The 72,089-nt window shown below is 42.4% G+C and overlaps 1 long non-coding RNA gene across 1 annotated transcript; it reads left to right on the plus strand.

Moving 5' to 3' along the window:
- Positions 1 to 31,696: 31,696 nt before the first annotated feature.
- Positions 31,697 to 56,242, plus strand: LOC147451407 (uncharacterized). The gene is made up of 4 exons (XR_015189222.1): positions 31,697 to 32,253; positions 55,525 to 55,599; positions 55,668 to 55,740; positions 55,925 to 56,242. It is a non-coding gene; the product is annotated as an uncharacterized LOC147451407 (long non-coding RNA).
- Positions 56,243 to 72,089: the final 15,847 nt, after the last annotated feature.

Consider the following 72,089-nt stretch of genomic DNA (forward strand, 5'->3'; position numbering starts at 1 on the left):
TCTTCTATGCAGCATGTCCGCAATGTTGTTTTATGGAGTACATTCAGCACATGATATGTTAACAAGGTCAAAGTGAGTGAGAGAGAGAGAGAGAGAGAGAGAGAGAGAGAGAGAGAGAGAGAGAGAGAGAGAGAGAGAGAGAGAGAGAGAGAGAGCTTATGGCTACAACGGAATAGGAGCCCTTGCTTTTCCATTTGTAACGATATCTCTGTGCAATTTTCAACTTCGCCATCTCTTAGCCTTCTCTAAGCACCAATGTTGGATGTGTAGTTATCGGTGTTGCGTGACTCATCCTTCTCACCCTCTCCACCCCCATATAATTTGCAGTTACCCCCTAACCCTCTCTCTATCACCTCCTTCTCATCTGCATTGCTTTAGCTTCAGCTAGAGACTAATCTATACTAATAGATAATGGGGGAGGGGATTCCGGCTTCCCCCCCCCTCTCGGACACGTGTCCAAAGCTCCTCATTCCGGCGCCTTCGGGCAGTGTACTCTGAGCGAAACAGTGAGTGAGACTCTGAGTGTGTGAGAGAGAGAGAGACTACCTGGTCGCAAAATTGCCTGGACTTCCTCGCGGAGAGAGAATGAGAGAGAGAGAGAGAGAGAGAGAGAGGCGAACTGGCGCAAGCCTTGAGGCAGCTCAAAGTCCGCAGCCGGAGCCTCGGAATCGAACTATCGCAGCCTGCCCAACTTGGACTTGCGCTCTGAGGACTTGCACGCACGTTGATTAACAACTTCGACTTCCTCGCAGAGCGAGAGAGAGAGAGAGAGAGAGAGAGAGAGAGAGAGAGAGAGAGAGAGAGAGAGAGAGAGAGAGAGAGAGAGAGAGAGAGAGAGAGAGAGAGAGAGAGAGAAAGAGAGAGAGAGAAACGAACTGGCGCAAGCAGTGTTTGGGAAAAATCAATTTTCCAACCATACAAAATTCCTTGCTTTGAATTTGCCAAGAGGAATTTTAGAAAATTAGGTTATTTTTTCAGTTTTTTACACTATTTTTCTCTCTTGTAGGACGGAATATCTCCTTTTCCCTTCACCCTCAACCGGCATTTTTGAAATTGAAAAAGGCACGATATTAAGTTGAGACACATTTTTCCCGAACAGTGGGCGCAAGCCTCAAAGAAGTGGTCAACACTGGTGACTGACACGCACGCACACACACACACACACACACACACACACACACAGAAAAGAAGAAGAGAGTTTTAACTTCCTAGGAAACTATCCCAAGATATACCTTAAAGATGTTTAATGTAGCCGATGAGCAGAGTTGAACTCAAGACCTATTAGCAATGTTCGGGAAAAATCATTTCTCCAAATATACAAAATTCCCTTTCTTGAATTTTTCAATAGGAAATCTTAGACTCATTTTTTCTATTTTGGGGCGAAATTTCTCCTTTCCCCTTGCCTTCAACCGGCAATTTTGAAATTGAAAACGGCACGATATTAAGCTGAGACACATTTTTTCCTAACACTGCCTATTAGTCAAGAAGAAAAGAGAGAGAGAGATTCCGGAGAAAAAGAGAGACACACACATTTGGGGAGTGCAGAGAGAAAGCTAGACATATATTTGAAAAAAGAAGGTTTATTTTTCGAGTTTTAACACTATTTTTTTCTATTGTGGGGCGGACTTTCACCTTTTCCCCTTGCCCTCAACCACCATTTTTGGAATTGAAAACGGCACGATATTAAGCTAAGACACATTTTTTCCGAACTCTGTATGAACGTCTTCATGCTTTAGGGTAGGTCGACTTGCACTCCGCAGCCTCAAAGTTTTGGACTTGCACGCACGATGATTAACACTGGTGACTGAGAGAGAAAGAGAGAGAGAGAGAGAGAGAGAGAGAGAGAGAGAGAGAGAGAGAGAGAGAGAGAGAGAGAGAGAGAGAGAAGAAGAAGAAGAAGAAGAAAAAGAGAGACACACACATTGGTGGGGGAGAGAGAGAGTTGCAGAGAGAAAGCGAGACAAAGATTTTAAAAAATAAGGTTTATTTTTTGGGTTTTTACACTATTTTTCTCTATTTTGGGGCAGAATTTCTCCTTTTCCCCTTGCCCTCAACCGGCATAAGGCGCTTGAGAGAGAGAGAGAGAGAGAGAGAGAGAGAGAGAGAGAGAGTCCTCTATGATCTAGCCATGATAGAGGACACTGACGCTTGAGAGAGAGAGAGAGAGAGAGAGAGAGAGAGAGAGAGAGAGAGAGAGGGATTTGTGATGAAAGATAGGAATTCATATTGAATCCATACTTGTGTGATTGTGTGTGTAGTTAACTAGTGTGTGTGTGTGTAGTGCACATCCTTACAAGAAAGGGGAAGGTGATGAAGTGCAGCCATGGAAGCTTGGGAGGGCTGATTAGGAATGAAGAGTGAAGGTAGTTTTGGTGCAAAACTAAGTGTGTGAGAGCAAGAACATGAATAGGGCAAGATAAGTGAAGACTAGGTGATAGGAAAAAAGGCCCAAAATAGGTGTTTTTCCACCAAAATGGCTCCAATATGGGTCCTAAAGGGTTCCATCCAAATGTTGGAGGGTAGATGGCAAGGGGAGGGCATGGAGGGGGTCCTAGGGGGGTCTACTTATGATATGGGATCCATACTTTTAGAAAACTATTGGAAAAAATGATTTAAAAAAAGGTTGTTTTTCTTCTTTTCCTTATGAGCCAAAGGGGAAGGTGGCCACATCACATGCACCTTGCTTTGGAGTCTTCCATTATGCACCACATGAGTTTGACACCTCAGGATATCTCAAGGGCCCATGATGTCACCAAGCATCTTATCTGTACACATGGAAATTTTTAAATAGAAAATCCTAGAATGGTGGATCCTGCCACTTAACCTTCCAAACTTCACTCTTTTCCTAAGTAAAATTAACTCCCATCCCCTTTACCATGGAGTTCACCAATGTATGGAACTCATTCCCATGTGAAGCTCATGCATGCAAAAAAAAACCAAGTCATGATTAGGTAGCACCCCCCAAGCGTATCCTCTCAACTAGCTCTAATTTTCTGTCCGCACTAGCATAAGGCATGGAGTTGGAAACCTTCAAAATGCAAGATGAATTTTTTTATTTTTGGTTTTTTTCTCTTGGCTATATACAAGTGACGACTTCGGGGGGGGGGGGGGGGGGGGGGGTCGTGAAAAGCATGCATCATATAGCCCTCCCCTGATGGCTGGAGACATTCATGTCTCTAGCCTGTGTCCCAAACTAAAAAGTTATCAGCAATGCATAGAAAAGTGTCAGCACACTCCTCAACCAATCTGCAATTGTAGGGTTTAAGCCGCCATCCATTTACTGGGGTATGATGCAACTTTCCATCCAGATCTCCTAGCCTATAACTTCCATTTAGGAACTTTTGCATTACCACAAAAGGCCCCTGCCATTTCAACAAAAACTTACCATCCTTCCTATGGTCGAATTGGTTGTCATACCGCAGCACAAGAGATCCCTCTTTATACCTTTCTTTATCAACTGGCTATTGAAATTTTCTCGTCGCTTGCTTGTGTAGCATAATTTTGAATTGCTGGTTCTCTATCTAGTTTTAGCCGCTCCAAGTCGATCATTCTCATGGTAGGCTTTTAAAACTCGTAGACTTGCCAACTCTACCTCTATGGGTAGAAGAGCCTCTTGCCCATACACTAGGTGAAAAGGGGTTTAGCCCAAAGAGGTCTTGAAAGATGTCCTGTAAGCCCAGAGTGCTGCATCTAAGTGTTTGTTCCATGCCTTTGGGTGCATATGCACTTGCTTAGGGATAGTTTTGCAAATAAGGACATTCGCCTTCTCAACCAGCCCATTACATCGAGGATAATAAGGAGTAGAGTGCCTACACTTTATCTTCAATTTTTCCATTAATTCCCCTGCTAGATCTGCTCGAAACCCAGGTCCTCTATCAAATAGGATCTTCAAAGGCGTACCAAACCTGCAACAAATGCACTCAAAGATGAAGTCACCCACATATTTGGCAGTGATCCTCCTAGTAGAGTGTGCTTTTGCCCATCTAGTCATGAGGTCTACCCCCATGAGGACATAATCCTTTCCGAAATGCGTGCATGGTAATGGTCTGATTGCATCAATACCCCATTTTTCAAATGGGCCATAAGTTGAGATAGGACTCTGCTTCTCATAGGCTAACCTCCTAGGACCAGTCTTTTGATAGACCTCACAAGTGCGGCACCAGTGTTGCACATCTCAGTGTAAACTTGGTCAAACAAAACCAGCTTGGAGAATCTTCCTACTAGTGATTTCTTGAGCAAAATGCCCACCACACACTCCCTCATGACAACTACTTCGAATCCCCTTGATCTCTTTGGTAGAAGGCACTTTTCTAAACAATGCATACTTTCCTTTGCAGTACAAATCTTCATTCACTATGCAGTACCTGGTAGCCTTCCTAGATAGCCATCTCCGTTCATTGCGACTCATGTTCTTAGGAGCCTTGCAGTTCTCCAAGAAATAGAGAATGTCCTCTAGTTCTTCTTTGCCTTGAAATAGTGGGACCTTTAGAGTGATGAAAGCCCCCAACATGACATTTTGCAACTCTTCTGTAGCCAACGCATTTGCTTCTTTGTTCTTCTCTCTTGGCACAAAGTGTGTTCGTGCACTCTCGAACTTCCTCATTAGAGATTTGGCCTCCCTCATTTTGGTAGCTAGGTTGTCACTCTTACAAGCCCACACCCCTATCATTTGTTTCACTATCAACATGGAATCACCAAAAACATTTAACCTAGTTATGCCATTGGAGAGACACCATTGTAACCCCAAGATGAGAGCCTGATACTTTGCCTCATTATTAGAGTGAGCCTCTTCGAGCTGAAACCCTTTTCAAAACAACTTTTCTCCCAAAGGATTTAACACAACAATTCCTGCGGACGCTCTGTCTTTTACCCGTTTGTAGGCACCATCAAAGTATAAATTGTGAGCCTCCAAAAGAAGCTCAGGCTCAGATAAGGGGGAAGTCTTGCTAGGCTGCACTTTCTTTGGTCTTTCATAGCATCATTGTGTTAGCACATCTGCTAGGCATGCCCTAGTAGTTCTCTCCACTTGTAGTGTGTAATCAAACTCCTGTAGCTACACCACCCATTTTGCTATCCTTGGGGATAGTTCCATGTGTTGCAAAGCATACAAGAAACCATCCTCAGTGGTAAGCACAAAACCTTTTTGGTAACAAGTAAGCCCTAAACTTTTCCATCGCAAATTTAAATCCTAAGACCAACTGTTTTGTAGAGGTGAAGCCCTTCTCCGCTACAGTCATAACTCTACTTACAAACTAGATAGCTCTCATCAAGAGTGTCTTTGGGTCCTTTTGCATCAAAACTGCCCCCAATGCCTCGCAGCCAAGGCTAGGGTTGACATAGATGGTCTCCTCCCAGAAAGGTTGCAAGACTGTAGGTAAAAATCCCAAAATTTTCTTAACCTCCTCAAAACACCTTTCACTATTCCCATCCCATGCCAAGGTAGCTTGCCTTGTGAGTTGCTACAGTGGACAGATTGCCTGTGAAAGGAGATGAATGAAGCGACTCAAATAGCATACCTTTTGCAAAAATGATACCAATTGTTTCATGTTTGAAGGTGAAGGTAGAGCAAGGAGTGACTTCACTTTCTCGGGATCAGTTTCTATCCCTTTCTCAGACACAACATAACCCAAAAGAGTTACCTTGGATTCCCCAACGTGGCACTTATCCTTGTTGAGTTGCCCTCCCATTTGAGCTAGTCGTGTAAACCCTTCATCTATCTTTCTCAAGTGTAATGCTCTAGAGCTATAGATGCAAAAGTCATCAATGAAGATCTCTGATAGATTTACCAAAATAGGGCTGAAAAACCAAATTCATGAACCACTGGAAGGTAGCTGGGGCATTAGTCAGGCCAAATGGCAAGAACCCTATATACAAAACATCCCCATGGTGTAATAAAAGTTGTCAACCATTGATCTTCATCTGCAATCCTTATCTGAAAATACCCTGAATACCCATCACACACAGTATACCTCTCATGACCTGCCACTTCATTCAAGATCTCATCTTGAAAAGGGAGAGGAAAATGGTCCCTTTTTGTAGCAGCATTTAGTGGCTTGTAATCTACACACACTCTCCACTTACCATTTTTCTTCGGAGTTACCACCACTGGGGATACCCATTTTGAATCCTCTATGGGATAAATGAACCCTGCTTTAAGCAGCCTCTTTACCTCCTTTAGCAGTGCGTCTTTCTGGACCAATCCAAGCCTCCTTAGCTTCTTCACGACCGTTCTACTACCTTCCTTAATCTGAATGTGATGTTGTGTCAATGTGACCCCTTTGATGTGCTCATAATCTGTGATGAAAAGGCCAACATGTTTCTTTAAGACCTATATGTAATACTCCCTTTCCTCTTGATGCAAGTCCTTGGCTAGCATGGTCTCTAGTCCTTTTTCATCTATTTCACCTTGGATGTCTTGGCTCTTCTCCTCCTCTGGATCTCGCAGCAGTAGGGCCCATCACCTCTAGAGAGCTTGCCTCATCCTCGGACTTCTTCTCATCAGATGAGGATTAATCACTCGTACTCCACTCATTTGCAGAAGACTCTAGCTCTAGATTCTGTTGCCTACCTAACTTCATGTCATAAACAATCTTTTGCTGCTTCCCACCAGACTTGCTTTTTAGCCGCAACTCCAATGCTCCCGTTTCCTAGTCTTGCCTAGCTTTCATTGCCATGAGCCAAGGCCTCCCAAGGATTAATGGGTAGCCCTCCCCCTTGGTAGAGATCACATATGCATCTATTGACACCCTCGCCCCAAAAACCGACACCGTTACTCCATTTACCTTGCCTACACATGCAACACAAACATTGTTTGCCATCTTTGCTTGCAAGGAAGTGTGCTCATTCACTTCTAACCCAAGTTTGTGCATAAGCTTTTCTGTCATTACACAAATTTCTGCTCCTCCATCCACATAAGCATTAGAGATCCGTTGGTCCTTTATCTCAACCTCTACTATTGGTACATTATCTTTGATTCCTCGGGCACTGATGGCCCCAACAGACTTACCTTTAGCTCTCCTAGTGATCACCATCTTGGACCAAGCCCTCCTCATCTTAGGTGAGAGATGAAGGAGTTGTTGTCAAGTGATCTTTGGACCTTGCTTACTAACATCTGCCACAAGGTCATATGGTAAAGATCCCACTCCAAATAGAAAATCCTCCAAGCCAATGTGTCTCCTAGACCTATTTTTCCTTTTCATTGCATCCTTGGGAGCTTGTGATGATCCTTCTTAAGGAACCTCTTCCCGCTCTGAGGCATCCATCTCATCGGATTTGTGTCTCCTTACCTTTTTGATTGGCATTGCATCAACTTCACTCACCTTTGCCTTCCCCTTATCTTTGCCATGATCTAGGCTAATGATTGATACTACCCGCTCTTCACTCTCAGGAGGGAGTGGGGGAATTTCCACTGGTGCGAGTGGTGGTGGTGTTGGGGGACTTAATATATGTATTGGTGGTGCCATGGGTGCGACAGAACTTGATTTTGGCCTATCATGTGGAGGAGTTACTTGCTATCGGGGTAGGCATCGTGGAATACCATTCCCTTGGCAAGGAAAGGGGCAATAATACATACCATGATCTACCTGCCCACAATTGTAGCATACATATTCCCTAGCTAGCCATTGACCACCTTCACGATTAGCTCCATTGGCTTGTGGTGGGGGTCTCACACCTTGAACCAAGTTTAAGGAGAGGCTTTTCAACTGATTGGTAATCTGTTGCAATAGCTCTTGCTGTGCAATTTTGGGGTTCGCTAGGGCCACCCCTCCCACTCACTCTGGCTTTAGTGCCATTGGTGGAGGCTCGATTCCTCCTCGCAGTTGAGCTTGGAACTTCAACCTATGATCCTTCTCTCTATTTAATGAGGCGTGCAAAAAAAAACTTGGTGGCCTCTACACCAAGACGATGCAGTTGGACCTCATCAAGGGAGGGAAAAAAAACTTTGGGGCACCACCTAGTTAAAAGTGCAGCTAGGACGCAAAGTGAGAATCAGTACATAGTACACATGCACAAAGGCATTGGGATACGCACTCATGTTGCAGCCTCATCAGGTTAACTTCTAACACCCAAGTGAGAACGCGCACACAAAAGAAATCCAAATGTAAGATTGATGGTATGAGGAAACCACTCTTGTGTTGTGGGAGGCTTGAAGGGGTGCCTATTCAAGACCTCTCTTGACCAACTCTGTCAAGTGGCTGCAATGGCAAGGGCAATTGTGTGCGTATGTGATTGAGGAAGAGAGAGAGAGAGAGAGAGAGAGAGAGAGAGAGAGAGAGAGAGAGAGGAATAAGAAGAGAAGGTAATGGAAATGTGTTGGAGAGTGGAGAGAATGAAGGGAATAAGGATCAATGCAATGCAATGATTCACTATAGTCTCAAGCCTCCACAATCTGCGACATACTCACTCATACTCTACACACATACTCGCAAGCAAAGAGACTAAACATTATGAAAACTTCAATGTGGAGTGGAATAACGGTAAGCATCACAAATCCATCAAAGGGAAGGTTTCAAGTAGCAAAGCTCACACACAAATATAACTTGCTAATGACAAGATATACATAAAACTCCACCTCCCAATACACTAGTGGTGTCCTAGTGTTGCACTCAAGTACTTAGTGAAGGAAATATACAATGTGGAGAGCCCCCTTTGGCTGAGGATTGGGTTTCTTTATATAGATTTTCTTGCATGATTATACTTAGGGATAATTACAATTTAAAAGGCTAAACCGGGGGTGCAAACTGAGACGCCTCGGGAGCCACCACCTTGTCCTTGTAGATGCTTCTCCTAGAAGCTTCTCCTTGCCACTTGTAATGGTGCTTCTTCATCACCCACTTGCAAAAATTTTATTTAGCGTTGAGCCTTTGAATATGTTGAGTTCTCATCTCACCATTGTTGGTAGAAGGAAGTGATCAATGAGGCATAGTAAAGAGGTAGATGTATATATATGAGAATGAGTGAGAGTGGGAGGTGAAGAGATGTATTTTTCTTATGGTTGATTCGAGTGGGGTGAAGTGGGATTTGTAATGAAAGATAGGAATTCATATTGAATCCATACTTATGTGATTGTGTGTGTAGTTAACTAGTGTGTGTGTGTGTGTGTGTGTGTGTGTAGTTAATTAGTGCACATCCTTACAAGAAAGGGGAAGGTGATGAAGTGTAGCCATGGAAGCTTGGGAGGGCTGATTAGGAATGAAGAGTGAAGGTAGTTTTGGTGCAAAACTAAATGTGTGTGAGTAAGAACATGAATAGGGCAAGATAAGTGAAGACTAGGTGATAAGAAGAAAGGCCCAAAATAGGTGTTTTTCCACCAAAATGACTCCAATATGGGTCCCAAAGGGTTCCATCCAAATGTTGAGGAAAGGTGTCAAGGGGAGGGCATGGAGGGGGTGCTAGGGGGGCCCACTTATGATATGGGATCCAAACTATTGGAAAAATGATAAAAAAAGTCTTGTTTTTTTTGTTTTCCTTATGAGCCAAAGGGGAACGTGGCCCACATCACATGCACCTTGCTTTGGAGTCTTCCATTATGCATCACATGAGATTGACACCTCAGCATACCTCAAGGGCCCATGATGTCACCAAACATCTTATCTATACACATGGAAATTTTTAAATAGAAAATCCTGGAATGGTGGATCCTGCCACTTGACCTTCCAAACTTCACTCTTCCCGAAGTAAAATTAACTCCCATTCCCTTTACCATGGAGTTCACCAATGTATGGAACTCATTCCCATGTGAAGCTCATGCATGCGAAAAAAACCGAGTCATAATAAGGCAGCATCCCCCATGCATATTCTCTCAACTAGCTATAATTTTTTGTCCGCACTAGCATCACGCATGGAGCTGGAAGCCTTCAAAATGCAAGATGAATTTTTCTAATTTTTTCTTTTTAAATTTTTTTTGGTTTTTTTCTCTTGGCTATGTACAAGTGACGACTTCTGGGGGGGTCGTGAAAAGCATGCATCATGTATATGTGAAAAAATTATTTTTTCTAAACACAGGGAGCAAGTGCGTCAACGTCCTCTCTCTCTCTCTCTCTCTCTCTCTCTCTCTGTGTGTGTGTGTGTGTAAGTGTTCGTAAAAAGTGAGTCACCTAAGCCTTGAGCAGTTGAATTCAACAATAAAAACAATCGGTTGAAGGGAGTGGGAGAAGAGAAAGTCCGCTTGGAAAATTCAAGAAAATGGAGTTAAATTGTTAAAAATTCGTCTATTTTGGAAAAAATCCTCTTTGAAACTACCCCAAAGCGGACGTCTAATTGAGTTTTTTCAAGACATTTGCCAAAATATCCCTCTAATTCGTGGAAATTTCTAGAATACCCCCGAATTTCAAAAATTACAAAAATACCCTTGTATTTATTTTCTTAATCCTTATTCCTTTTCAATTTTCAATTAAGATCCGGTTTTAAGTACTTAGCATGTAATTAGTCATAAATTAGCTCGCAAAAAAGGGTAAGTATCTATGTCTAAAAATTATGAAGCAATTCATCTCAAGAGCCTACTTACACTGAACTTCAATTGTGTAACTCTCCAACTGCTTTACCTCAGTCGCATTGCCCCTCTTGTTGGGGATGCCAAAAAAGGCAAGCGTTGATAGCCAACAACAAGAAAGTGGCACCCATGTGAGCTTTGAGAAGGGGGTGCGAAGGAGCTAGTTGTGTGTGTGTGTGTATGTATGTATGTGTTTTTTTTTTGATTGAGAGAGAGAGAGAGAGAGAGAGAGAGAGAGAGAGAGATCTTAGATGCTTCACTACAAGAGGTTTTGTGCACTTGTGACGTTTTTAGTGGCGGAAATACATCGGGTTTTTATACTCTCCAACGTTGCTAAGATCGTCACTATAATAGCAACGTTCTTAGCAACGTTGCTAAGATCGTCACGCAGGTAGCAACGTTGCAGAGCCTTATATAACGACGCCTATAGCGACGTCCGAGAGTAAAATTTTTTGGGTGAATGCCATGCCACCCATCAACCATATTGAATGTTTCGATAATAGAGTAAACCTAAATAAATTCAAGATAAGTCCAGAGTCACCTTTGAAAGAAAGTGCAAGGTATAGATCCAAAGTAGTCACCCACAAGACAATATAACCATTAACTCCATCATCCATAACATTGTTTGCAGAATACAGATACAAAACTAACAAAAGTAAATTGACGAAAGTAAATCAATGACAACTTTACACATCATAGGAAAAATCACTTGATTGTTAAGCTTTGCAAATGTAATAGTTACAACACTATTGTCATTATTGAGAAAATACATGGTTTTCCAATAGTTACAAAAAGACGTATACACGTCATCTCATTATACATGCTATGAAAAAAGTAAACTAATGCTATCTAACTACGACTAGACTGACGTCATCTAATCAGACGTCTCATCGCATCCAAGCGACGTATCTGTCGAATTTTGTAGAAAAAAACAAAGAGACTTTCTGTAAGTATAAACATATAATTTACAAAACAATCTATTTTCTTAGCTTATCATTAAAATACAACAAATGTAAAAGAGTAAAATGAAATACTAAGCATGTCACCGCAAGATCTCTATCAGGGCGTTTAAGCCCTTTTGCTTGCGTACTCGCACTCGTATGGTGTGGGGTCACGTCCTGTCTCATCGACACTGTTGAAAACATATAAAGAATCCATTATGTTAGAATTTAAAAGTACAAATAGACGTAACTACCAAACCTAAAGAGCAATGCAAAACACTTACAAAATCGGCCTCAAATGATGCCCACCCGCCGCTCCTCAAGTGGTGCGAGGTCCCTGCCTCTACTCGCGCTTTGGCTGTCTCCTTTTGTTGCTTCCACTCGTAATGATTCTCGCGCGCTGCTCGCTTCGCATTCTTCCTATCTTCTTTGGCCAGCCAATCTGGTTTGTTTTACCCATGCTTTATTGCTTTTTGTACTTCAGAACGCTTATGCTTGCAGAATTCGCACATTCAAACCTTCATCAGGTCTTCATTGAAGCGCTCATCCCGACTTGACATGGAAAACTCATCATGCAGCATGCTGATGACTCTGTCTTTTAATTCACTTAGCACTTCACTCCAGGTGTTTAGTATGTAGTGTCTAAACACCTGAGAGCAAAGACCGCATATGCGTGAGATCACCTTCTTGCCTTCGTCATCCAAGATGACGCTGTCGCTGATGTTGATCGAGTACGGAAAGCCCTCTTGCTTGTGACGCGTGAACCTGGGTGTCTCGACAGGGGTCTCTAGAGGTGTCTCGATGGGCGTACGGACGTAAGGTGCCTCCACTGGAGTCTGGGCCCCAAATCGAGGAGTGTAGAGTGGGGTGACTCCAGGAGGAGTAGCCAGTGGTGTCTAGCCAGGATAGGCTGATAGCTGTGTAAAACCTGGCATAGATGGCGATGACATGGCTGGTGTGGGGGCTGGAAAAGAGGAGGAAGGTAAGGAGCCTCGTCGAATACGAGGCGGTGTCGAGGCATCAGCGGCGGCATCCCCACAACAACCGTCATCGCCACCACTAGAGCGCCGATGACTAGACGAGTGTGAAGATCATTTTGTCGACACCGAAGCTTGAGAGCGCGGTGAATGCTTCTAAACAGAGGGAGACGCTGAAGGAGTAGAATGACGTGATTGTGCTCTAGAACGATGACACTCCTCGTACCACCTCTACTGCTGGGGTGAAAGAAAGAAAGGCATCATCATCCATACCTGCATTAAACACACGAACATTTAATCTTAATATTGAATGGAGAAGACAACATGGTCGAGTAGAGAAACCCCGTATGTTGTATGTGAGATTTTTTGAGGTAGTTTTTGTATTCTTTGGGTTGTAGACATTGTCTTAAAATCCCATCCTTACCATGCTTATACAATTGTCCTGCTAAAAGTTGGAGATTTCTTGTTCAAGTGATTACTGATGGTTGTCTTTCCACCTGTAATGATCCGATTGTGAGTAGAGGGATGACCTCTTCACTCCACATTGGAACCATTTCGATGTTAAACAGGTACGGATCTCGAAGATCATCATCAATACCTTGAGGTGCTTCCCCATGAAACAGTCTTAAAGGATGATCATCTCGCGTGTGTGTAGTTCCTCCTTTTACGACTACTCTGAAATCAAACTCAAGCAATAGTATAAACTAACGAAAAATCCTTCCAGTGTTGCAAGGTTTTTTGACCAGATACAATAGTGCTTGGTGATCTATGAAGAAAACGAATTTGTTTGCAAGAAAGTAGTGTCTAATTTTCAACATCATATATCATTCCTAGACCTTAGCTTTCAGTAGTGGTGTAATTTTTCTCCACGTTGTTCAACTGCCGACTGGAGTAGCAAATGGAAAAATCCATTTTATTCTCTCCTGGTGGCTGGGCTAATATACACCCTATTGCATAGTCTAATGACTCAACATGAACGTGAAAGATCTTGCTCCAGTTAGGGGCTTGCAAAATTGGAGCAGAATTTAATTGTTGGTGGGTGGGCTAATATACACCCTATTGCATAGTCTAATGAGTCAACATGAACGTGAAAGATCTTGCTCCAGTTAGGGGCTTGCAAAATTGGAGCAGAATTTAATTGTTGCTTCAATTTGTGAAAAGCATGCTCGCATCCTTCTATCCATTCAAACTTAGCAATGAGGGCATACAACGTCTTAGCTATTACAACATACATGTATATAGTTAAGCAAGAAGCATGCAAAATCAGTTGATTTTAGCCTCTAGATCTTCAGTCATCTTCTTCTCAACACCGAGATTGCACATGACAATCCCAGATATGCGCTCATCATCTATGGTTTGCCATAGCATGTCCCGGGCTTTATCATATCCGTCTAGCCACTCTCCAATGTAAACTAGGGACTCTGATACCAACTAGCCTTCTGCCATGCTACCCTCCGGACATTTCTTTTGATCCACATATCCCTTTAGCGTTTTCATGAAACATTCTAAAAAGAACATCCATCTATAATGTACTATGCTAGCTATTTTCACCTCATCAACTATGTGAACAAGAAGATGGACCTGAATGGTTAGCATGGTAGTAGGGAAGTGTTTCTCAAACATGCACACAATTTCCGCAACATTTAGTTTGATGAATGGTATGGAGTCTACATTGATATCCTTTTGTGCGATCCATTGCACCAACTTCGCAAGTATGTGGATTGTGTTACGGATCGACGTCAGGAGACAAACATCCCTCAATGACCACCGGTAAAATAAACTGCAAAACACATCTAGCAATGATATTAAAGTCCACACACAAATTTACTACACAATTCCCACTATGATATATTCCACTTCAAACATGCCTGACACATTTTATGGCAATCGTGTGACTTCAAACCGGTAAGCTTTCCTTCTTTAATGAAACACATTCGGAGCAAGTGCATTATGCCACTGGGGTCCGCACATATTAAATGGTCTCTTTTACTTTGCGTTCTTGGGCTCCTGTAAAAATCCATGGCGCTTTAGGGAGTTTTATCGATCCATCGGATGCTGTCTGCGGCCAATATTGCTCCATACAATCCACATTTCTAAGGTCAGTCGTGGCTCCCAAAGTATCTTTCTTTCCAGCCAGATGGTCCCACAACAAATTACCAACATTCTTGAATATGTGCATTGAATCGAGCAAGTGATTGATCATGAGTTTGGGCCAATATGGTAACTCGTACCATAGAGAGATTCTCTTCATCCCTGGGGAAAAACCGTCATCACACATCTCCTTCTGCTCTAACCGTGATTGTGGCAGACATCCTCGTTGGCTCTCTTTCCACAAAGCCGTCGCGTAACACATGATTCTCTGGAAGATACACTTGATGACCTTTGTAGATTTTCTTCTTCAATGAGGGTGCCCAACGTGCATTAAGTTTAGGTCCACATGTGACACATGCTCTCTATCTGCTTGTTTGAAGCCCTGCATCTATACACATGACAATAGATAATCTTGAGAAAAACCAAGATTTACAGTGTTTGAGTTTGAGTGTAAATCACCTAAGCATTATGTTAGTCCGGGATAGTCATGCATGGTCCACATTAGAATTCATCTTATCAAAGCATTTCGTCGGCCTCTGTGTCGGCTCATATCCACCACTTCTATGCCAATTCACAATTTTTGTAGCTCTTCCAATAGTGGATAAAGATCACATCCATATTCTTCACTTTATACCACCCCGGGACAATCAAGCTTAGCCATAGGTTCCCCTTCTTGGTAGTCAACCACCGGGGAATGTTGTAGTTGACGATAAAAATGGCCATACACTATAAGATGTTGATCTCTAACCAAATGGATTTATGCCATCCATGTTCAAACTTATAAGCAAATTCAAGCTTCCCTGGCAAAAACCGGCCATGTATCGTCTATAGGTTTCTAGGCTGCGCAATCTGTAGGAATCCATAGCAAACCATCCAAAGATCTATTGTCCTTGTACCATGATGCTAGGGCGGCCATGGACTTACGCTCAAAGAAATTCTTGATACGAGGAAGCAGAGGAAAAGATCGCAAAACCTTTTGTGGAATTTTTGTTCCATGGAGATCTACTCAATATATCTCGGAATCACATTTCGACACTTATCCATGTCTATGTATTCCCCTCTGAAAAGAATGCAATTGTTAGGACAAGCGTGAATCGAATTGTAATCCATCTCCAAGTTTTGCAAGATCTTTCTTGCTTCCTTTGAAATCTGGCATCAGATTATCAGTTGGCAATACGTGCTCTTTGAGCAATCTACATAGTGAAAAAAATGTGGTACACTTGTGTAAGTAATCTATCAAATCATTTCACATCTAGAGTTTTTTATTGAAGTAATTACATTGTAATAGATCACTCAAAAAACGTTGTGATGCTAGTGTTACTCCATCTAGACTTTGCCTGCATGTTGAGAAGAACCAGGAGTGCCTTCAATCTAGACATACGTGCTCCATCATACAATGGCGTATCTGCTTCACTTTTCACATCATCATAGATAAGCCTTTTTGAATCCATGATCGTCTCGATCATTTCATTGATCTCGTGCTCAAACATTGCCTAGTTGGGAATGTGGTCTGCATGATCATCCTCTGAGCCATTAGAGGCTACATATTGTGGCCTCATGTATGCTTCTTGACCAAAGCGCCTACGAACACGTCTATTGGGTTGCAAGATTGCTGTCTCTTGACCAACGTCAGTCCGAAGAGTTAAAATTGGCAACAACTCGATCTATAATAGATGGATTAAACTTGACAAATTCGCAAACGTGCTACAATGAAATGCGTCTTGTCCGTCGCACTGCATACTTGCATTGATTACAAGGACATAAGAATATCCTTGTTGAGAGATAGGTGTTTCGGTTGGATGGTCCCATATCCTTGTTACTACTCATAATGAATGTAAAAACCTTACAACTTGGACATAAATTTAATCTTCTATTGGCATGCTCCATCTTATCTCTCTCTCTCTCTCTCTCTCTCTCTCTCTCTCTCTCTCTCTCTCTCTCTCTCTTTGTTCATATTATAAACAACCTCACATTCTCTAATCATGTCCGATCCCCGCACACCTCAGTCTAGAGGTGCACGGAGATCAGAACCACCGTGTTATAATCTCGTCTTATAGGTCAATGCCTATACTTATGGGCACGAGGAATCTACACACCCACGTCTACATGATAGTGGTAGTGGACAAAACCCCTTTGCCTCTTCTCTAGCTGTAGCAATTCACAGTGTGAGCGGGATGAAAACACACACAGCACCTCTATAACGACCCGACACACACTCTTGGGAAGATACACACACACACTAGGGGGCACCACTCGGCTTACACAACACACCTAGCCGAGACAGGAAACACACCTATGGAGTGAGAGGAGAGAAATTATCCACTTGCCCACTCCACACAGAGACACACACACACACACCCACCCACCCAAAAAAACTCAGCTCAAAAGAGAAGAATTTCTGATGTTTAGATACAATTGAGCTTGGGCCAACACCAATGGGGCAAATAGCTCACACAATATAGGTAAAATAAGCCAGAGACAATCACAAACTAGAGCAGAAACTTCGCTCATAGGAGAAACTTACACAGAAAAACAGCAGGAAAAGAGTGAGGAATTTGGCAAAATGGACAGCGCCATCGCGTCCGTAACGGCCCAAAACTCCAGTTTACAATGTCATAGTGCTCAAATCCGACCTCGGATGCGCAGTTTACGGCCAAAACAGGCTCCAAAATGAGCAAAAACACACCTACGGCTGTTTCTCCTCTCTTCCACGTTTTTTCTGGTCTTCTCTCAGTTTTTTCAGTTCCCACACTTAGCTTTATTAGTTGGGCACCCTTGGCCTTTTAGATGACCTCAAACGGACCCCGAACAGGCCAAAAACTGACCTCGCAGTGCATAGTTGTCACCTTTTTGCATCATCCGCACACCTGGCACTCAGCTTTTTTCCAATAATGCATCTCGCCACCACGTGAAGTGGCCCCAAAAAGTGGTCCTAATGATGACCTTTCTGCATAAATCTCACAAGAAAACACCCACGTTGTGTCCGTCCTCATCCGCGTGCAAATATTGACCTCGTTCGCCCTCCTGACGCCACTAGATGCCATCTAACGCACCTGCTGACCTCACGTCGTCGGCCCGCGGATAGCTTCCTCGAGAAGTTTTACACGCTATAAACTCCTCATTATTGTAGAAAAAACATACTGGTACTGGTGATAGTGAAAATCGATGCACTATGTACATGCTGTCCTACCTGTACACATGTGGGCCCCACGTAACCACCTGGCTCTGCAAAATGGGCAATTCCTTATTTGATGCACCATGCATGTGTATGTACATATGCACAATCCCTTGCTCCAAAAAACTCCTGACATAATTTGCCCACCCCCTAGCCTGCTAGAGCATTCATGCTCAGCAGCAACAACACTAGTAGATGCTCATTCCACCTGGATCCCACACAAAAACACTTTGCATTCCTTGCATCAAAAACTTAATCAAGCTTCCACCTAGTTCCCAAGGAAAACATGTAGAGATTCTATATAACAACCTTGCATCAAGAAAACCATCAATTACTTTGGCATCAACCTGCATGTGCAAATTTATCTCCTTCTCCATAGCTGAGAGGTCTCCACTGATCATTTGTGTCATCAATTCCTGCTTCTTTGACAACTCAACCTTGGTTTGCATCAGCCCTTCAATCACTTCATAAGGCCCTTCGCTTTCATCCGCAACTTCATTCACAAATGCGACTAAACCACACTCCTGGATTTCTTTATCCATCAAAAGAAATGCAACATCAGCATCCTCATCACTGCTGGTAGTGCTATCACTATCCTCATCTGTCACCGTGGAAGAGTCTTCATCACTAGACTCATCCTCATCTTCATAAATCTCCTCTGATCGTTTCCTTGTGTCCATATTATAAAGCTTCTTGGTACCTGTCTTTCCATAGAGGCTAATCGTACCATGTCGCCAATCTTGAACAGCTCCCACTGCACGTAACCATGGTCTGCCCAGTATAATAGGATATGCTCCCAACCCTGCTGGCATCACATGAAAATCAACCACTGCCTTTGCATCATATGCCTCCACTTCTAAGCTCTTTACAACACCCAAGCATTTTACTTTTTGATGGTTTGCCAATCTGATCTGAAACCCTGACACCCCAGCCACTGTGAGACCCATCTTCTCAACGCATGAGTGTGTTATGACGCATATTTGGGCTCCGCCATCCACATAACCTTGTCCCAAATTTTTCCTTTTATGCCACACATCTACTATTGGACAAATGTCTGGTAGCTCATCCATTGCCAACACCTTTACTGAACCTCTCTTTGGCTCTTTCTCCATTGGGTTAACCATCCTCTTCCACTGTCGCTTTAGTTTAGGAACCATTTCTATGAGTTACCCAAAAGTAACATCTGCCTTCCTGCTCGTCAGATCCTCCTTCAAGTCATAGCTTAATTTCCCATCCCCTAGTGGAAAATCTGAAACATGAAACTTTTGATGAGCTCTCCTTTTCCTCTTGGCCTTGACATCCTCGCCTTCATGGCTCTTTCCTTTCTTCTTACTAGGACCTGGGGCACTTCTTCCTTCCTTTTCCTCTGTGGTCCTCTTCCCAATAGGCATCACTAATGTATCCTCTAGCTTTGATGCCTTCTCCAAGGTGACTACACTTAGCACTTTTGTCTTTCCCTTTTCCTCCTGGGTCAGTCCACTGGTTCCTTCGTCGCCTTTAATTTTGATGCCATAATCATTTGACCTAGTTAGCACCTGTCTTGGCAATGGATACATGTCTCCCCCCATCCTTGGTGGCTTATCACATTGCGGACTGATGTGACCCAACTCTCCACAATTATAACATTTGGGCGTTTGCCTCCAAAACCTACCATTGCTTTGTCCAACACCATTCCTAGGCCTTTCTTCACCTCCTTGCTGATTTGCAAACCTCCCTCGACCTCGATTATTTCCAACTTGACCTAGCATGTTTAGGCTGAGATTCTTCATCAAATCTACCATTTGCCTCATGTCTTGCCTTAGCCCATCATCTTGCACTGCTGTAGTGACCACTGATGGCATAACCTGAGTAGTAACAGGAACTACTGGTTCATGATGAACCCCTGACATGCGCCCTTGTAAAGACTCTATAGGCTGAAATTGAGACCTCATGGGCAAAGACTCCACCCCTAACTGGCTCATTTTCCTCAGCTTCCACTCTTTGTTCCTTGCTACCTCTAGTGCATCTTCATATGTCCTAGGCTTCTTTAGCTCCACTCTCCAACGTATATTCTCCCAAAGACCAGCTAAGAACCTGTCCTTCTTCATCATGTCAGGCGGGGGTACCTGTGGTGCTAAAGCCTTGCACATTCGCTCCCATGCCAATGAAAACTTACGTATGTACGCATCTACTGGCTCACCTTCCTTTTGCACCAAAGCCTGTACTTCTTGCCACACTTTGTCAGGATCTTCTATCTTCACAAACTCCACTTCCAACCCATGTCGTAGATTGTCCCAACTCAATCTTATAGGTGGATCAACCACACGCAACTCCTCTTCAAATGCTTTAGACCAAACTTGTGCATCACTCTTCAAACAAAGTTGGAGAAGGCATAACATCTGCGCAGGGTCATGAATCTGGTTGCTAATGCAGGCAACCTCCATCTTTTCCAGAAATTCTTCCACATCTTCATCACTTCTTCCATGAAACTTGGGATAAGAGAAAGCCATGGCTACCCAAATTATGATGCTTTGAGAACCCCTTCGAACACACGTGCAAGAACCCAAAACTTTTGACTACCCAATCCCCAAAACTTCAATGGAGCTCAACTTTAGATAAGGACAAACACATGCACATCAAATGAGTTTTCATAGTTGATCATCGGAATGACAATAGGCAAAGGAAATTCCAGGATCTCTCTCAATCTTCTTGGTCCAAACATAAAGACTATGCACTGCTGGAAAAAGATCTTCCTGGACACATGAACATTAATCTAAATTCTTTGAGTTAAATAAAAAGGAGTGAACTGAGGGCCATTTTGATCATCCATTAAAGCCAACCATGAAGCTCCCAAGAAGGCACACCTGACTCAACCTCTGATTTTGCCAAAATTTCAGCAGCATAACAGCATAAATGGCTCAAAATACCAAAAAACTAGCCATCATAACTTGGGAAAATTTCGACAGAGTTTCCCCAGAAGTAGAACAGTAGGAACCCAAAATATAGACTGTCTATGTATGCATAAACTGTCAACAATAGAACCCGAGCATCAAGTACGACTCACTAGTACATAGCCTATGGCGAGGTCACAAAAAGGGTGCTCCAACTACCTGTATCACCGAAAGGATCTCCACATTTGAGAATCCCCCAGCTCAATAAAAACCTCACGCTATTGACCCTCACACGAAGGCTAATGCAAATCGCGTATAGTCAAGTCTCAGAAATGACTATCTTCCAGACCAAGTCTCAGAAATGGCTGGGACTACCAAATACAACCAAGTATGGCTCCACAAATGCGTACAATGGCAGTTTCCACAAGTAACGTACAATCCAGCAGACAATGCACTCAAACAGGCACCAAGTGATGCATACCCACGGCAACTGCAACTGACTCCCACTGTCAGTGTAACACTGAACTCCAGCTACCTGTACCTATGTGAATCACCTATACATGTACCTGTCCCTGTAACCTGTAACCTGTAATCTGTAACCTGCAACCTGCAACCTGTAATCCCGAAGCTCGAAGCTTGAAGCTCGAAGCAGAAGGTACTCAAAGAAGATCCTCAGTGGGGGCACCAAAAGAATGTGAGCGGGATGAAAACACACACAGCGCCTCTATAACGACCCGACACACACTCTTGGGAAGATACACACACACACTAGGGGGCACCACTCGGCTTACACAACACACCTGGCCGAGACAGGAAACACACCTATGGAGTGAGAGGAGAGAGATTATCCACTTGCCCACTCCACACAGAGACACACACACACACACACACACACACACCCAAAAAAACTCAGCTCAAAAGAGGAGAATTTCTGATGTTTAGATACAATTGAGCTTGGGCCAACACCAATGGGGCAAATAGCTCACACAATATAGGTAAAATAAGCCAGAGACAATCACAAACTAGAGCAGAAACTTCGCTCATAGGAGAAACTTACACAGAAAAACAGCAGGAAAAGAGTGAGGAATTTGGCAAAATGGACAGCGCCATCGCATCCGTAACGGCCCAAAACCCTAGTCTACAATGTCAAAGTGCTCAAATCCGACCTCGGATGAGCAGTTTACGGCCAAAACAGGCTCCAAAATGAGCAAAAACACACCTGCGGCTGTTCCTCCTCTCTTCTCCACGTTTTTTCTGGTCTTCTCTCAGTTTTTTCAGTTCCCACACTTAGTTTTATTAGTTGGGCACCCTTGGCCTTTTAGATGACCTCAAACGGACCCCGAACAGGCCAAAAACTGACCTCGCAGTGCATAGTTGTCACCTTTTTGCATCATCCCACACCTGGCACTCAGCTTTTTTCCAATAATGCATCTCGCCACCACGTGAAGTGGCCCCAAAAAGTGGTCCTAATGATGACCTTTCTGCATAACTCTCACAAGAAAACACCCACGTTGTGTCCGTCCTCATCCGCGTGCAAATATTGACCTCGTTCGCCCTCCTGACGCCAGTAGATGCCATCTGACGCACCTGCTGACCTCACGTCGTCGGCCCGCGGATAGCTTCCTAGAGAAGTTTTACACGCTATAAAATCCTCATTATTGTAGAAAAAACATACTGGTACTGGTGATAGTGAAAATCGATGCACTATGTACATGCTGTCCTACCTGTACACATGTGGGCCCCACGTAACCACCTGGCTCTGCAAAATGGGCAATTCCTTATTTGATGCACCATGCATGTGTATGTACATATGCACAATCCCTTGCTCCAAAAAACTCCTGACAACAGCATCTTAACATCTCTTCACAACAGATCTTTATTCGAGGGATTACTTAGCACATTACATGTTGGCCTCCAATTTGAGTATCATGCCGTTGAAAGCTTTCCAACTTAAGGTCGCATCCATCGAGAGGAAGAGAGGGATCATCATTCGCCTAACTCTATCTTTTTTCCGTAATCCCGAAGGTAGACTTTAATATAAAAACTAAATCCAAAATCTTATCCTAAATCTAACCTAATTAAACATATGGTGATTCTGAGCTAATTGAACATAGTTACTGGGTGAGTTAATAGATGTTAGATTCTAATGGGAATATGCATATTGTTGTGTAACTAGTGTTTGTTGTTTGGGCAAAGCCTTCATTGACATGCTCTAATTTCTAACCTAAATCTAATTTATTTTAAATCAAACATAAATCTAGATCTAATCTAATCTTAAACTCAACATAAACCTAAATCTAATCCAATCTTAAATCCTAAATCTAAATGTAATCTAACTTAAATCTAACTTAGCTAATCTTAAATCTAGCCCTAATTTTAAATCTAACCTAATCTTAAGCTCAACATAAATATAAATTTAAATGTAATCTAAATCTTAACCTAATCTTAAGTCTAACCTAATTTTAAATTAAGCATAAATTTTAAATATAATCTAACGTAATCTTAGATCTTAATCTAACCTAATCTTAATTAAATGTAATTTTAAATCTAACCTAGCACTAAATCTTAATTTAACATTTCATTTCATATTTTTCTACTTTTTATCTCTCTCTCTCTCTCTCTCTCTCTCTCTCTCTCTCGCCCTCTTTCTCTTTCTCTTTGTTTTCTCCTCTCTCTCTCTCTCTCTCTCTCTCTCTCTCTTTCTTTTCCTCTCTCAATGTGTGTGTATGCATTCTTTGTTTATGCATGTGTATATGTGTATGTGTTTTTTGTTTATGCATGTGTGTACTCTCTCTCTCTCTCTTAATGTGTGTGTGTGTGTGCATTCTTTGTTTATGCATGTGTCTGTGTGTATGCAGTTTTTGTTTATGCATGTGTGACTCTCTCTCTCTCTCTCTCTCTCTCTCTCTCTCTCTCTCTCTCTCTCTCTTTCAAAGACACAATGTGTGTGTGTGTGTGAGAGAGAGAGAGAGAGGGGGGGGGGGGGAGAGAGAGAGAGAGAGAGAGAAAGAGGGGAAGGGAACATGAGAGAGAGGAGAGGGAAGGAGCATACCTGGCTCTCCTTCCTCTCCTCGTGTGTATCTGTGTGTGTGTGTGTGTGTGTGTGGAAGAAAGAGAGAGAGAGAGGGAGAGCGCGGGTTTACCTCTTTCGCTTGAGCTCCGAAACTCAGATATGAGATATGAGTTTTTGGAGCTCTCGGTTTATTTTTTACACGTGTCGGCGTCTCTATGCAACAAAGAAAATAGTGACACTGATAGCGACGCCGTGGATTTTCACTTTTGAGCATCGCACTGCGAACGTCGCTAATGTGAGGTACCTCTTGTAGTGCTTTTCATGTGCAAAGCAGTCGGTGGCTCTCAATATGCACTGGAGTTGCCTGTGAGCTTCAGTAGAGTGAACAACTTTCCAAAATTATTTCCATATAGACTTGCATCACCTCGGAATGACAGCAATGTCGCATAGTCTGCGTGAAGGTTGTCTCAAACCCTAGCCCTTTGATGCAACTAAAATGGAATCCGAATTCCATGTATGGTGACTTTGTACTGCGTGCCCTCAACATCAATAACATTGGCTGCCTCTCTACCTCCATCAAAGAGGACGATATCTGCAACGTGTTGGCCTTCTAAGGTAGTCCACCTGCGAGCAAGCAAGGGAAGGAGCTCAGTAGCAAGAAGGGGGTGTGGAATGGGGGAGAGAGAGAGAGAGAAAGCAGCCCTTCTGGATTCTGGACTGTGCTTTTGCCTGTCGAGGATATGCGGGCGTATCAGAGGTGGAAGTTGGAAGTTGGAACTCATCTCTCTCTCTTTCTCCCACTCGCACTCTCTCTCTCTCTCTCTCGCTCGTATCACGTGAGTCGTGACTGCTCTTCAGTGTCACCTGTACATTGTGTCGCATCGTGCACATTGGCCTGAGACTCGCCTGATCGACCTTGTGTTGACATGTGTCCGGGGGAGGGGACCGGAATCCCTTCCCCCATTATAATATTATAGGTATTGTAAATTAACTTTACAATAGCAGAATGGTGTGAACATCTTTAGAATTGGTAACTACTTCATATTGATGCTGATGTAAATTAACTTAAGTGAAAAGGTGTGAGCATCTTCGGAAGTGGATTGTTCTTGTAAAGAATAATGTAATATCGGTCATTTTCATGTGGCCAATCAGTAGGTTTACTTGCCATGAGGTGGGATGGATGGATCCAGGATCCTCATAAACGGGGGGAGCATCGCGTGACCATGGCCGTCGTCTTATAAAAACTATCTCGAGATGTCGTGTTGGGAGGGAAAAAAATAATCTTGGGAGATGCACCCCTTTATGGTCTGGATTTTAACCCTCGCAGGTGGTGTGGGAGACAGATGCCTAACTAGTAGACAAATGTGTGTTTCTTGTAATGAATGCAAGGCCATGAGGTTATAGTCAAAAGGCACAAATTTTGCGACTCAAACTTATCTCGAGATCTTGAAATTAGTTTTCAAAGATCGATGCACAAGATTAAACAATGGTGATTCCTTTATGTGCATATAAACTTGAGGGTTCCGAATTTAGTAAAATCGGCTCTAAGCTTCCCATCAACAATTATAGAATGTAAATCGCTGAACAATAGCACATCGTTTTCACTTGCCATGAGGCGACTAATGTTGTAATCATGCTAGTAGGCGTTGTAGACATGTAGTAGTGTTAGTGTGTATACGCGCTTCACCAGGGGCACTTTTCTCCCACTGGGTTTTTCCCCCTGGACATCCGGTGTGAAAGGACACCTTATCTCTTAGGGTTTCATATAAGCTTTGTAGCTTTGAGTTTGTATACTCTATTATTATTCCAATACAGAGAGAGAGACTACAGAGATCTTGTACACAAGCTCTGTGTCTTCTCCTTCTCCATCTTCTTCCTACTCTGAGTTGCGTCTTCCTTCTATTTCCTGTTTCATCATCTTCAACAATTGGTATCAGAGCGAGGTGATTTCCAGAGCCTCTACTTGCGTTTTCGCGTCCGCGCGCGCAATCGCAGTTTTCAGGCAGTTTTCGGAAAATTTGCTCGTGGGAGCATCCTCCACGTTCCGGGAGCATTCTGAATAGGAGACCTGGGGTTTTACCCCCCTTTCGAAGCCGTTCGAGCCCTCAGAATTTTGTTCTGAGCAGCGTAGCAGAAGTTACTTTTCGGAGGCATTTAGATCAAGAGGGTGTGCTTTTTGACAGATTTTCTTCAGGTAAACAGTTCTTTTGGGAAGCAGCTTGTCTTAGCTTTGTGCTGAGATTTTGTGTAGAGTTTTTCTTGGATTGGAGAGGAGATTTGTGAGTCTCTTGGAGGTTCTTTTGCTCTCTTGTGTACATCTACAGTATGGCTCAATCTACGGAGAAAGAGATTTTTGGTGCGTTTACATCCGAAGACAAATTGGATGGTACCAACTATTCTCTTTGGTCTTTTATGACCAAAAATGTTTTGGTTGGTAAAGGATTGTGGGATTATGTATCTGGAGATGAAGTTCGTCCAGTTAGCATTGCACCTGCCACGCCTGGTCGTGGTGCAGCTGTTGGTGCAGGACCCTCACAAGTCACTCCAGAGCAAAAGAGATGGGATACTAAAGATGCACAGGCTATGGCTGTGATTGCCTTAACCATAAAGAGGAGAATCACACCACATATCAGATCTTGCAAAACTTCTGAGGATGCTTGGAACACTCTGCAAGCTATGTTTGGAGGAAGAAACGCTGCCAGAATAGAGTTTTTGAAGAAACAACTTGACAAAATACAGATGGACGAAGGTGATGATATTGTTGAGCATCTTACAAAAATCAGGGATCTTAAAGAGCAATTGCTTAGCATTGATGAAGTGATTCGAGAGAAGGACTTGGTTTCCAAAACACTCAATTCACTACCACCATCTTATTTGACTTTTCAGACTTCTTTGACTCTGTCTTTGCGAGCTAATCCTGACCCTCTTCATTTTGAAGAGTTAGTGGCTTTGCTATTGCAGGAGGATCAATCACGTAAGAACAAGTCTTTACAGGTGGATGGTATGGATCATGCTCTTGTTGTACAGAACAAAAACAACGGTAAAGAGAGTGCTCATCACTCCATGTCTGGTGCCGGACAGTCTTCAGAGAAGTCTAAAGGTGATTCCGACAAGTCCAAGAAGAAAAGTAAATGTCACTACTGCAAGAAACCTGGTCACTACATTAGTGAGTGTAAAAAGCGAATTGCTAAAGAAAAGAAGAAAGAGTCAAGTTTGGTTGTTTCAGCTTCTGGTGATTCTTCTACAGCTAAAGAAGAGTCTGCAAACTTTGTGCAGGATTCTTATGCTTTTGTAGTATGTTCAGATTTTTCTGCTTACAGTGTTGACAAGACACAAATGATTTGGTACTTTGATAGTGGTGCATCCAGGCATATTACTTCAAGGAAGGATTTGTTTTGTTCATTGGATGCAGCTCCAGCAGGAAAGAAGGTGACATGTGCAAATAATGCTTCTTATCCAATCAAAGGCGTTGGTAAGATTTTGATTACCATTTCAGATGGTTCAGATTTATGCTTGCCAGATGTCGTATATGTTCCAGGGATCAAGAAGAATTTGTTGTTTGTATCCTCTCTTGCAAAAAATGGTCTTCGGGTCATTTTTGAGGATGACAGATGTGTTGTACGAGATCGAGAGAATGGTTATTCTCTTATCACTACAGGTACGCTGGACAATGGACTATTTGTGCTAGATCGTTATGAAAAGCAGATTCAGGTATGTATTGCAGAAACAAAGACTCAGGCCATGCAGGATGCTGAGTTGTGGCATGCTAGATTTGGGCATGTTGGTTATGGCACTTTGATGACTTTACAACGTCATAATATGGTGCATCATTTGTCTTTATTGGAGATGCCACCAAGACATGTATGTGAAGGTTGCGTTCTTGGAAAGATGCACAGATTTGCATTTTTGCAGGATGGTTCAGTTAGAACGACACGAAAGTTGCAGCTTGTACACAATGATGTATGTGGTCCTATGAGGACGCCATCTATAGGAAACAGCCTTTATTTTGTGACCTTCATTGATGACTTTTCCAGGTTTTGTTGGGTGTATCCACTCAAAGCAAAGTCAGATGTGTTTGCAGTTTTTCAACATTATGTCACCAGGGTTGAAAACGAAACAGGTTGCAAAGTACAGACTCTTCGTACTGATCGAGGAGGTGAATACATGTCAGGTGCATTTAAGGATTTTTTGGGAAAGAAAGGCATTAAACACCAATGCACTATGCCATACACACCACAACAGAATGGTGTTGCAGAAAGGAAGAACAGGTCTTTAATGGAGACGGCTAGATGTATGCTCAAGGCTAAGAGTTTGCCTCATAAGCTATGGATGGAGGCAGTTGCTTGTGCAACACATGTTTTGAACAAGTGTCCTACTCGTGCCTTGAAGACCATTACTGCATATGAAGCTTGGTATGAAAAAAAACCTTCAGTCAGTTATCTTCGTGTTTTTGGTTGTCTTGCTTATGCTCACATCCCTCAGTAGTTACGTGGGAAGCTTGATGATAAGGCAATCAAATGTATATTTGTGGGGTACAGTAGTGGAAGTAAAGGTTATAGACTTTACAATCCTGCTACAAACAAGATTTTTGAAAGTCGTGATGTAATTTTTGCAGAAACTACTACTCAACCTATGGTTGCTTTTGATGTACCTCATATGCAGACACATGATGTATTTGAAGGTTTGCTTCCTTCTTTTGTGGAGAATCAAGAATCACAACAGGTTGATAATCTTGATCAATCTTTTGATCAGCATGTGACACCTCATGATGTAGAGGAAATTGTGCGTGAAGAGCAAGAAGTTCTCAAGGAAGAAAGAACCTTGCCTAAATGGGTTCAGAAAACTTTGCAGGATAGCAAGTTGGATGCACCGTTGCCATGAAAAACACGTGCTGGTACTACTTTTGGCAGAGAGCAAGTAGATTTGGCTTGCTTTAGCACTCTTTGTGATGCAGATGAGCCTGATTCATTTGAACAAGCTTTAGAGTGTGTTCAGTGGAAAGATGCTATGGAGCAAGAAATTGATTCTATTCATAAGAATCATACATGGGATCTAGTGGACTTGCCTACAGGTAAAAAGCCTATTGGTACAAAGTGGGTTTTTAGGGTAAAAAGGAAACAAGATGGTACTGTTGACAGGCACAAAGCAAGGCTTGTAGCAAAAGGCTATGCGCAACAGAAAGGCATAGATTATGATGAAACCTTTGCTCTTACTTCTCGTGCGTCCACAGTTAGATCACTAGTTGCAATTGCTGCTCATCATGGTTGGAAAGTGCATCAGTTGGATATCAAAACTGCTTTTTTGAATGGTGATTTGCAGGAAGAAGTTTATGTAAGTCAACCAAGTGGTTTTGTTGTAAAAGGTCAAGAGCAAAAGGTATGTAGATTGCGTAAAGCTTTGTATGGTCTCAAACAGGCTCCAAGAGCATGGTATGAGAAGATACATACTTATTTGATTGGCCAGGGATTTCAGAATAGTCCAACAGAAAGTACTTTGTATGTCAAAAAGAGAGATGGAGTTCTCATTATGCTAACACTTTATGTGGATGATATGCTTCTTACAGGCAATACTGCAGATGAAATTGAAGCGTTTAAAGATGCTTTGAGAAAAACCTTTGAGATGTCTGATCTTGGTTTGCTACATTATTACTTGGGTATTCAGTTTGTGCAATCAGAGGATGGCATATACATGTTGCAGGCAAAATATTTGCATAAAATTTTGGACAATTTTGGTATGCAAAATTGTAAGCCAATCTCTACACCCGTAGAAACTGGATCAAAGTTGAGCATGCACGATGCTGGAGAACCTTTTGATGTACATACTTATGCAGCAGCGGTTGGTTGCTTGATATATTTGGCAGGCAACACTCGTCCAGAAATTCAATTTGGGGTTTCACAAGCAAGCAGATTTATGCACAGCCCAGGTATGCATCATTGGCAGGCTGTGAAGCGCATACTTCGTTACCTTTCAGGTACCCCTAATCTTGCCATGTTCTTTCCAAGGGGGGATATGTATGGAAAGCACAGTTCTATGCAGCTTCTTGGTTACAACGATTCCGATTGGGCTGGTGATTTTGACACACGACATTCCACAAGTGGCAATTGTTTTTTCTTGGGAAATGCATGTATATCTTGGCTAAGCAAGAAGCAACCCACAGTGGCTACATCAACTTGTGAAGCTGAGTACAGGGCAGCTTTCACGGCAACAGTTGATTGTGTATGGATACGCAGGTTATTGACAGATCTTTGTGAGTGTCAACAGGCACCCACTACCATTTTCACTGACAGTCAGAGTGCTATGGCAGTTGCAAGGAATCCAGTATTTCATGCAAGAACAAAGCACATAGAGGTTCACTACCACTATGTCAGGGAAAGGCTACATGCAGGGGAGATCACACTAACTTATTGTCCTACACAGGATAACATTGCAGATCTATTTACGAAGGCGTTATCACGAGGAAAGTTTGAAGCTTTCCGAAAAGCTTTGGGCTTACTCTCATACACATGATGATCTGCTACCTTGTACGGATTCACACTATCACTACAGGGGGGATTTGTAGACATGTAGTAGTGTTAGTGTGTATACGCGCTTCACCAGGGGCACTTTTCTCCCACTGGGTTTTTCCCCCTGGACATCCGGTGTGAAAGGACACCTTATCTCTTAGGGTTTCATATAAGCTTTGTAGCTCTGAGTTTGTATACTCTATTATTATTCCAATACAGAGAGAGAGACTACAGAGATCTTGTACACAAGCTCTGTGTCTTCTCCTTCTCCATCTTCTTCCTACTCTGAGTTGCTGTCTTCCTTCTGTTTCCTGTTTCATCATCTTCAACAGGCGTCCCCAATTTCGGAAACAGTTAGATAAAGGGGTATCTCGGGAGATCCTCTTGATGCATTTGAAGTGAAAAAGGGTGGAGCAGGTAGGCGTCCCCAATTTCGGAAGCAGCTAGGTAAAGGAGTATCTCGGGAGATCCTCTTGATGCATTTGAAGTGAAAAAGGGTGGAGCAGGCACGTGCAAGCGAGGGAGAAAGGCAGGTGGTTTTTGTATAGCGATAACACGACGTCGGAGAGAGAGAGACAGAGAGAAAGAGAGTGGAGCTCTCGTTGTGTGAGTCGCGCAGCTCGTGTGTTGAGCTTGAACAGGGAGAGAGGCAAGGCCGCGTAGATTTGTGAGTCGTGGCCGCAGGTGAGGTGCATCGTAGTGGCGACGCTGGTCATGCCTATGGGAGGCGCAACATGGTGGAGGCACAAGGGGGCGAGCCATCTGGCGATGGGCAGCACGGTGGTACGCAGAGCGCCACGCGATGGCGACGACACAGGGCAAGCGAAGAGAGAGGAGAGAGAAGAATTGCTTTTGCTTTTGCTTGGAGCAGAAGCATCTGAGGAGATTCGCTTTAATAGACAAATCGACCGAGTAGCAACCAATAGGGATATTAATCATGTGATTCATTCCAAGCATGTCACCCTAGCCTTGAAATGAAGGGCTCAAAACCAAGTTTGTCTGGAGCATTGTTGCAACAAATAACGATGAAGTAATACGAATGCTCCAAGCATGTCACCTCAACATTATTTTGTGAGAAAATGGGAGTGAGAGAGAGAGAGATATGAATTAGCAAGAATCTCCCTAGATTCCATTTGTTAGCTCAATTTACTGTCTAAAATTCCATCATAATGTCCTACAGTAGCGCAAGTTTGAACGACCCGATGTCACAACGTAGTCGTTGATGTGAGTAGCAGCTTGCAAGTTAAAAGAAAATTTGCTTTCTTGAGTTGTGCCCTCCAGAGTACCATGTTACCCCGCTCTTTTTGTGTGACAATGCATTTGAGCCTCCCCTTGTGTCCACATGCTTCGTCTCTTGGGCATCTCTTTCCACTCCATGCATACCCTCAACTTCATGGCCTTCCCTTTTGCTGTTGAATTCAAGTGAGAGATCTTTGTTGATTCCCATTATAAGAAATGGGTACTCCCTTCTACTCACAAAAAGGATGTTGTCAATAGAGAATCAATCCTTTTTGGCCCACCAAAAGTGCATGCATGATATAGTGGAGACTGTCCCTTTTGAGTTTTAGCCAAGATTGCCTTTCATATTTGTGGGATGTACAAAAGCTTCGTATGGTCAACATTTATCATCGTTATAGGGCTAATTACAACAAGTCTTAGAGAATTCATGTCAAAAAAGTCCATTTCAACACAAACTTGTCATATCTAGCTAGGTATCGTCTGAGGAAATGGAATACCAACCTGCGCGGAAACTTGTGAAGTTCAAACATTGTGTGAGAATTAAACAATGAGAAGGACTCTAATTTAGAATCTATACTATCTATTAAGCAGGCAAGGATTCCGGCATGCCACGTGGTGGAAGGGGAGGCCAACAACCCATCACACAAAAATTGCGAAGAGTGGCCGTGAGGCGAACAGAGATACAAATGAAAGCCGAACAGTCGTGGCCTTGAGAGAGAGAGAGAGAGAGAGAGAGAGATACATTGTCGTTGACCCTCGACATGGGAGAAGAGAGAGAGATGCTAGCTACATCACCTACTGACAGAGTTATAGCCATCTACATTTGAAAGCTTTACCAAGTATGAAGGTAGCAGAGAGGAACCCTCGGAAACCATGATGAGCAGCCAAGAAGGCAAAGCGAAATACAAGTGATGGTTCAAGCATGCTGCTAAGGCTAATGCCACGCAGTCAGGTGCCTAACTGTTGAATGTGTGTGTGTGTGTGTGTGTGTGTGTGAGAGAGAGAGAGAGAGAGAGAGAGAGAGAGAGAGAGAGATGCCGTAGGATTATACAAGGGAGACCAAGATGTGTGTGTATGTGTGTGTGTGTGTGAGAGAGAGAGAGATATATATTTTTAACAGGTTTCACCAAAGGAACTGAAATATTCGAAAACCAGTTAGTAGAGTACGCTCAAAAACCTGGATTAGCAGCACCAATTTATGATATAAAAAATGAGGGGTGTGTTTGTTGTTTTGTTGGTTTGTTGGTTGGGGGGGGGGGGGGTGGGGGGGTTTGGGTTTGTCATAGGTGTATCTGTTAAAGCAAGCCATGTGATTTCATCACCTTCTATACTATACTTACGCAGCGTAATTTTTTTGAGGAAGGAGAGACACTCCACGTGTCAATCTCTCCTCCTTCCTTCCTCATCCTCAAAAAACGCAGCACCCTAAAAAAATTACGCTGCAGCCAAGGTCTGAGCGAAGAGACTTGCAGGAGTTGTCAAGGTCGGGCGCGCGAAGGTCTGAGCCAAGGTCGAGGCGCACTGCAGAGCTGTCACCTCCCATGATCCCATCCCATCTCATAGGGCTTGGCCCTTGCAACTTCGGCCAATCCGCCAACCAAGCCTCTGTCTCGCAGGAAAGAACCGGGCCTCTGTTGCGCAGGGCTTCGACAGTCCGCAAGAAGGAGCACCTCCCCCAACCGGGCCTGATCTGTCGCAGGGCCTCTCGCTCTCTCTCTCTCTCTCACACAATTGCAAGATAGCTAGCTCTGAGCTCTCTCTCTCTCTCTCTCTCTCTCTCTCTCTCTCACACACACACACACACACACACACACACACACACACACACAGAAGCTGCGCGCTGAGCTGCTGGAGTCACGGTGCTTGCAGGAGCTTTTATTCACTTGCCATCCCATCCCAATATAGGGCTTGGCCCTTGCAACCTCCCCCAAGCGGGCCTCTGCCGGCTGTAGTCGACATCCTCATGCAACTCCTGTGTGTCCTTGCATGCCGCCTTCAAACCACCTCTGCGTCTTAACTCTAGGACTCTCCCCTGAGCAAGGTTGGACGAAGCCCTAACCCCCCCTCTCTCTCTCTCACACACACAGACAGCAATGTGGAGGTTACGACTCAATGGTGTTTGAACCTTATTGCAGGTTACGGTAGTTTTTCTAAGGGCTTTTTGCGGATGGGCTCACTTTCTCTCTCTCTCTCTCTCTCTCTCTCTCTCTCTCTCACACACACACACACACACACACACACACACACACACACACACACACGCAAAACTGAAGTAGCGCAACTCTCTCTCTCTCTCTCTATGTGTGTGTGTGTGTGTGTGTGTGTGTGTGTGTGTGTGTGCAGTTTAAACATCCAGGTTCTGTGTGCGCAACTACAAAAGGATAATCTAAGCCTTTACGACTCTTTCTATACTCATAGAGAGTCGTCAAGGTCCATAGCAGGTAGAGACTTTGAGTTCAAGTGCTTGCTAGAGAGAGAGAGAGAGAGAGAGAGAGAGAGGGAGCGAGAGGTGGGGAGGGACTCCTTGCCATTCCAGTCGGCAAGTGGTGAAGGCAAGTGACGAAGACGAGTCGCAAAGACAATCGGCAAGCGACTAGCGAAGGCAAGCGGCAAGCGATTAGTATCGGCAAACGGCAAGCGATTAGCATCGGCAAGCGGCAAGCGTGGAAGACGGGACGAACAACGACGCTCACCTTAAACTTGAAGGTTTTCACGATGCAATATTTGCGTTCACATTTCTATTTGCGTTTGCGTTTGCTTGCCGTTTAAAATGCTTGCCGTTGAAAATGGCAAATTACCAAAACACCCCTTTGATTTGTGGAAATTTCCAAAATGCCCCTCAAAATTTTCACCTACTAGGTAGTTTGTGCCTTTTCCATTCTTAAAGTCAAAATGAAAAGTCATCATTGTCTTCTTCTGCAGGGTAATTTGTGCCTTTTCATTTCTTAATTATGGTGTTCTTAAGGTTCAAACACCCCTCTGATTTGTGAAAATTTCCAAAACTCCCAAAATACCCCTGGTTATGAGAGTGAATTTCTCCCAAAATTACATGCTAAGCACTCCAAAACGGATCTCAATTGTCAAAAGGAATTAAGACTATGATGCAGGTCGAGTGCTTGAGAGAGAGAGAGACAGAGGGAGAGAGGTGGGGAGGGACTTCGCGAGCGGCGAAGACAAAGGCAAGCGACAAGCGATGGTGGCAGGAGTGAGTGGATTTAGGGCGACGAACCCTCAAGTTAGATTTTGAGGTTTTCTGGATGCATTTTTCTTTGCCTTTTGTGTTTGCGATTGCTCTAAACCCGGTCTTTTTGCCATTGCATTTTCCTTAGCGTTTCGTGCGTGCGATCACCTTACGGTGTTCTTAAGGTCAACATGAAAAGGGAAAATTACCAAAACACCCCTCTAATATGTGGATATTCCCAAAATGCCCCTCAAATTTCCAAAATTCCCAAAATACCCCCCGGTTGTGAGACTGAATTTCTCCAAAAAATAGAAAATTTGTAGCTTTTCATAGGAAGAAGACTAATTGTCTGTCAATCTATCATATCTATACTATACTTATGCAGCGTAATTTTTTTGAGGAAGGAGAGACACTCCACGTGTCAATCTCTCCTCCTTCCTTCCTCATCCTCAAAAAACGCAGCACCCTAAAAAAATTACGCTGCAGCCAAGGTCTGAGCGAAGAGACCTGTAGGAGCTGTCAAGGTCGAGGTGCGCGAAGGTCTGAGCCAAGGTTGAGGTGCGCTGCAGACCTGTCACCTCCCATGATCCCATTCCATCTCATAGGGCTTGGCCCTTGCAACTTCCGTCTTTCCGCCAACCAGGCCTCTGTCTCGCAGGAAAGAGCCGGGCCTCTGTCTTGCAGGGCCTTGACAGTCCGCAGGAAGGATCACCTCCCCCAACCGGGCCTGATCTGTCGCAGGGCCTCTCGCTCTCTCTCTTTCTCACAGTTGCAAGATAGCTAGGTCTGAGCTCTCTCTCTCTCTCTCTCTCTCTCTCTCTCTCACACACACACACACACACACACACACACACACAAGCTGCGCGCTGAGCTGCTGGAGTCACGGCGCCTGCAGGAGCTTTAATTCACTTGCCATCCCATCCCAATATAGGGGTGGCCCTTGCAACCTCCCCCAAGCGGGCCTCTGCCGGCTACAGTCGACATCCTCATGCAGCTCCTGTGTGTCCTTGCATTCCGCCTTCAAACCACCTCTGCGTCTTAACTCTAGGACTCTCCCCTGAGCAAGTTTGGACGAAGCCCTAACCCCCTCTCGCTCTCTCTCACACACACACACAGCCATGTGGAGGTTACGACTCAATGGTGTTTGAACCTTATTGCAGGCTACGAGAGTTTTTCTGAGGGCTCTGTGCGGATGGGCTCTCTTTCTCTCTCTCTCTCTCTCTCTCTCTCTCTCTCTCTCTCTCTCTCACACACACACACACACACACACACACACACACAAAACTCAAGTAGCGCAACTCTCTCTCCCTCTCTCTCTCTCTCTCTCTCTGTGCAGTTTAAACATCCAGGTTCTGTGTGTGCAACTACAAAAAGATAATCTAAGCCTTTAGGACTCTTTCTATACTCATAGAGAGTCGTCAAGGTCCATAGCAGGTAGAGACTTTGAGTTCGAGTGCTTGCTAGAGAGAGAGAGAGAGAGAGAGAGAGAGAGGTGGGGAGGGACTCCTTGCCATTCCAATCGGCAAGTGGTGAAGGCAAGTGACGAAGACAAGTCGCAAAGACGAGCGGCAAGCGACTAGCGAAGGCAAGCGGCGAGCAATTAGTATCGGCAATCGCCAAGCGGTTAGCATCCGCAAGCGGCAAGCGTGGGAGGCGGGACAAACGACGATGCTCACCTTAAACTTTAAGGTTTTCTCGATGTAATATTTATGTTTGCATTTCTGTTTGCGTTTGCATTCGCTTGCCGTTTAAAAGGGCAAATTGCCAAAACACCCCTTTGATTTGTGGACATTTCCAAAATGCCCCTCAAAATTTTCAAAATAGGTTTCCATAGTAGACTAGGTATTTGGTGCCTTTTAAATTCTTAAAGTCAAAATGAAAAGTCATCATTGTTTTCTTTTGCCCGGTAATTTGTGCCTTTTCATTTCTTAATTATGGTGTTCTTAAGGTCCAAACACCCCTTTGATTTGTGAAAATTTCAAAAACTCCCTGGTTATGAGAGTGAATTTCTCCCAAAATTACATGCTAAGCACTCCAAAACAGATCTCAATTGTGAAAAAAGAATTAAGACTATGATGCAGGTCGAGTGCTTGAGAGAGAGAGACAGAGGGAGAGAGGTGGGGAGGGACTTCGCGAGCGGCGAAGACAAAGGCAAGCGACAAGCGATGGTGGCAGGAGTGAGTGGATTTAGGGCGACGAACCCTCAAGTTAGATTTTGAGGTTTTCTGGATGCATTTTTCTTTGCCTTTTGTGTTTGCGATTGCTCTAAACCCGGTCTTTTTGCCATTGCATTTTCCTTAGCGTTTCGTGCGTGCGATCACCTTACGGTGTTCTTAAGGTCAACACGAAAAGGGAAAATTACCAAAACACCCCTCTAATATGTGGATATTCCCAAAATGCCCCTCAAATTTCCAAAATTCCCAAAATACCCCCCGGTTGTGAGACTGAATTTCTCCAAAAAATAGAAAATTTGTAGCTTTTCATAGGAAGAAGACTAATTGTCTGTCAATCTATCATACAAGATGCTAAAACTAGAATTTGAGTCATAATTGCCTTCTTCTGCGCTCGGTAATTTGCGCCAAATTACATGCTAAGCACTCAAAAACGGATCTCAGTTGTCAAAAAGGAATTAAGAATAGGACATCTTGAAGAAAATTTGCAAAATATCCTCAAAGCACCCCTCTAATATGTGGATATTCCCAAAATACCCTCGGTTGTGAGAGTGAATTTCTCCTAAAATTAGAAAATTTATAGCTTTTCATAGAAAGAAAGAATAATTGTCTATCATACAAGATGATAAAACTAGAATTTGAGTCATAATCCCCTTCTTCTGCGAGGTAATTTGTGCCCAATTACATGCTAAGCACTTAAAAACGGATCTCAGTTGTCAAAAAGGAATTAAGACTAGGAAATCTTGAAGAAAATTTGCAAAATATCCCCAAAACACCCCTCTAATAATTGCCTTCTTCTGCGAGGTAATTTGTGCCAAATTACATGTTAAGCACTCAAAAACGGATCTTAGTTGTCAAAAAGGAATTAAGACTAGGAAATCTTTAAGAAAATTTCCAAAATATCCCCAATATTTTGTTATAAATTCCCAAAATGTCCTTAAAATTTTCCAACCAAAATACCCCTGGTTGAGAGTAAATTTCTCCAACGATTGTTTTTTTGTAGCTTTTCATAAGAAGACTGATTGTCTATCATACAAGCTGCTAAAACTAGAATTTGAGTTGGTCATGTACGCTTTGGAGATTCTTTATTTTTAGACATAAAACCCTTCTTATGCGAGCTAATTTGTGCCAATTTTTTAACATATTTTTTACATACTAAGCACTCAAAAACCGATCTCAATTGTCAAAGAGGAATTAAGACTAGGAAATCTTGAAGAAAATTACCAAAATGGATACAAGGGTATTTTTGAAATTTGAGGGGTATTTCAGGAATTTCCACTAAATCGATCTTTTAGGGTGACAATGTTTTTTCCCAAAGCAATAATGAGGAAGTACACAATGAAATAGGGCAACCCTTTGCTATATTTGGAGATGTTCACATTAGAGAGTTTCATGCGTGCTATCACCTTATGGTGTTCTCAAGGTGAAAATTAAAATCTCAAGGTAAATATTATAATTTGTAAGGTGGGATTACACTAAATCGATCTTTCAGAGCAACAATGCTTTTTCTCAAAGCACTGATGACGAAGGACACGATCAATCAAGGTAACCCTTCGCTATATTTGGAGATTATTTTACATTAAATTCCTTTAAGTTTCATGCATTATATCACCTTGGGGTGAAATTTAGAGATAAAACTCAAGATTCGTAGCTGGGATTGCACTAAAGTTAAGATACTTTCGTCCAAAACACGGGTGCTATCACCTTTCGTGGGTGCTATCGCCTTCAGGTAAAATTTTAGAGGTGGATCTCGAAATTCATAAGTGGGAATTTCGACAAATTAGAGGGGTATTTTGGTAATTTCCCATATTAAAATTTGTTAGGCAATAATACACTAAACCGATCTTTCAGGGTGACAATGCTTTTTCTCAAAGCATTGAAGACATAGGGCACAATAAATTAGGGCAAACCTCCACTATATTTGACCACGACCTACCTCTCTACACCTTTGCACCATAGACTTCGGGGCCATTTGGACTACTACACCTACGTTCTATCATGTTGCCATGATGTCTAAATTGATTATACATATTGCACTGCTAAAACTTATGCACTCATTATGAGCTTAGTGTTTTCTTTGTTGCTTGACAGAAGAATTTATGAGGACAAGGGACACATTCCTTTGTCTTTGTGAATCTCCAAGTCATTCCTCTCATGTGTGTGCACGCCAAAAGGTTGCACGAAATTATCGACGCCAACTCGCTATAAGCGTACGGTATACTTGACTAGTAATGCCTTGCCATGCTTGACAAATGACCATGGTCATGGTAGGAGTCCCTCCACATTTGTGGTTGGTTCTATCCATGGTGATGTTACAATTCCACGAGTCCCTTTGCAAACAGTCATGCAAGGACAAGGACGAAGACAACACACTCTTTTGTGTTTGGATGCGACAAGAAGATATCGTCGACAACGGGCAAGGCAACGTACCTCCCACATAAGAGAGCAGCGCCACCAACATGGTGGACACATTTGCCCTTTCATAAACGCTCAAAATGAGGAACAAGTCCCGTATGTCCATGACACATTACTTGGAGGAATTGCTTGCATTCTACATGCTTATCCCTGTATACGAGGTGTTCACTCTTCCATGCTACCATTGATACATGTATCATTGCCTATAGATCATACAAGAACCATGTCCTCCTTCTGTGAGTTTTGTGGTGCACGTCTTTGGCCGTGTGAAATGAAGAAGGAAGATACACCATCAATGGGAAAATATTGTTGCAAAGGTGGAAAAGTATCCCTCTTTCCTCTTGCAAGATCTCTAGATGTATTGGAGAGGCTACTCAATAACAGTGATGGTATGAGTAGATCCTTCAGAAAAAACATCAGGAGTTACAATAGTGTGATGGCATTTGCGTCTGTTGGAGCTACCATTGATGAGACATTGATGGGTAGGTATGGTGCATATTGCTTTCGTGTACATGGCGGTGTGTAGCATCGAATTGGTTCTTTGGTACCACACGAAGCAGGGGTGCCAAAATTTGCTCAGATATATGTATATGATACTGAGCATGAGGTTCGGAATCGTATGAGTTCCTTGGATGGTTTGAATTTGTCGACTCTTGAAGCATTATCAATGATGAGGCGATCATGTAATCCATATTCGAATGCCTTCTACAATGTTGGTAGAATGTTACGTGACAGTCCTGGGGTGGAGATCAAAATGACAATTTGTGAGAATAGAAATACTTCGAGGTAGTACTTGATACCTGTTGGCAATGAGGTTGCTGCAATTATGTCGGGTCAAGGGGATGTACAAACAACTCGCCATCGAGACATTGTGATACATTGTCAAAATGGAAGGCTGCAAAGGATTTCAAATCTACACAGGTCATACATGCCACTATTGTATGTTCTTCTCTTTCCACGTGGAGAAGATGGATGGTATATCAATCTTCCTTATGCTCATGTACATGGACCGTTAGATGCCTTGGCTAGTCGACAATGTGTCGATCACTCAAAAAGAGTACTATGCATATCGACTACAGGTTCGTACTGATACGGAGTCATGCTTGCTTCGTGGGGGTCGTTTACTTCAACAATTTATGGTTGATGCATATTGTGCCATTGAGGAATGTCGTCTTGCATGGGTCCGTACAAATCAGAAGACGTTGAGGGCAGAATTGTATTCAGGGCTGGCTGACATGGTGCATTTGTCTGGAAGTGATGCTGTACTTGGACAATCTGTAGGTCGAAGAATTGTCTTACCCTCATCTTTTATAGGCGGCCCTTGGCACATGTACCAATTGTATCAAGATGCAATGACAATTGTGAGTGCAAAGGGAAAGCCAAACCTATTTATCACATTCATATGTAACCCTAAATGGCCATAAATAAATGAGGCACTACTTCTAGGACAGGGTTTTCTTCTTGAAACACTCGAGCATGATGAAATATATCTTAAAGAAAGATATCTTTGGGAAAGTGGTGTCTTACATGTATGTCGTGGAGTTCCAAAAGAGAGGCTTTCCACATTCTCATACATTATTTATTTTAGATCCTCGATGTAAGCCTCAATCAACATTTGACTATGACAAGATGGTTTGTGGAGAGCTGCCAGATAAAAAACGATTTCCAGTGCTCCATGATATCATTGTTAGTTGTAACATTCATGGACCATGTGGTGAGTTCAATAGTTCATCTCCTTGCATGGTTGATGGCCGGTGTATTAGATAATATCCACGTTCATTTTGTGAGAAAACAACCATGGATAATAATGGCTACCCCATTTATGTGCGACGAAACAATGGCTTCACTGCCAAGGTTAGGGGTTCTACTATTGATAACCGATGGGTTGTGCCAAATAATACTATTTTGTCAAAATTATTTAATGCGCATATCAATGTTGAGGTATGCTCTACAATTTCAGCTGTGAAGTATGTTTATAAGTACATCTACAAGGGGCATGATAGGGCAACTGTAAGATTCTCGACATCGGTACGTGATGCACAAAGGGAGAACATTGATGAGATAGACATGTACACAGATGGCCGCTATGTATCTGCATCTGAGGCTTGCTTGAGAAATTTTCAATATCCTTTGCACAATGACGCACCAGTTGTTCAGAGATTGAGTGTGCATGTTCCGACTGGTCAAATGGTGACTTTTCAAGATAATGATAGACTTAATGATGTCTTGCAAAGGGAAAATGCAGAGAAGACCACTTTGACAGAGTGGTTCACATGCAACTTGGAGAATCCTGATGCAAATGATAGTTTGTACATTGATTTTCCTCAAAAGTGGGTGTGGAATTCGGGTTCGAAAAAATGGACAAAGAGACGTCGTGGGGACACTATCGGGCGGATGTATTTTGTGCAGCCCTCTGCAGGTGAACTATATTATGTTCGTTTGCTTCTAACTATTCGTAAAGGATGTAAATCATTTGAGGATCTACGCTCCGCAAATGGTGTATTGTTTCCAACATTCAAGGCAGCATGCATTGCAAGGGGTATCTTGGAAGATGATGGGGAATGGTTCGGATGCATGGAGGAAGCTTGCAGTACACATACAGGCTTGCAATTGAGACATTTGTTTGTAACCATTCTACTATTTTGTGAACCCTCCTCCCCTCATCTCTTGTGGGAAAGATTTCGATGTTTTTTGTCTGAGGACTACCAACACATGTTGGAGATGAGATATGAGTCGTTAGATGGATGTACAAAAGTTGCTGAAGGGTATGTGTTGAGAGATTTGCATAACATTCTTGGTACCTTTGGACAAAGTTTGGACGAAGTCTAGCTGAATTTCCCGGAATTCAATGCCTGATGAGCGCTTTGTGACACGTGATGAAAATAGCTTTCTTTTCCAAGAGCAATGCCTTGACACGGTACAAGAACTATCCGTGTCACGTGAAATGGAGCAGACTCTAAATGAAGACCAAAGAATTGCTTTTGAGGCAGTCTTGCATGGATTGACTATTGACGGTGGGGCTATTTTTTTCCTAGATGGCCCTGGAGGGACTGGGAAAACTTATTTGTATAATTGTTTGTTGTCGCGCGTGCGTGGAGAAGGAGAAGTTGCATTGGCCACAACATATTCTGGTATTTCAGCATTGCTATTGCGAAATTGACGCACTGCACATTCTAGATTCAAGATACCCTTGGACCTTGATAGTTGCAGCACATGCAATATCCCTGTTCAGGGTCAACTTTCTGAATTGCTTAGAATGTGCAAGTTGATTGTGTGGGATGAGGCTCCTATGATGCATCGATATGCCTTCGAAGCGTTGGACAAGTCTTTGCAGGATATCATGTGCTCAAGAAATCCATTTGGTGGAAAAGTGTTGCTTCTTGGGGGAGATTTCAGACAAATCTTACCAGTGGTGTTCCAGGGAGCGCGTGCTCACATTTTTGATGCTACACTTTGTCGATCGCACTTATGGAATCATGTGAAGATCCTTAAATTGGCACATAACATGCGTGTGGGAGGTGGTGATGTTGCAAATTCTACCTACAGAGAATGGCTTATGGATGTAGGAAATGGGACTCTGAAAATCAGTGATGAACAGATGATAGAAATCCCCCGTCACATGGTTCTTTCTTCATCTTCACTGGATGATTTGATAGGTTGCATCTATTCAGAAATTGATAAAGATGTGGTCTATGCAGAATACTTCAAAGAGCGGGCCATTCTCGCTCCAAAAAACTCTGAAGTTGATATTCTCAATGCTAAGGCCCTGTACACAATGAAAGGTGATGTTGTGCAATGCTTTAGTGCTAACTTTGTGGTGGAAAACTCGATGCAAGATCCTTTCTTATACTCTGTGGAGTTTTTAAATAGTCTCACCTTGGGTGGTGGATTTCCAACACATTGCTTGGAGTTGAAGATGAATGCCCCAATAATTCTACTACGGAACATTGATCGAAATGGAGGTCTATGTAATGGGACACGCTTGGTGTGCAAGGAATTTCATGCAAGAGTTTTGGAGGCAGAAGTTATTACAGGTACATGGGTTGGCACTCGGGTTTTCATCTCTCGAATATGTTTTGTGCATTCTGGTACAAAGTTGCCATTTGTTCTTAGACGGAGACAATTTTCAGTTAGATTGGCTTTTTGTATGACGATAAATAAGTCACAGGGCCAAAGCATTGCCATGTTGTGCCTATACCTGGTGAAACCGGTCTTCACTCATGGACAATTGTATGTTGCATTGTCACGTGCATGTTCAGCCTCGAGAGTGAAGATTCTCCTACGTGACGTTGATGTAAACAAAACAACTGCACTAGCAACAAACATTGTGTACCAAGAGATATTAAACAATGCTATATGAAGGTTCCAATCCTTCTTTCTATATGATGATAAATAATTTACATGATGTTGATGTAATTTACAAAACAATTGCAGTAACAATACCATGAGATAGTAATCAATGCCATAGGAAGGCTCCAATCCTTCTCATCATTGTCTTCTTCTTTGTATATGTTTCAAATCATAGAATATTTTATGAATTAATTTTCTACCTCTCTCCATAACATTGTCTAAATTTTGGTTTCCTTTTGGGTAAAAAGATCATGGATCAGTTTCTTACATCTATGAGGTGTCCTTTCTATTAAATGTGGAAGATCATCCACATCCTGGTATGTTTTTGTCCACCATTAAGACATTATGTGGAGACTTATTGTGTTATCTTTGGGACCTTGATTTTTTTTCCATTATTTTAATCAGAGCCACATTTTTGGTGTGCGCCTTTGCCACACGAAAAAATTGTTAGGACCATCCGCAAGCACTACAAGACCAGGTTTGTCTGCTTGAAATTAGGAATTCCCTTTGCATAAAGTAAGTCTCATGGTTTTTTTGTTTCCTTGTGTGTTACGAACCTTAGGAAGTTGCCATCTATCAATATTTTCATATTGCGTATTTTGGCATACTCCTCCGACGTTGAGTACGGTGTCTACTCGGTGAGGAAGGAGTGTGTGTCTTCCCAAGATGAAGATGATGCTCAATGGTTTGCTAGATATGAAGGATACTCTATTCCCAATGATTGGGAGTACCTCCAGAGTTCTAGGTTTGCTGAGTTGATCTACCAAATCTACTTGCCTAAACAACTTGCATGTTTGGCAATACCATACATAGCTACAATAACTGGTACGTGTAAGTCGTTGTGTTTGGAGCTTTGATTGTATTATTCCAAAAAAAAGTCTCCCTTTTTACTACTTTTGTTTGTTAATCCAGGAGATAATCAACCTTGGGATGGAAAAACGGCCCTTAATTTAGGAATTGAGAAACTCCAAGCTGATTGCCAATTGCATGATGAAACAAGCTACATTAATGTTTCCTCTTAGATCATTTGTGGCACAATAGTGTCCTTGATTGTGTTTGTTTCTATGACAAACATATCAACAACTTTGCCATGTTTGTGATCCATTTTAGGCAATTTTCTTTGAAGGTATGGATACATTTCTAAATGTCTTGGTGTTTATTATGACTTTGTAATTCTATGCAGTAGAGTTCTCCACTTTCTATTTGAGTTTGAGGGATCCAATATATTAGGTTCATATCTTGGAGATCGTTGTTTAAGCATAACAATTCTATGCATTGATCCTCACATTTGTGAGAGGATATATAGGTTTCTATGTTGAGAGTGTGTGTGTGTGTGTGTGTGTGTGTGTGTGTGTGTGTGTGTGAGAGAGAGAGAGAGAGAGAGAGAGAGAGAGAGAGAGAGAGAGGTGTGCAATAAGGAAGAGAGAAAATCATGCATATTGCATGAAGAAAACTCTAAAGTCTCTTTGTGTCTTTTCCTGAACTTTCACCTCTTTTGCTTGGTGTAGATTATGTTTTTTTTGTATGATAAGATGTTATGTTCGTATTATTGTGCAAGGGATTGCTTCCTTTGTGGTAGTTGACACATAATTCAGCTTTATAAGCATTGTGATGTACTTTTTAATGGTACACCTATGGAGAACACTAATGACAATGCCATCATTGAGACTGAGTCTGATGGTATTGAGTCTACTCCTCCAAGGTTTGCCAATGTTTGAGCGGCAAAGAGAAGTGCTCGATGTGTGGGATCCTCTTCTGTTAATCCTATGGTAAATGATGGGAATCACGAACTCATGGCTGCATTAAGGGACTTCTTTACCCGTAGTGAGTCTAGGCAGTTGGACTTTGAACAACACTTGGAAGCAGTTTTAGACGTGACTCAGCAAGCGAATTGCCAACACATTGTAGACCTTCGCAATGAGGTGCGTTTATGTGTACAACGCTTCCATGGAGGAATCGACTAGGTTGAGGAGAACCAATTCAACATGTTGGTGTGCATGGAGCAACAATTTGAATCAATGAAAAGCTCAGACATGCCCAATAGGGAAATCCAGATCCAAATTGATGCAATGAAGGACCATGTAATGGAATTTGCCTATTCAATTTGAGAGTAGCGGAATTTAATGAGAGTACTTTCAAGAAATGATTTTGTGAGCATAGCGGGTAGACATAATTGAAGATAGCAACATAATTATAGCAATTAGTTAACTTGACATGGACAATACTTTTGCAAGAGAGAGAATTTAGAGAACATGACAGAAGTTGAGGACCGGATTTATGTGGAGCCGGTCCCCCCTCCAATAGGCATTTGTATTATGATTTCTCCCATAAAAAGAGACTTGTTACAATACATTCTTTGTGTTCCTTGTGACCTAGGTGAAGCAATGAAGATGGAAAGCTTCATGCATCACCATCATAGCATAACCTAAACTTGAAGAAAGCTTTAACTATACCAAGCCTCAGTCCCAAGACCTCAAACACCTTCGAAGGTGGAGACAGCTGGCAGGGAATGAGGGTAGGGAAGAGGAAGAAGAAACATTTCATACGAGAAAGAGCTAGTTCCTCACTTATCATAACTCTTGTGCTAGCATACATAATAGCATAGTAATGAAGAAGAAATAGATGGCAGGCTCAAGCATTGAAGCATGGATCTTGGATGGATTTGCACTCCATAGCCAAGAGTGTTGGTGTAGGCTCTCAACCTCTACTTGCTTGGAGAAGGAGAGGGAGCTCTTGCACTTTGCATAGTACACAATGAGAGTGTTTGTGAGTGTGTGTGGGTGAGTATACTCCCTAAGCAACCCCCTAGCTTGCTTGGGTCGACCCCCCCTTGTAGCTCATGCTTGAAGCTCATTGGACCCCTCCAGGCCTATCCAATCACAAGCAGGAGCCATTACAAGCAACATGGGTAGCCTTGGGACAAGTGTCCCCCTTTCCCCTTTGAGAGAGAGGACTTGATAAATGCAAAATCAATTAATTAAATATCCTAAATTATCATTGGACCCCTTGGGTGGCCAACCAATAGGCTTCAGGCACACCATGAGGGCAACATGGGGAGGAACTTGACAAGTGTCCTTGCTGCCTCTTCAAGCTGGGGCTTCCCTTGTGTGTGTGTGTGTGTGTGTGTGTGTGTGTGTGTGTGTGTGTGTGTGTGTGTGTGTTCTCTCTCACCCCCCCCTTGTAGGCTGGCCCCCCTCCTTGTAGGGATCTTTTTGACTTTGGATGAGCAAGCCCCTTAGTCATCAAGCATGACTAAGCACTTGAAGTAGGGGGTGTTGCCACAATCATCTGAGGCAAGCTTCTCAAGGCACCTCAAGCACCTTAGTCATGCACCAAGTCAAGCACCTCAAGCATGGATCCAGTGAAGCACCTCAAGCATCTTAATCAAGCGCCTTAAGCAGGACAAGCACCTCAAGCACGACAAGCACCTTGAGCTTGGGCCGGGTTCCCACCTCAAGCTCAGCCCTAGCTTACCTAAGGTCAAAGGACTTTTACACACATTATTGGAGGTCTTCAATGAAGCTAACCCTAAGGTCTTATGCTCCATTGGTTAGCCTTGCTCTTGATAGACCATCTCCCATTGGGGCCCCTTTACTATTGGCCCCATGTTGAGATAGATCTATAAGCACATATCTATATCTTAACACTTGTTCCCATTTATTCTCCCACATTAAGTGATCAATTTAATATGAGAAAATCATTTGGATTGGTTAGATATTAGATTTTATGACATTATCTCTCTCGTGAAATCATAGTCGTCCTCGACTATGAGGTAGAAGAGATAAAGCCTTAGTCATTAGTCAATCGTACTTAGCGGGTAGAGGATCCCTTTTTTTACCCTACGACATGTTTCCAAGATGGATGACTAATCCATTTGGTGCTTGGGAGACATAGCTGCCGCAAGCATGTTTGCTCTTTAGTCCATTTCATTCTCCCAAAGTAGAGTGACAAATTCTACTTGGTGTTTGAGAGACGTCGTCATCACAAACATGATTCTAAGCATGCATACTAGTTAAATTTGTGCACAATTAAAAAGAGGATTAGTCTTATAAGACAAAAACATGAGTCATTTAAAAGAAATTTGTACATTTGCTTAGTCTAAGGTAGCATTGTAAGTATTGACAAGGTTCATACTATCCTTAAGTTGTATTCCTTGCATCCATTTAGCATCTTCAAAAGGATAATTTTTGAACTTAATAAGATACTATCGGATTATCTTACCATGTCGTAGTACCTTGTCTTCATGCCGAAGGACAGCTTTGGGTTGTAGCACCTCTTCTTGGTCTTCAACTTCGGGAGGGTCTTCAATAATTGGTTCAATTGGTGGCTCTCCTTTATTGGGCTTAAGTAGGCTTACATGAAAGGCATTGTGTATAAGCCAATGGTTGGGCAACTTGAGTTGATAAGCCATCTCATTGATGGGCTTTAAGATTTGGAAAGGACCATAGTATCTTTTTGCTAGTTAAGCATAATACTTTTGATGGCCCGTAGGATTTTTGCCCGTCGTTTGCCTTAATCGAGCCTTAGGAAACTTGAGTAAGACCCAATCATTTTCTTTGAACATTAAGGCTCTTCTGTGCTTATCAGCAGCAGCTTTTTGCCTTTGTTGAGAGAAGGCTATAGCCTCCCTAATCTTTTGAAAAGATTCTTGTAGGTCACGGCTATATTCATCGGCGGCGAAGATCTTCCCATGTACTTTGAGTAGCAAGGGACTTTTAGGTCTTCCCTCTATGATCTCGAAAGGTGCTTTCCCCATAGAAGTATGTACATTATTATTGTAGGTATACTCTACTAGAGGTAAATACTTTTCCCATTGTGAGCGTTGATCTACTTCGGTAACATAAGTCTTGAGTAGATCGAGTATCGTAAGATTGGCTATCTCACTTTGGCCATCCATTTGTGGGTGATAGGCCGAAGAGAAATTCAATATTGTTCCTAGATTTTCAAAGAGACCTTTCCAGAAATTACTGGTCATTCTAGGATCTCTATCTGACACGATGGATGTGGGTAATGCATGGTGCTTGAAAATCTGAGATATGAAGAGAGTTGCCATTTGATGTGCCTTAATAGTCTTTTTGACAGGAATAAAATGTGTTTGCTTGCTACACCTGTCGACTATTGTCCATATTCCTGTATTCCCATGGATAGACTCGGGTAATCCAAAGATGAAATCCATGGATATACTCTCCCATGGTGAATTTGGAATAGGCAATGGCTGGAGTAATCCAGGTTGCTTCCCTCTATCATACTTGGTCTTTTGGCATACTACACATTTTGAAACATACTCTTGTATGTCCACTTTCAGGGTAGGCCAATAGAAATACGTCTCTACTCCTCGAAGAGTAGGTTGAATACCTCTATGCCCTGCATATGGAGGAGCATAGGATTCATACATAACCTTCTCACGAAGGGCATGGGTAACACATAGCCTATTGCCGTGGAGAATATAACCATCCTGCAAGGTGAATGGTTCCTCTTTCTTCCCCAAAGCAAGGGCTGACATTATGTCTTTAAAGTCAGGGTCAGTAGCATACTCATCTATCATAGAGGATAGATCATTGTGAGTAGCTATAGACACCGCATTAACTTTTGGTCGTCGTGAATGTGCATCGGCAACTTGATTGTGCTTACCAGCTATGTGAGCAATATGGAAATTAAATTGCGAAAGAAAATTTGCCCACCTCATTTGTTTGTCGGAAAACTTGGTTTGCGTCATGAAATACTTGAGACTTTGGTGGTCGGTTCGTAGGATAAATGGAGTGCCCAATAGGTAGTGCTTCGATGTGTCTAGGGCAGGTAGAACAACTAAAATCTCTTTCTCATAAATGCCCAAGACTCGTTCATCACTATTGAGCCTTCAGCTCTCATACTCTATGGCATGCCCTTCTTGAAGCAAAACCGCTCCAATGCAATCACCACAAGCATCACATTGGACCTCAAATGGTTTTGAGAGATCCGGAACCACGAGGACTGGTTGGGAAGTAAGCTTCTCTTTGAGTTTTTCAAAAGCATTTTTCTCCTTAGCAGTCCATACAAACTTAACGTTCTTCTTTGTTAAGTCGTGTAGTGGTCCTGCTACTTGAGAGAATTTTTCTATGAAGCGTCTATAGTATGCACACATACCAATAAAGCTTCTTAGCTCATGTAGATTCCTTGGGTTAGGCCATGATTTTATTACCTCTAACTTTGATGGATCCATACGAATACCATCGTGAGAGATAATATGACCTAGATATTGAATCTCTTGAAGGAAGAATTCACTTTTCTTTTGGTTGAGAAAAAGTTTGTTTTCCCTCAAGGCTTGAAAAATCACTTGGAGATGTTGCTTATGTTCCTCCAAAGATTTGGAGTAGATGATGATATCATCAAAGAACACTCCAGTGAATTTACGATATGGTCTAAAAAATTTCTCCATGAGACGATTGAAAGTAGCTGGTACATTAGTCAAGCCAAAAGGCATGACTAGATATTCATAAAGACCAAATGTTGTGCGAGATGCGGTCTTTAGGATATCTTCATCCACTATCCTTATTTGATGATAGCCACTCTTAAGGTCAATCCTACTGAAGTAGGTAGAGCCTTATAGCTTATCAAACAGATCTTCTACCCAAGGCACGACAAATTTGTTTTTGACAGTGATATGGTTTAGTGCTCGATAGTCCACACACATACGGTATGTACCATCTTTCTTTTGCACTAAAAGGACTGGAGAACAAAAGGGAGAGGAACTAGGCCTCACCATCCCTTTGTCTACCAATTCCTCTACTTGCCTCATAATCTCCTCTTGTTGAGCTTGTGAGACTCGATAAGGCGGTTTGTTAGGCGGTGAGCTTCCTGGAAGGATCTCAATACGATGGTCATCATCCCCTCGTTTTGGAGGTAGGTCCATAGGGATATCATCGATGAACACATCTTGGAATCCTTTTAGAAAAATAGACAAGTCTAACTCTTCTTGATTCCTATCATTTTCATTTGATGAAACATTATTAGCTTTTAGAGACTCTTTGACATAAATCATGTACGCAGAAACTGAGCTCTTCATTGATTTATCAAAAGAAAGAGGATTTACAAGTGGAATAGTGCGACCACGCTCACTAGCATCTATATAAATGTTCTTTCCCCTGTAGGTGAAGTAAATTCTCCTTTCAGGGAACTTCATGTTGGCACCCATGCGATCAAACGATGGTGCCCCTAGGATAACATCCTGATGTTGGAGAGGAGAGATGAAGAAGTCTTCTTTGTCGACATAGCTTTGGACATGAAGCCTCAACTTCCCAATCAAGGGAGTAACGGAGGCTTGTTGTCCCTTGAAAGCTGCATCAGCTATTACTATATCTCCCATCTCAAAAGCTTGAATACCCAACTTGGTGGCCAACTCTATTGATATGAAGTTGAGAGTAGAGCCAGGGTGAAACAAGATGAAGGCATCATGCTCTCTTACCTTTCCCCATGCATAGTAAAGTGATGATCCTTTGCAATGACCATCCTCTTTTGGAGCTTCGATTGTGGAAGCCCTAGGAGTCTCATTGCGAGTATTCTTCTTGGGGCAAGAACGATAGCCATGTCCTTGCTCTCCACACTTGAAACACTTATAGTCCTTGCGAAAAGCTTCAAGCTCTTCAGGAGAGAGTTTGTTTTTACCTTTGTAAACTCCCTTCTCCTTGGACCGATTGTTGTTGTTGTTGTTGTTGTTGTTGGAAGTGCCTTGGGAATTATTTTGAGCATTGGATTTCCCCTTTGCATCATTTTTATCTTTGTTTTCCATGGGCTTGACATTACGTCTAGCCCCTTGATGGAAATTGATGTGTGAAGCAACCATGGTGTGGTGAATTACTTCGGTAATAGTACCGGGCCGTTGAGAGTTGATGTATTCGGCCATCTCTTCAGGTAATCCTGCACAGAATTGTTGTCTTTGTTCGGCAAAGTCTATCTTTTGAAAGACAGTAGCTTTGAGATGTAAATCCCAAAACTTGTCTACATACTTGTTGATAGACTCATGAGAGAGAAGCTTCAAGCCGCGCCATTCGGTAAGAACTTTATCTTTAGTATCGCTTGGAAGAAATTGCTTCATGATGGAAACTCGTAGAGTTTTCCATGTCTTTGGGGCTTCTCCATTGCCACGAAGGCTAGCCCACCATTGACGAGCTGATTTTTGGAAGTGCATAGCTACATGGCGTAGCTTGGAGGACTCTGTGAAGCCCTCGTCCCCAAAGGCCGCATCAAATTGCTGGATGAAGGCCAACACTTTGTCGGTAGCACCAAAGGTGCCATCGTAGGTGAGAAAAGAGATACTCTTTCCTCCCTCCTTGAACTTCTTTAGCTTTTGTGACCTTCGCCATGCAGGAAATGATTTGCGATGTCCTCCCCTCTTGTATTCTCTAGGAGAGTAGCCATAACTTTCATCAGAAGAGGAGGAAGGTGAAGAAGAAGGAGAAGAGGGTGACCTCTTCCTAGCCCTTTTCTTCCTTTGTTTCCTCTCTTGCCTTTCAGAGTGATGAGGAGAAGGACTATAGGTTGCTCTTTTCCTCTTGGGAGGAGTAGGCGATCGTCTAGACCGCCGTCTTCGTGGAGCCACATCTTCAGAAGAACTTAGACTGTCATTGCTTTCTTTCTCTTTGGATTCCTCCTCTCGAATGGGAGAGAGTCTTCTTTTGGGGGTCTCTTCAAGAGGCCTCCTAAGCTCTCTCTCCTCTGGGAGAGGAAGGGAAATTCCATAATCACGAAGTTGTTGAGTAACTTCGGCTTGCAAAACAGGGTTGCCCATAGCTTGTTGCAACCTAGTGACGAGATAATTCACAAACATGGGAGCATCATCATCAGCACCTTCATGTGCAAAATCAAAGCTATCAATGTTCATTCTACTATCTTGATTATTGTCAGCCATGTTAACAAAATTTATGTTTATACTTAGTGTATGCTTTGGCAATACAAAACCTTAGTTGCCACTCCTCTTAGCCTTTGAAAATCGGCTCTTAAGTATCTACACCCACGGCTCAAAGTGGTTAATTATAGAGAGTAGAGGAGTAGGTCTAACATAGCAGAGTTGCCAAGGGTTAGCTCCTTTTGGACTTCTTATGGCTCAATAATGGTAAAACCGTAGGCAAGTCTAGAAAGACTCCATTATTAAGTCCAAAGATCCCGAGGTGTGCACCATCCCCCACATAGTGGTCTCAACAAAACCGATATTAGATCCCAGTTCCACTTACTCTATTATAATTAACAACATCAACCATTCATAGGCTACTTAAGGACCTCTCTTCTTAAGCAAGAAAAGAGAAACCAAATGCTCTGATACCAACGTAATGGAATTTTCCTATTCAATTTGAGAGTAGCGGAATTGAATGAGAGTACTTTCAAGAAATGATTTTGTGAGCATAGCGGGTAGACATAATTGAAGATAGCAACATAATTATAGCAATTAGTTAACTTGGCATGGACAATACTTTTGCAAGAGAGAGAATTTAGAGAACATGACAGCAGTTGAGGACCGGATTTATGTGGAGCCGGTCCCCCCTCCAATAGGCATTTGTATTATGATTTCTTCCATAAAGAGAGACTTGTTACAATAAATTCTATGTGTTCCTTGTAACCTAGGTGAAGCAATGAAGATGGAAAGCTTCATGCATCACCATCATAGCATAACCTAAACTTGAAGAAAGCTTTAACTATACCAAGACTCAGTCCCAAGACCTCAAACACCTTCGAAGGTGGAGAGAGCTAGCAGGAAAGAGGAAGAAGAAACATTTCATACGAGAAAGAGCTAGTTCCTCACTTATCATAACTCTTGTGCTAGCATACATAATAGCATAATAATGAAGAAGAAATAGATGGCAAGCTCAAGCATTGAAGCATGGCTCTTGGATGGATTTGCACTCCATAGCCAAGAGTGTTGGTGTAGGCTCTCAACCTCTACTTGCTTGGAGAAGGAGAGGGAGATCTTGCACTTTGCATAGTACACAATGAGAGTGTTTGTGAGTGTGTGTGGGTGAGTATACCCCCTAAGCACCCCCCTAGCTTGCTTGGGTCGACCCCCCCTTGTAGCTCATGCTTGAAGCTCATTGGACCCCTCTAGGCCTAGCCAATCACAAGCAGGAGCCATTACAAGCAACATGGGTAGCCTTTTGACAAGTGTCCCCCTTTCCCCTTTGAGAGAGAGGACTTGATAAATGCAAAATCAATTAATTAAATATCCTAAATTATCATTGGACCCCTTGGGTGGCCAACCAATAGGCTTCAGGCACACCATGAGGGCAACATGGGGAGGAACTTGACAAGTGTCCTTGCTGCCTCTTCAAGCTGGGGCTTCCCTTGTGTGTGTGTGTGTGTGTGTGTGTGTGTGTGTGTGTGTGTGTGTGTGCTCTCTCTCATCCCCCCCACTTGTAGGCTCGCCCCCCTCCTTCTAGGGATCTTTTTGAATTTGGATGAGCAAGCCCCTTAGTCACCAAGCATGGCTAAGCACTTGAAGTAGGGGGTGTTCCCACAAGCATCTCAGGCAAGCTTCTCAAGGCACCTCAAGCACCTTAATCATGCACCAAGTCAAGAACCTCAAGCATGGATCCAGTCAAGCACCTCAAGCATCTTAATGAAGCACGTCAAGCATGATAAGCACCTCAAGCAGGACAAGCACCTCAAGCACGACAAGCACCTTGAGCTTGGGGCTGAGCTTGGGCCGGGTTCCCACCTCAAGCTCAGCCCTAGCTTACCTAAGGTCAAAGGACTTTTACACACATTATTGGAGGTCTTCAATGAAGCTAACCCTAAGGTCTTATGCTCCATTGGTTAGCCTTGCTCTTGATAGACCATCTCCCATTGGGGCCCCTTTACTATTGGCCCCGTGTTGAGATAGATCTATAAGCACATATCTATATCTTAACACTTGTTCCCATTTATTCTCCCACATTAAGTGATCAATTTAATATGATAAAATCATTTGGGTTGGTTAGATATTAGATTTTATGACAGACCAGGTCCTTGCTCTTGAAGGAGAGGTAACCCGGCTCAAGGTCCACCTGAATCGATTGAATGCATTGATGACAAAGATGGCTCGATATTCTGATGGCCGTGCCATATAGCAACATTCAACCTTGGCTACTAGAAATAATTGAAGCACGTACTTCTGTGTGTTAATTTGATTCACTGTCTTGATGTACTAAAGCATACCTTGATTTGAAATTTGTTGGTAGGATAAATTAGTGAACATGTTGTTTTGTTTGGTTTTATACTTGTGTTGCTTGATCTACATGGCATGAAGCCATAGAGTATACTTAAATTAAGTTTTGAGTCCCTGGTTGAGAAGTTTTAAGTCCTTGGTTGAGATGATATTTTTGTCAAAACAATATGAGGTACTACCGTTGTGGCTTGGGGACACAAGGTAGCATGTTGTTAGACAATAGGATTCCATCATTACAACTATGCTTAGCTATGTGAGCTTCAAGGTTGCAATTAGGACCATTGAGACCCTGTTGTGATGTATATCCACAAAGTATGTATAATGTATCCTAATTGTGGAAGGTTCAAACAAGACGATAGAGTTTGTGGGATTGTTTTTACAAAGGGTCATCGATGTATGATAGTGTAGGAAATTTGGATGTTATTATTATAATTATTATATATTATTATATATTACCAATTGGAACTCCACCAAAGCATCCTTTGCCACTAACTACTTTGTTTGTCTCCTAAGAGTTTTGACATTTTGCATGGAGTGGACAATGTAAATCATAAATAAAATCTTTCGGTGTTTGAACGATTATTGGTATTGCATTTGGAGTTATTTCTTTTCAAAAAAGGCATCAAAATCTCAAAACTAAGTGTGGCCTCTGTTTCAACATTTTCCATATAATGTAATGAAAAAACATGAAAAATATTGCACATAAACGAGTAGATTTGTGCGGCTCTTTATGCATGTCTAAAGTGATTGAGAACTAAGATTTTGTTACAAATTTAAGAGTTTCAATGGTATTAATAGTGTACTCTTTTAGTTTACACCAACATATGGATCACATATTTTAGCTGCTATGTTGATTCAATTCTTTATACACTTCGATTTCATGAAAAGCTGATGTTATGATGTTTCTTGAATGGGGTTGAAATATTGTATTTATAGATGCCATGTCAAAGAAGGCATTGGACAGTTTCTACATTTAGCTGGATGCTCATCATCCGCCATTTCTTATCTATGGTAGGATCTAAGTATATCCTTTGTAAAATTTTCAGCTTGATGTTCAAACTAACAATTTCCTCATTTAGATCCCCCTGGTTGGAGAGGCCTCCTTAGTACGCATGATGTAGTACACATTATTGAAAGCTTTGAAGTTGTTAGGTAAGGAACATCAATGAAGCACAATGCTTTTTTATATATTTTTTGGTTATTGAACTTATTGTAATTAACCAATTGGCTTGCAAGAATCACTATTATCATAATAACATTTTAATGGAAGTGCATGAGTTTTGCGAAGGACTCCAAGGATACTTTCATATCAGTGTGGCTTTGAATCGTAATGCAGGTTCAGCTCGCATACGGGTTCGCGAGCTCGAAGATTGCTTGCCGGCCAATGCAGAATACTCTTATAGAGATAGATATGAGAATTGGAGGATTGTATTATACACGCTGTATGAGGGCCACCGTCGTTTTGGTAGGAGCATTCGTTATGTGGGTCCATGGGTTCTACGAGTACCAAATGCAACATCCCGAAGGCTGTCATTTTGAAGTTGTAGTTGTTTTGTTAGTTAAGATTTAGTGGCTTTCAAAAAACTTCTTCTTTAGAGACGAATATTAGGTTATGCTTACAACGACTACTTACAGTAATGGAAGTGGATTGTTTTTTTTCTTTTAGTCTCCGTTTCTTACTCTACTCTCTCTCTCTCTCCCTCTCTCTCTCTCTCGTGTAGTCTTTTAAATTTATGCTCTATAGTTGTTATGTTCATTTAATTCTCTACGCACTTTCTATTGTCGCATAAAGTCAATGTGATTTAAAGCATTATTGCACATAATAAAACATTTAAGATATGGTTCTCACCACCTTGAATTGGATGCATAAAGAATACTTACTGGGTCCTACTGGCTCTGCTTTAACAACAACCCCAATAATTTGGAGATTCCCTCCCCCCACCCGGCATGCCCTCTGGCCTCTACTTTCTACAGGAGGACATCACGCCTTTCCCAACAGCCTCCACCTGCAGCCTCGCCCACAACCATCTAGCAAGAGAACGCAGCTGGCAGCTTGCACACCAACTATTTAGCAGCCAACGGTGGGTGTAATCTGAGGTAGCATGGTCACAAGGCATGCTGTGAATAGGAGGCGCGCAATTGTGTGTGCCCAGTTAGACATGTGGTTTGTGTGCCTTCTTCCAAGCAGCCCCCCCTCAACTCCTGTGCGCCTTCTCCCTTGAGGGCAACTTCAGTCTGCAGACGAGAGAGAGAGACATAGATAGATAGATTTTATTATCATCCTCGGAGGTAAAATATGACCTATGGGACCAAAGTTACATGTGATGTAGTATGTGTATGGCTGATGAGTGACTCTCTATGCTCCAAAATTGTAGTGATGAGAGTCGCAATGGAGAGCCCACACTTTGTCTGGGAGAGGAAAGTGTGTAGGTCTAAGTTATGGCTGAAAATGTGAGAGAAGCAAGTTCGGATGTGATCAAAAGCTCAGCACTCTAGTAGTGTGTGGTACTCAGAATCTCGAACTTGCAGTGAGCATAATGTGAACAATTGATTTGACTCTTCTCCATTGCCCCAACGCCCTATCTCGCATCGAAGGAAATGGGAGCTAAGCTGAATTGCTGCGATAGTGCGTATCGCGGACAAGGGAATAGGCTCAAGCATGTAAGTGTGAGTACGGTTTCCTCTCTCAGCGAAGAACATGGTTTTGTAGTTGGGGGCAATATAGGTGGTGTAATGTATGAAGCGTGACCCACCGGATTTCTCCCAAGCCGTAATACATTGGCGTTGTAGAAAAGCTTCATTCACTTTAGAGTCAATTGAAGCATCATGTAGCAAGTGTAATGCATCCCATCTCCCAAACCACTTCTTTATGTCTTGCATCCATCCCGTGCTCAAGATCTTGCTTTTATGCGTCTTTTGAACTTTTTTGCTTGCTTCCCATGCAATTGTAGGAAGTCGATGTGAGGGGTTTTGACGCATCTTTATCATGTACTCCACAACCCTTTCCATGCCCATAACCTCAATTGGAAGAGATCCCGACTCAAGAAGTAGGAGCATATATGTTGTTTGTGTCTTAACTTGGAGAAAGTTTGTAAGAAAACACTTTTGGACATCCTCAAACTCTTTCCAAGTAGACTTAGATGCTCCCGCCCGACACTTCAACTCCATAAAGAAGAACCGGTGTCACCAATGCATCAAAAAGATACTTCTTGAGAACCCAACACTTGATGTTTCCCGCATTACACATGTTCTCAAATGCATAATATGCTCTCTTTCTTGCTTCCAAACGACGCATAGCACATTCATGCCACTTGTGATTGGATGGAACCTCAAGGCTAAGGTACTTAAAGCTCTCAACAACTTCAAGTGTCTCGTTGTTGTACACAATGCATGGCTTCTCCTTATGGTTGGTTTTCACAAGCATAACCTTTGTTTTGGATTCATTTACAATCAGCCCACTATGCAAGAAAAAGTTCTCAAGGACAACCATAAGCTTTTGTGCATCTTCTAAAGTGTGTGCTAGAAGCACTACATCATCCGCATACAACAAAAGCATGATTACCGCATTGCAAATAGTGACCTCTTCAATGCCTTCTTCTTGCATAAAGTCAAGTACCATTTGTTCCAATTGATCAATGCATAGACCAAAGAGAGTTGGTGAAAATGGACATCCTTGTTTAACCCCAATGGTGCTTACAAAAATTTCTGAAATTTCTCTTCCCATGCGCAATTGACAAATCACCTTCTCATAGATTCGAGAAACTGCAAGCATAAACTCACTTGGTACTTGGAGTTCTTCCATCCTTCTCCACAAATTGTTACGTGGAATCATATCAAAGGCTTTCTTAAAGTCCACAAAACAACAATACAATCGCTTGCCTCTCAACCGACTTTCCTCCATGAGAACACGAAGAGTGACAAGATGATCAATGGTGCTATGGCATCGACGAAAACCCGCTTGTCCCTTTGCACGCTTGTCATTCTCTCCAGCCCAATCACTCAATTTCATCTCCATTATGCACCCAAACAAATTTTCCATAAGAGACCCAATCATTATAGTCCGGTAGTTGCTTACATTCTTTACATCCCCTCCTTTATGCAAAGGCTTAACCCAATTAGTACTCCAATCATAAGGCATACCATGTCGAAGTGCAAGGTTGAACATATCACACATCCACTCATGGGTAAAATCTCCCATCCATTTGATCATCTTCGGCTTGATACCTTGAAGATCTCCCGCTTTGTGAGTGGCCAACTTTTCAAGCCCACCGCATACATCCTCAATAGTAAAAAAAGACGGCATACATGGGAGTGAACCATAAAATGGCATTTTTTCAGTATTTGCTTGCTCATATAATTGCCTACAATGTGTGTACATATCCACTAGACTCAAGTTACCAAAATTCTCAACCCGCTTGCCTCTCAAGTTTCTCCAAAATCTTCCACATGCATGTGCCTTTTCTTGGACTTGAAATTCTTGTTGCTTTACTTCCCATCTTCTTCTCTTCTTTTGAATCAATGCCTTGTATGTATGCAAATGACTTTGATAGTTGTCTTTGTCCATAGTTGCATCAAGATTTATCAAGGACTTTCGAGCATCTTGACATTCTTTATCAAACCACCTTTTGTGTGATCTATCTTTGTTGATACCATGGAGATGCTTTATGGCAAAGCATTCTTCCGCAGAAGAACAAATAGCTTTCTTGAAAGCTTCCCATTTAGTTTCCAATGGTGCATCACATTGAAGCTTTGTCATCCATAATTTTTGCTCGACCATTTCAATGTACATTGGTGCCCGTTTGAAATCCATACATAGTGATAACTTCTCTTTCCTTTGGCTGAGATTATCATGCTTAGTTGCTTCTCCACATGAAAGGTCAATACATAAGGTGCGATGGTCGGATTCCGGGGTCCATTGACCAAACATAAAACTCTTTATGCGATACATGATGACTTCAGAGAGTAGCATATAGTCAATCACACTATCCCCATTATGTCTCCTACATGTAAATCCATTCGTTCCACTCCACAAAGTTACACCATTGGCAATGAACATATAGTCAATCACACTATCCCCATTATGTCTCCTACATGTAAATCCATTGGTTCAACTCCACAAAGTTACACCATTGGCAATGAGCATATAGTCAATCACACTATCCCCATTATGTCTCCTACATGTAAATCCATTGGTTCCACTCCACAAAGTTACACCATTGGCAATGAGCATACCTGTGCTATTACACATGTGTAAAAGTAACTTTCCATAGTGATCCGGCTCTTTCTCATCCATTGAAGTACGATCATACAAGTGAACTTCCTCCAACTCCCTTGAAATGTATGGCATATCAAATTGTTGAGTATCATGTTGCAATGTTTTTGTGTGAGCATTCATATCCCCAAATACAATAACATCACCTTCACCTTTGAAATAAGCAATTTCCTCTTCCAAATTAGAAAATGGTTGATCTCTATCCATGCAAGCATAAAAGGGAGAATCATGATGAGGAATGTAGCAACCGGCTACAAAAATAGCTGCTCTTTTTGGTGTCATAATTTTCAGCCATACATAACGTTTGTACTTGTCATCTTTCACAATTGATACAAAATCTTCCAATCCTTTCTTAACCATATATGCTAACCCTCCTTGTCCTCTTCGTTGCTTGAGATTCTTTGACCACATCAATGAATGTACATTGTAATCCTCCAAGCCGTTAATCCTTTGTGTATCATGCTCCCAAGTTTCAACAAGAAGTACAACATCGGCTTTTTCTTGTTAGTTCATCAATGCCAACCCCCGCATTCCATGGGTATCCATTACAATTCCAAAAGCATATTTTCAATAGTAACTCTGTCTCATAGGTCACGCATCCCTATTTGCTTGAGAGACTTGCCTCCTCCTTGGGCACATTTTCTTCATGAGAGATCTCCTTGTTTTTATTATTCTTTTCCTCATATGCCTTGCGACGCATATTTTGTTGCTTAATAGTGCGATCTTCACATACAAAACATTTTTTATCCCTCAAATAGATCCAACTATTATCAAGGATAATCTTTCGCTTGGTCTCATCCGGCATGGTGCATACAATTGGCCGTTCTCCCGAGCGAGGAGCTCCTTGCTTCCCCACTCTATGTGCTCCATAGACCATAACTCCGGACATGCCAAAGTGGGTTTTGAAGATATCTTCAATAACAATGGCAAGAGAAGGAGGTGTCTCTAACTTCTCTTCGGGAATTCCACGAATAACAATGTTCTTGGAACGTCACTCCCGTTCCTTCAACTTCTCCACATCCACATTCTCAACATTCTTTGTTTGAACCATAGCTTGCATGAGTGAGGAGTTAGAAACCACATTGCTACCACATACTTCAGCCCAAGACTTGTTTGTGCATACATTTTTCATGTCGCATACATCCCGGCTCATAGTGTCAAATTTCTCATCTTTCAATACATGGTCATGCTCTACTTTGCTTATCCGCTCCTTCAAAGCATTCAAGTCCACAAGAGAGCGTTTACATTCCTTGACTTCCTCTTCAAGTTGCATCATACGTGTTGTTTGCATCTCAAGTGTCCTCTTGAGATTCTCATTCTCAACCACAAGTACCCTTAGTGTGCCATTCTCCATTGCAAGTGCTCGTAAGTCTTCGCCTTGTTTGTTTACGGTCTCTTGCAATGATACCAAGTACGCCATGATCATGGTTTTCGATGTCGTTGGTTGGGTGGTTGTGTTGCTATCTCCACACTTAGGAGATTTTGGATCATTTTCTACAATGGTTGTGGACCTTGTTGAAGAAGAAGAACCCTTGCGAGTGCCGGAAGACATTATATGTAAAATAGGAGATGAGAATCAATTTTGTTGAACCTGTTCACTTCAGAAATGCTGCTACAAAAATGCCTTCCATAACTCTGAAAATTTCTGTCTTTACATCAATGCGTAGAGGACTTCGTGCTCTTCGATTGAGGCTATAGATCACCCAAATCGGAGTTCGGATGAAGAAGTTATGATCAAAAGAGTGGACTGCTGTCTACTAGGTCAAAAAACGGCTGCGTTTTTAGAGAGAGAGAGAGAGAGAGAGAGAGAGAGAGAGTTTTTATTCGCCTCTACCCTGTGAAGCAGACGCTTTTGCATCACATCTTGCTCGCAAGGCATCCCTACATGCATGGTTCTGTCAACTCCTACTCTCTCTCTCTCTCTCTCTCTCTCTCTCTCTCTTCAATATTCATATAGTTTGCATGCAGACCTACTCCATATATGCATACATCCATAATTATCAGGAGGACCCTTTCCATCATCCTTTCTCCATATCTCCTTACAAGGATCTCAGAAGATTCTTGAACAATTTCTTTTTCCAAATGTGTAAGACCTACTTACACATGTTATCCTTTATAAGAAGGGGAGAGGGGGAGTTACACAAAATTGAATGATACTCCTTCTAATTGGCCGCAGCAACGCGCAGGTCACATACTAGTATTTCTTGTATCTAGTAACGTACTTCTTGTGATTTAACGTAACCTACTCTCAAGCCCCAATGCATGTGAGAGGGAGAGTTATTGATTTGAAGGAAAGGGCAATATTGATATAAGCAATATAAAATGTTTCTGTTTGGTCTTGATAATCACATGACTACTGACAATCCATTAATTAATTAACGCTGGAGATTCCGTCCATACTAAAAGGATAATGCATCTTAAGACAATGTGGAGGCGATGCACATGCAGCACTCCCCCAGCTCCTCTCTTGCAGCACGCCGAGGTCCTGTTCTGCACGCCGTCCACCTCCGCTCCTGCACCATGCCGAGCTCCTGCATCCTCTCAGCTCCATCACAGTTCTGTCTCTATTGCCCAACCTCATGATACTGCATGCTTGGTCAACACACTCACTGCATCCTGAGCGTCCTCGGAGGCTGCCCTGCTATAGCGAAGAGCGAGACACAACGGATACGCCCCACCTCGACCCTGCTCTGCAAGAGAGAGAGAGAGAGAGAGAGAGAGAGAGAGAGAGAGAGAGAGAGAGAGAGAGAGAGAGAGAGAGAGAGAGAGAGAGAGAGCGAACGCTCAATATCATTCCTTGAGTTCCTTTGCTGTGATCCTCACCTCTACGGGATCACCATTGCCCTGCTCCATGCGCTCGCACTCTCTGGCTTTACAAAGCAACAACTCTAGCGACGTCAACCAAAAAAATATCTAGCGCTTTTCCTTGGCATACGACATTGCTCTCTCTTGTCTATCCCCTCTCCCCTCCACGTGCTGGCTTCAACGTTTTTGCCATCGAACGCATTAGAGAATCTACAGATATTCTCGTTAATGAGACCTGCTGCGAAAATTAGAACGACATACTTCACAAAGTTTCTTTTCTCCGAGAAAACCTAGGTACTCTTGCACTAAACAAAAAATGGTCATCCCTTTTCTAACTACTAGTAAAACGGCGGCGCCTTCGGTGGCGGCATGGCCCCTATTATCCTCAAACCCTTTTCTTCCACTGCCTATTCAGAGAGGGTTTGGGACCACTGGCCAAAGTAATGAGATACTAGGATCAAAGATGCCTTGGGATTTTTTTATTGGAGCTGCATAGACATAGGGAGAGCCTCTTGAGGAGACCAAATAGTAGGAGACACTCATAGAGCGAGATCACTGATTTCTCCAGACTACCCCTCTAATTTATGGAAATTCCTAAAATACCCCTCAAATTTCAAAAATTCCAGAATACAATTGTATCTATTTTTGTTGGATTGTTCAATATTTTCTAATCTTTTCCTTTTTGACAATTGAGATCCTTTTTTGAGTACTTAGCATGTGATTTGTCCCAAAATACCTCACAAAAGAAGGCAATTTACGCATTCTAGGAATTTATGACTAAATTTTGGGGGTATTTGAGCAAACTTCGATGCTTTGCACATGCCTTGACTTGACAGAGACGACACCTATCCTAAAAGCTCTCCAATCTCCTACTCGAGCTCTGAGCCTCTAACTGCTACTGCTCGATGACCTCTCTCAAGTTTGCCTTTATGTTTTTAGTTAGGGAAAATCTATTTCTTTAGCCCTACCCGTGCTCTCGACGGCTGTCTCTCTCCAGTGTTCGGGAAAAATGTGTCTCAGCTTAATATCGTGTCGTTTTCAATTTCAAAAATGCCGTTGAGGGCAAGGGGAAAGGAGGAATTCCGCTCCAAAATAGATCCCCTCATGTCTTGTAGGATGCGCGTGAACTTTGAAGGTTGAAGCAAGAGGGAGAAATGGAGTAGGCCCGTATTGATCTAGAGACAACGATCGCCAAGATGTGGCCGAGTCTGCCCTGGGACTTGGAGAGTTGAGGACCGTTGGAGTTGTGGCAAAAATTCACCGGCCCACTGAGATCCACCCAGCCTCTTCCCTGTAGTGTGCACACACTGCTCTCAGTTGGAAGCTTTGAAGGCTCTATTTTGCAAATCTGAGACAAACACCATGTCATACTAATTTGATCCTTGATCGAAAGGGGAGATGGCCACTCACAATGCTTTGCTTTGGACCTGGTAGCGGAACCCCTCTCTCTCTCAGGCTTAGCCTCTCTCTCTCTCTCTCTCTCTCTCTCTCTCTCTCTCTCTCTCTCTCTCTCTCTCTCTCTCTCTCTCTCTCTCTCTCTCTCTCAAGCTCCAGTGTCCTATGTCATGGCTAGATCATAGAGGACTCCCTCTCTCTCTCTCTCTCTCTCTCTCTCTCTCTCTCTCTCTCTCTCTCTCTCTCTCTCTCTCTCTCTCTCTCTCTCTCTCTCTCTCTCTCAAGCGCCTTATGCCGGTTAAGCGCAAGGGGAAAAGGAGAAATTCCACCCTAAAATAGAGAAAAATAGTGTAAAAACCCAAAAAACAAACCTTATTTTTTAAAATCTTTGTCTCACTTTCTCTGTGCAACTCTCTCTCTCCCCCACCAATGTGTGTGTCTCTCTTCTTCTCTGGAGTCTCTCTCTCTCTCTCTCTCTCTCTCTCTCTCTCTCTCTCTCTCTCTCTCTCTCTCTCTCTCAATCACCAGTGTTAATCACCGTGCGTGCAAGTCCAAACTTTGAGGCTGCGGAGTGCAAGTCGATTATTTTGAGAGTATCTCCTCTTTCAACCTACCCTAAAGCATGAAGACGTTCATACAGTGTTGGGGACCATTGGAGTGTTGGCACAAAGTCACCGGCTCACTGAGATCCACCCAGCCTCTTCCCTGTAGTGTGCACACACTGCTCTCAATTGGAAGCTTCAAAGGCTCTATTTTGCAAATCTGAGACAAACGCCATGTCGTACTAATTTGATCTTTGATCGAAAGAGGAGATGGCCACACGCAATGCTTTGCTTTGATCCTAGTGAAGCTGTCTGGGGCGGGCAACAAGAAGAGCAACCTCTAGACACCCTTCAAGGCTCCTGTGCTGCTCAATGGGGCTGGGGCACAACACAACACAAACCAAAACAACAAACCCACAACCAAATCCCAACTACACAAGGGACACCACCTAGTTTAAGAGCGAACTAGGACGCAAAAGAGGAGAATCGTTAGAGCAACCCACAAACAAGCAAGGAATTTACACTAACCCTTACACCAATGGAACACTCTCACACACTAAAACACGAGAGAGAGAGAGAGAGAGAGAGAGAGAGAGGGAGAGAGGGAGAGAGAGAGAGAGAGAGAGAGAGAGAGAGAGAGAGAGAGAGAGATGGTGCTCGGGCTGCTTTGAAGTGTATCGTTAATGATCAAGCAAACATAAATATATATATGTAAGAAAGAGAGAGAAGGGGGAAGGGGGTGCTTGTTGCACTAATTCCTTCTTACAAATCTTTCATGACCAATCAAAGTGAGATTAGTATTTGTTCAACATAGCCTGAGTAAATTACACCACAACACATCACAAGAAAAAAGCCACCCCAATCACTGTCTTAAGGCCAGGGGAGTCCTCTCCGCCCTGTCGCCCTCTTACAGCATGTGGGATTTATGGCTAAATTGATAACAATACCCAGAGACAAGCTATCAAGAACTTACATAAAACACCAAGACACTTACACATCATTATTGTCCATGACTTCACGTTGGAAGGGAGACAAGGTATCCATGCTTAGTCCAAATTCACCCTCCTTAATTCAGAAAATGTTGAGCTTACTCTAGTAGGAGAAATGATAGATTTCCTACTCTCAATTTAATGATCACTCTCTCTTACAATGGCATAGAGTTCCCTTGCTAATCACCCCTAATACAACACATACATATGCCTAATTCCAATGAGATTCCACTCAAGAGCTCCTTCTCAAGAGGTTGAGCTTGGCTTCTCAAGCTATAGCATAGTGCTCTTTCTTCTCCCCACTTTTTGTGCTAGCTACACCCTCCTTTTATAGCAATTTTGAAGGCTAGGGTTACTCCTCTAACCATGGTTGGGTAAGATTTTTAGCAATTTATCTAATTTCTTTTGCTTGGAATTATCAAGAAGTTGGTTGGGAAAGAGAGAGGAGAGAAATGGAGGTGATAGGACTTTTCATAGTGGGTTAGTGTTAGTAGAGTTAGTATTAATTTACAAATGGAATTGGATATTTACAATGGGAGTATCCATGTAGGATACAAATAAGGAAGAAAAACTCTTAAGAGGTAAGAAAAGGTGGATTTCTTACAAGGTTGATGCTCCAAGTGTCTTGAGTAGGGTCAATTTTGACACTTGTTGACGGTCCACTAGCTTTGACGGTACATTTTTTCTCCACTCTTGATCTTCCTTGAGAGACAAGGTAATTGAAGTTGAGTAATCAACCACCATGATGCTGTCTTTTAAGAGAAGAGGCTGAATTTTGTGGTTTTTTTTTATAGATATGGGTAATTTGGAGGAGGAAAAATGAGACTAGGTGGTCAATTTTGGAATGGAATTGTGTGTGGGAGGTATGAGTTCACCATGGTTTCTCTTATTCTTCAAGGTTGAGGAGAAGGTGAGTAGGGTGCACAGAGGAGTGGTGAGAGAGGTGGGGATGATGAGTGGAGAAGTGTGTGTGAAAGAGGAAAATGATAAGGTGGAAGAGAGAGTGTGGCTGCATAGCATGGGAAAACTGGGGTCCACTAATAAAATCATAGCTCACAGCTCGTAGCTCAAAAAATATGAAAAAATTTGAGGCAAAAGTTCAGTCCACGATCTACAACTTTTGTTTGTATCACCTTTTCAAATTTGGAGAGCAAGTGAACTTTAAAAATTCAGCAAAAGCGACCGTTTTTTTCCACTGCACAAGGTCCTTGTGGGGTCCTTCTTTGGATGATTCTTTTGAATACCTTCAAGAGTGAGCCCTCCATAGTGCATGTATGCATGCCACCTACCCTTGACCTTATTTGGTAGGTCTATAATTGAAGATATTGTTGAGATCATGATATAAGTGAATAGTACAACTAAGAAAATCAAATATTGAGGGGTCTAAAAAATATGTACATGTCAAATATAAATAATATAAGTGGAAAAAATATAAAGGGGTCAAAATAAATCTCTCTCATTATGAGGCTACCATAAAAAGATAAATATTTTTGGTGTTCTATTTTTTTTGAAAAAAAACAAAATAGATGTAGGAAGGGAAAAATCACAATAGTGAAAAAATATACACATAAATAAAACTAGTTTTTTTGGATTTTTGTTGGGGTGGAGTTACACCAAATATAAGAGAAGCTTACATGAAAATATTTCTATATGGAATAAAGAGTATGAGAAATGGTAAAAAAAATTGTGGTAATGGTGAGGCAATGTACAGAACATAAATAACACACACCTAAGTAGAAATATTTAAATAAATACCAAAATAATTATGAAAAAATCTTTTATTTAGGCCCTATATACAAAGAAATATTTACATACGTATGGGCCATAATATACTTACATTTTTTATTTTTTTGGCTCAACTAGCCCAATGACTAGCTAATTGAGGGTTTTTTATTTCAGTAAGGAGATATGGGAAAAGTCCCCTAACTCACACGCACCTATATACAGTGAAACCGTAAGGGTAACCACAATGTTTGAGTGATTTGATAGGGTGAGATAACTCACTATGGCAATTACAGAGAGTCGAAAAACGGCTATCACTAGCAACGGAACCCCTCTCTCTCTCTCTCTCTCTCTCTCTCTCTCTCTTTCCTACATTGACACACAGCCGTTTTTTGACCTAGTAGACAGCAGTTCACTCTCTTGACCATAACTTGCTCATCCGAACTCCGATTTAGGTGATCTATAGCCTCAATTGAAGAGCACGAAGCCCTCTACGCATTGATGTAAAGACAGAATTTTTTTGTGTAATGGAAGGCTTTGCTGTAACAGCATCTCAGAACTGAAAAAACTGTCAAAACTTTGCGTTTTTGTTGCCGACTTGAAGGCAATGTCAGAAAAAACTCGCAAGGGTGGAAAAGCCACACTCACCATGGAGAATGATGCAAAATCTCCAAGGAATTTGGATGCTAATCCAACCACATCGTCTACAACAACGGAAGCAATGATCATGGCTTACTTGATCTCGTTACAAGAAACCATCAACAAGCAAGGTGAAGAGTTGCGCGCACTTGCAATGGAGAATGGTACTTTAAGAGTTCTCGTTGTGGAGAATGAGCACCTCAAGAAGGTTCTTGAAATGCAAACAACACGCTTGATGCATCTTGAGAATGAAGTTCAAGAATGTAAACGCTCTCTTGTGGACATGAATGTAGTGAAAGAGCGCTTGAGCAAAGTTGAGAGTGATCATGTATTGAAAGAGGAAACGATAGATACAATACGACATGATGTATGTGAGATGAGAAATGCATCCAAATCATGGGCTGATATATGTAAGGATAATGTGGTTTCTACATCTCCTATCACGCAAGCCGTTGTCCAAGCAAAGAATGTAGAGAATGTGGACACTCAAGAATTGCAAGAACGACAAAAACGCTCAAAGAACATCGTCATTCGTGGAATCAAGGAGGAAAGCATGGAAACACCCCAATCTCTTGCGGTTGCTATTGAAGAGTTTTTTGCTACACACTTTGGCATGTCAGGAATCATGGCTTATGGTGCACATCGAGTTGGAAAACAAGGAGTCCCTCGCTCGGGAGAAAGACCTATTGTATGTACCATGGCTGATGAGGTAAAGAGAAAGATCATCCTTGACAATGGTTGGATCTACCTCAAAGGAACGGGTTGTAATGTATATGAGGATCGCACTCTTATGCAACAAAATGTACGTCGCAAAGCATACGAGGAAAGAAGCAAGAAGGTTAAGGTATCATCTCAAGAAGAAAAGGCACTTGAGGAGGATGCAAGTCCACCCAACAAATAGGGACACATGATCTATGAGACCAACTCACGCTTGCGAATAAGCTTTTGGAATTGTAATGGGTATCCATGGAATGCGGGAATTGGCATTGATGAGCTTACCAATGACTCCGATGTGATACTTCTTGTCGAAACATGGGAGCATGATGCGCAACGAATTCTTGGATTTGACAAATACGATGTACATTCTTTGATGTGGGCCAAAAATGCAAAGCAACGAAGAGGCCAAGGAGGCGTAGCATGTATGACCAAAAAGGGTTTGAAAGATGTTTCCATTGTCAAAGAAGATAAGTATAAACGCTACTTATGGCTGAAAATCAGCCCACCAAATGGTCAAGTCATGTTTGTGGCCGGCTGCTACATTCCTCACTATGACTCCAACTTTTATGCTCGCTTGAATATGGATAGAGATCAGCCCTTTGTTGAACTAGAGGAAGACATTGCTCATTACAAGGATCAAGGTGAAGTCATTGTTTTTGGAGACATGAATGCTCGCACAAATATGTTACAACACGACACACAACAAGTCGACATGCCGCATGTATCAAGAAGAGTGGATGACTCATACATGTATAATCGAAGTTCTAATGATGCAAACGAAGTGGATCACTATGGAAAGTCACTTCTACATATGTGCAATAGTACCGGAATGCTCATTGCAAATGGTGTATCTCTATGGCAAGGCACCAATGACTTTACATGTAGAAAGCACAATGGTGCTAGCGTGATTGACTATATGTTGTTCTCAGAAGCCACTCTAGAATGCATACAAAGCTTTACACTTGGTGAATGGAATCCGGAATCGGATCATAGGATGTTATGTATTGACCTCAAGTGTGGTAAACGGCCCGAGCATGTAGCCTCCAATCATGATGTGAATCATTTGTACCTACGTCTAGACTTCAAACGAGCACTTATATATGCTGATATGGTGGACCAAATGTTAAGCATGATAGAGCATCAAGGGAGCCCAACATTAGAATGCAAGTGGAAAGTTTTCAAAGAAGTAATTTTCTCTTGTGCGAAGGAATGCTTTTCGGCGAAACACATGTCTTGCAAAAGGTCTAAGAAGGGTAGCACCAAGAAGAAATGGTTTGACATGGAATGTAGTCAAGCCCGAAAACACTTGCTAAGATTGGATGCAATCAAACACAAGGAAGTTTACTTGGAATGTTCACACACATACAAAGCACTTGTTCAAAAGAAGAGCAGAAGGTGGGAAGTCGAAAAACAACTTCTTTTAGCACAAGAGAAAGCACATGCATGTGGCAAGTTTTGGCAAAATCTAAAAGGCAAGCGCGTTAAGAGCTTTGGTGACTTGACTCTTGAGGATATGTATATGCATTGTAAGAACCTCTATGAGCAACCCAATGTTGATAAGATGGAGGGTTGTAGCTCCCTTCCATTTATGTGTCCCTTCTTTACCATTGAAGATGTATGCCGCGCGCTTGAGAAACTTGCTACTCGCAAGGCAGGTGACCTTCAAGGTGTCAAGGCTGAAATGATTAAATGGACAAGCAAGAAAACACGATATTGGATATGCGATATGTTTAACCTTGCACTTCAGTATGGCATGCCTCATGATTGGAGTGCAAATTGGATCAAACCTTTGCACAAAGGAGGAGATGTGAACAATGTGAACAACTATCGCACTATAATGGTTGGTTCTTTGATGGCAAAGTTATTTGGATGTATCATGGAGATGAAGATAAGTGAATGGGCTGAAAAGAATGGCAAACGTGCGCTTGGCCAAGCAGGTTTTCGAAAGCATCATAGCACTATTGATCACCTTGTCACTCTTCGAGTTCTTATGGAAGCGTCTCGATTGAAAGGAAAAAAGTTGTATTGTTGCTTTGTGGATTTCAAGAAAGCTTTTGACATGGTACCGCGAGGAAATCTTTGGAGACGTATGCAAAGCCTTCAAGTGCCGAGAGAATTTATGCATGCAGTCTTTCGCATCTACCAAAAAGTGATATGTCGATTACGTATGGGAGATGGAATTTCAGAATTTTTTGCAAGCACTATTGGTGTCAAACAAGGATGCCCACTTTCCCCAACCCTCTTTGGGCTACTCATTGATGAATTGGAATACATGGTTCTTGATTTTATGCAGCAAGAAGGCATAGAAGAGGTTAAGATTGGAAATGCGGTGATCATGCTTTTGCTTTATGCCGATGATGTAGTGCTCTTGGCACATACCTTAGAAGATGCACAAAAGCTTATGAGTGTCTTGGAACGCTTTTGCCTACATAGCGGGCTGATCGTGAATGGATCCAAAACCAAGGTTATGCTTGTAAAGACCCTCAATGATGAAAATCCATGCATTGTATACAACAATGAGAAACTTGAAGTGGTAGATCACTTCAAGTACCTTGGCCTTGAGGTTCCATCCAATCATAAATGGAAGGATTGTGCAATGCGTCGCTTGGAAGCCGGAAAGAGGGCTTATTATGCATTTGAGAACATGTGCAATGCAGGAGAGATCAAGTGTTGGGCTCTCAAAAAGTACCTCTTTGACACATTGGTGACACCGGTGCTTCTTTATGGAGTGGAGGTGTGGGGTGGAAGCATCGGGAAGTCTACTTGGAAAGAGTTTGAAAATGTTCAAAAGCATTTTCTCACCAACTTTCTCCAAGTCAAGACACAAACACCCTACATGATCTTACTTCTTGAGTCCGGATCGCTTCCCATTGAGGTCTTGGGCATGGAAAGGGTTGTGGAGTACATGCGTAAGACACAATGTAGCCCTTTGCATCGACTTTCTAGAATCGCATATGAAGCAAGTCAAAAGGTTCAAAAGACATGCAAGAGCAAAATACTACGTTCGGGGTGGATGCTTGATATCAAGAAATGGTTTGGAAGATGGGATGCATGTCACTTGGTCAAGGATGCGTCGATCGACTCCCAAGTTAATGAGGCCTTCTTACAACGCCAATGTATCATGGCTTGGGAGAAATCCGGAGGTTCTCGCTTCAGCCATTACACCACACACGTTGCCCCAAACTACAAATCTCTCTTCTTCTCGGAACGAGGTAACCGAACCCATTCCTACATCCTTGAGCCCATCCCGTTGAGTGCGATCCGCACCATTGCCTCCATTCGTCTTAGCTCCCATTCTCTACGCTGCGAGACAGGACGTTGGGGCAGTGGCGAGGAGTGTCGTCGACCTTATGCCCTCGTCAAGTGCGAGAGAGTGAGTACCACACACTACTTGAGTGCTCAGCTTTTGACCACATTAGG

The sequence above is a fragment of the Adiantum capillus-veneris genome, chromosome 9 (genome assembly GCF_014529385.1).
Source record: "Adiantum capillus-veneris isolate H3 chromosome 9, ASM1452938v2, whole genome shotgun sequence".
Lineage (NCBI taxonomy): Eukaryota > Viridiplantae > Streptophyta > Polypodiopsida > Polypodiales > Pteridaceae > Adiantum > Adiantum capillus-veneris.